Raw genomic sequence first — 72,089 nt, 5'->3', positions numbered from 1 at the left:
GTGTGACGCTCCGTTGATGTAAAATTGTAGCCCCTCGTCTATTTAATAGGAAATGTTGGTTTTCAAAATCTGTTCACCGTAGGTAACCTGCTCCTCGGGGCTGGGAATGAGTATTCAAGATGGATGGTGCTTTGTAAAATAGGATGTGGGAACACTGGTCCTGATTTTACCAGCAGGAAATGCTGGATCGTAAATTCATTTGAGGCTTTGGCTGCACTAGCAGCCAATCATCGGAATCCCACCCTGCTCATCCTCCTTCTACGACAATTGGTGAGTATATAACATTCACCCCTCCCAGAACAATTCTTTCCGTTCCGTCCCGTACTACCCAACCCCAGCCTCCCCGTCACATAAGCCCCTACTCTCGTTTACTACTGATGCCCAGAGCAGATGATTAATGGGAGTGTTATACCACTCAGAGGGCCCTATTTACAGGAAAGTGGTGCATCACTAGTGATGCGCCACTTTTCTTGTGGCCCCCTTGCATCCCCTTACATTTACAATACGGCACACCATGGCACATGTTAGGGGCAATAGCGTCATTTGTTTGACACTATTGTAATACTGCACTGGATTAGCGTAAAAAATGACGCTAATCCAGTATAATGTTAAGAGGCCCATTGAAATCCCTGGGAGCCTCATTTTAATGTCTGCTTTAAGTATGATGTGGTGCAAAGTTACAAGGTGGCGCAAACCCAGTTTGCGCCACCTTGTAAATATGGCTGTATGCTATTGGCCCGTTAGCGTCACATTTGCGGCATAACTAACTAAATGGAAGCTCTAGAGATCAGCAGGCCTTTCTAGCACCATGAACTACACTCAGCGAAGGTGGCAGTCATTGCCAAATTCATGTACACGTTGTTAAATCTACAAACTACTTACAAATAATAAACACAAAGACTAACAGGATCTTAAACATCTGCACATCTATAAAGTGAAGTTGGTCCTCCTCTTTTTCAGCTTTCTGTTGCTGACGTGCTATGATGCCTTAAGTGCCTAGGGTATGCCCAGACGTGGGTCTCTTGCTCAAGCGCCACTGGATTCAAGTTAGCCTGGCTGATAAAGGGTGATACCCCGGAACCGGTGGCAGGATGCTTGTTTCCTGTCCTGGGAGGACCTGGCCTGGAAGTTCGGGCTGGACTGTTCCCATGGGGAACAGGGTCAAGACTGATGTGCATATGGCTTGGTACAAACTGGGGTGGCATGGTGAGCAAAATAACGATGGATTGAACTCAAATCTGTGACTGGGAGTGAGTGTTTGAAAAGTTTCAACACTCCGTCCATCATTTTATTTTATTTTGTGACATTGCTATGGTACATATGCAGAAAAATATAGCATTCATAATTGTTTGTAGTTAATTAAAATACATTAATTATTATCTACGAAGTCTAACTCTTAGTGCATGCCCATTTTCAGATTCTACATATTACATATACACTGGACCTTAAAAACTATTTTGTGTAAGAAGTGGCAAAGGGAGAGTGGCCTTTTTTTAGCCAGCTGATTTTTTGGGTGTAGCCCCTCAGCCCCCCCCCAAACAATGAGCTGACCGTTGGGTGAAATGGCTGCAACTAGAAGTGGATAAACTTAGGTCGTTGTGGCAATTCTGAAAACTCTTTGCTTGTTTCTAACTGTGAGTATTCCTTTTGTTAAAATGGTTAGGTTCAATGACGGCTAAGTTTCGGAGGTTCAGGCAAAGTTACAGACTTATCGCTCCAGTCTAACCAGAAGGCTATCATCGGAAAACAGTTATTCTTTGCTGACAAGAGCAATGCTGGAGACTCCTAAACCATGTCTTGTCTTGACATTTGTTACAATGGCTAGGTGCAAAAGTAACACATTTTAGGAGAACAGGTCAATGCTGATGATGCATCAACCACATTTGACCATCAGTGTAACTTTTGTTAAAATGGCTAACTTTAGCTCATTCAAGCAATGCTGGAGGTCTATTTACCAACTCCACCCTGTAATGTATCATTTAGTCAAAATGCTTAGGTGTGAAGACAGCTAAGTTTAGGAGGTTATGGCAATCCCGGTGGCCAAAAAAGGTATACAGAGATTACAGTTTACAGAGAAGTTAGAATGTATCTCTAGGACCTTGCTTGTCCTTGGTTAAAATCTAAAGTTTTAATCTGTTTGGAGTCTGGGTGTTACTAGAGGAAGTACTTGGAGAGGAGTGCAACATAACCAGAAAACCAAGTAAACATTATCTTTCGAGAGGGTAAAAGAGAATTGTTTAATTTATGACAGGGTTACAAAATTAAAATTAATTGTATTTAGTGCATTTCATCGAAAAGTCCTCTTCTTACAAAACTTTCCAGCTTCCCATCATGAGAGCTGCCCTGGTCCTGGACATAGACTTATTCAGTGCTTACGTATTTTTGTTTGTAGAGCATCTTGAAAACCCACTCTGCCCACATCCCAGAGTACCTTTTGATCATAATTAGAAATAATGGACGCTGACAAGAGAGCTTCAAAGGCTCAATCACTTGGCAGCCACTCAAGAATGATGTCATTGCCACTGCCCTTCCACACAGCCTAATTATGCTGTTTTCAAAGCCGCAGTAATGTTTTTCAATGCCTCAGAAAGGACTCCAGTTTGGAAACAATTATTTATTGAAAACATATTTTTTAAAGTCATGTGTGCTGTTATATCAAGACAGGAAGGCCGGTGTCTAAACAGTTTGGGCCTGAAGAAGCAACTCCTCCTGAACATTTTCACTTGATTTCATTCATTTATTTATTTGAATAGTGATATGGAAACTTATTAAGCCTGTTCTCAGCACTAGCAGGCAAAATATGATTGACCATTAGACAAGTGGTAAAATTGTAACTGAGCAAGGGAAAAACACTTTTCATTTGAAAACTTAGGAACAGTTGAAATGTAGAACTAATAAAGCCCCAATAACACTGGATGTACAGTTGACATGTCTTAAGTGGCATAGACATATCCTACAAGACAAGAGACAGAAACGATATCAGCAGCAAAAGAGACATCTCTTGGGTGACACTTTAAAAAATGTTTCTAGATTGAAAATTGGACTCCTTTTCTAGAAGTTTAATTTAATGCGTGTACCATGTAGTGAATAAACATTGATAGCGGTGGGAGGAGAAGTGCGAAATAAATGGAAAAGATGCGGCTATAAGGGAACTTCGAGCGTATATATGTTAAATCATAATTTATTTCAAATTATGTGTATTTTCGGAAGTGAAATAAGATTATTAAAGCACAAAAGTGTATGACTGATATTAAGTGTAAAAGACGGTGAGGCCTTAAATGGAAAACTTATTTTTCTAACTGCATCTTCACATTTGTTTTATTAAAGCACCAGTGCATCAAATTTACTTGTAGTACTCTTCATGACTACTGTCGTTTTAAACTGTGCAAGAGTGGAAACAACTGATGAGTTGACAAAAAAGGTGTTGTGTTAAAATAATCTAAACTTATCTGTATTATTGATTTCTTGTTTTTTGGCAGGTGCCTGATCTGTGCCGTGATGTATAGGGTTCCTTCTTGTAGTGGGATCTCTTGAAGACACCAGTGACACATGAAACCTGAGTATTTTACATCACTCATCAAGTAGACTTTGTAAATGTTTATGTACCAAACACATCTTTTCCTGTATAATTAAAGACCCCCCCTTCCAACTGACATCATTAGCCTCTTCATCTCTTTATGAATGTATATATTTTGTATATACACATTTATGTATGGATACATGGATACATATATTCAATAAAAAAACAAAGGTTACAGGAACGTTATAGTTAAGTTCTAAATTTTCTCATACAAACCCATACAAATTAATCACTTGGAGTTATTTCAAGTAACTATAACTCGTGCCCTACGGTAACTCTAACTTGTGCCCTTGCAATGCACAGCTGTCTTATCAATAACCTCAAAGCAAATATTGCAGTGATAATATCAAAGATGCCATACAAGATGTCATCAATGATAGAATATGTGGAGTTTTTAGCTGTGAATGGCGAAGGAGCGAGTTGTAGTTACCTAGAGCGCAAGTTATAGTTACTTGAAATAACTCTAACTATAATTGCTGAATTTCTATGGTTTTGTATGAGAAAATTCAGAACCTAACTATAACTGTCCTCTAACCTTTGTTTTTTTCATTGAATTTCAATGTTTTTTAACCTAAAGTAATTTTGATAACTATATGCTATTCCACCCCCTGCCGTGCACAGCGAGGGTTGGTCGCAGGGCCTGGTGTGTGGCCAGGCCCTGTATCCAAGCCCTTATAACCACCCAAGACCCCGCCACGCATGGGGAAGTTGGCCACAGGGCCTGTCTCTGTCAATGGATCTGTGAGTGGGTTTGTGAGTGTCTGAGTGGGTGTGAAAGTGGGTGTGTGAGTCAATAACTGGGTCTCAGTGGGTGCATGAGTGTCTGAGTGGGTGTAAGAGGGGGCCCATGAGTCTCTCAGTGCATGTGTGAGCGAATGAATTGGTGAATAAATGAGCCTGTGAATGTTTTTTTTTTGTGCATATTCTTAAGTATTTGACAATATCATTGAATATTCAGGGATATTCGTGAATATCACGCATGGTGAAGAATAATCAATTTAAACCCAAAACACCACTGGGGTCAGGGTACTTCCACCCTGATTCCTTATACCACTTATCATTTCTTTTTTCAGTCCCGGGGACCCTATCCGATAACATAAAATGGCAGCTGCAACTTCCTAGTCAGGTTGTGGCCAGCCAAATACAGTGCTTCTATTTGCACATGCATTCGCAGAAATTCACAAATTTTCACAATATCGTCACAAAGGATCTGTGTCCCCAGATATATAAATTTATTTTTCCCTTTAACATCTCAAAAACTACTTAATAGATTCACACCAGATAAGCGAAAGTGTAATCTGCGAACCAAAACCAGCTTTCTGCCAAATTTAGTGTCATTTCTTCCAGCGGTTCAGGCTCTAGTCGTGCCTAAAGGTCCTATGGGAATTAACCTTGCACCTTTTTTGACCTCCCCGGTTTTTCTTGGCCCCCACTTGGGGGATCACCCCGAAACTTTCCATGCACAACAAGAATTACTGTGGCACTTACATTGGAAAATTTGGTGAAGATTCGTCAAACAGTGCCGAAGATAGAGGCAGGTCAAAAAACGCTTTTTCTGTGGAAGCATGATCCTAACTATAACTGCCTAGTGCCAACCACCACTAGGTTTTATATCTCTATAAATATATGTATTTCGAGTGCAGGAATATATAGATACATATATAGGCCTGGGGGCTCGCTGCATTATACCTACGAGGGGAACCCCTCTCCTATCCTTTTAATTGCCCCAGGGACACCTTCCCTGGGGCTTCAGGAAAAAAACATATTTTTTAAGGGAGGGGGGAATGCAGCTTGACTCCCTTAGTCATTAAATGTCCCTGGGAAGTCCATTCCCTGGGGCCCTTTGAAATAATTTTTGGAGAGCATGGCTTAGAGACCTCCTGCCTGACACATAAAATTGCCCAGGGAACACCATTTCCTGGTGATGAATGCTGGCAGCGTCCGAGGGACCCCATCCCTGGGACACTGTTGTTCCGTGCTCAAGGCTGTGTGGGCAGCAACAGGAGTATAACTCTCTGTGTGTGCTGTCCTGGGTAGGGAATATAGATTTTCTCCTATTTGGCAGGAGCAGAAACAAAAGTTGCGCCTGCCGGGCAGGTACACACTAATGAAGCCAGCTCCTTCTGGCACTCAAGAAGGATGCTGGCAGGGAAGCCAGTGAGACCAAAGGGGGCATGGACCTCCTCTCGCAGCCCCTAATGGTTTAAAGTTGTTGACTGCTCTGGGTGGGACCAGGGCACCTATTAAAAAAAACAAGAGTATGACCAGTGCTACGAGGATGGAGCAGCCGTGGTCCTCCCCGCACGGCCTCCAATACTAGGAACAGTTTGCGTGTGGCCCATGTGGGTACAGGCACCCAAAATAAGAAGACAAAAACATGGGGTATGAATATAAAAACGAGCAGCTCATTTCATATTAGCTGGTCCTGCCAGGTTACACCCCGTATTGCCCTGCAAGGGCTATTTACATACCTTAGTACCTCCTTGTGGTGGCCCCAGAAATAGAAGGTGCTCCACAAAGCAATTCTTTAAATGTTGTTGATGGATGCAGCAAGCGCAGAAGCCCCATAGAAATATTTGGAAAAAAGTTGCAGTAAGTCTCTTGGGTTATTGAATGTATGATATATGAGAGCTTACTGTATACTTTTCACCTGGCCCTAGGGTTGCATTTTCTGGCCTGAAGAGTGTTAAAAAGACCTAACAAATATTTATGGTTGTTTTGAATAAAAATGTTTTATTTGCATATTTTTGAGATACTGATTATTATTAATAATTTCTATCTATGTACATGGAAATACTCTGGATTATAGTTATTGATGAATTATTGCAGTGATTTCTAGATAAAGTATATAGGTTGATATGCTGACCCCTTGCTAAAACCAAGAGGTCAGGTGGTCTGACCCTTTGGCACGCAATACTAAACATGTGTTACTGCAAATTAATAAGAAGCAAGTAGAGCAGCCAGCTGCACCTTCCTACAACCTGCCCCCTGTCATGATGACCAAAAAAGTGTTGCTAGTGCCACCTACTATCTCATTGTCCACATCTGCCATCTCCACCCACGGCCATTTAAATGAACGGAGTTTTGGTAACCTCTCCCAGGTTTTCTGGATATGAGCCCGAGGAGCAACCTTATCAATGGTATTGTAGTTCAGTAATCCCTCTAATATGCTGTCACTGCTGTAGCTTGTGTCGGCAGGTTGAAGACGATCTCACCCAGCAGGCACATGCACAGCAGGGCATATCCAAAAACCATCTCCCTTCTTCACTAGGAAAAAGACACAAATCCAGCCTACTTTATCACCGAGCTGCAAGTAGTCATTTCTTTCTAGCTGCTCAGTGTTTTCTCATCTTTTTGCCTCTCAACTCAGGACATCAAGTAGAGTGACACCGTTCACACCAATGAACACCAGCTCACCCTGGTTTTGCTCAGGTTTGTTAGCCTCCAGAATTGACTTAATTGATTGTGCATTGCTAAGCTGCTCTGCTTATTGAACTATTCGAAGTCACTCTATATAATTTATTAAGAGCAGCCCTCACCATTATTCATCAGGTCACCGTCTTTGATCTTCTATAGTGGTCCTGTTCACAATTCCTACATTTATGAAAATAAATAAAGGGTGGGTGGCCTGAGGGGTTGCATGTTTTCACCAATCTAAATAGTCCCCCTAAACTTTTGAATGTTTTTTCCTGTTAAAAATGAAAGGTAGCTATATGCTGCACACTAAGTTGCTATTGGCCTAGTCTTACAATAATATGCTTTGTACTTCAGAGGCACAGGTTGAGCTCCACACGGTTTATAGATTCTCACCAGGGAGTTTCCCATGGTTTTTAACTGCCGTCATCTTAGAAGCCCTTTCTGCCTCCTCTGGTAGGTTATTATGAAAGATTATCCTTAGATGTTTATAGTTTTTGGTATGTTGTAATCACCTACCATTAATAAAATCATCTTCCTTTATACAATATGGAACCACCAAGGAACCAAAAGCATTGTAATCAAAAGGGAACTGACCTTTGCATAATTCCATAACACTAGAGGACTTTTTGGAGACCTATTGGAGTTTAATCGGATGTAACAGTATCATTTGCCTAATAAAAGCTCTGCACAATCATCACTGACTTTCAGGGGGACAGATGGGCCATGGTAAATTCCAAGTCCCAATCCCGACCCACATATTTAATGAACATAGAAGTGGTTGAGAATACCCCATCACATTCCCTTCATTCTGGCAACCTTCATCTCCTTGCTATATTTAGACCCTTATGTGCCCTTTGGGTTCAGATTGTTCGCAATACTTGGTCCTTTTCTTTGGAATATCAACTGAGAACCAGCATCTCTTTCAGTGGGTTTACAAGTAACTTCAGATCCCATCAACATAACCTAGTGAAGCTGTCTTCGTAATGGCTGACACCATTTTCCATTACTGGAAAATGTGTAAATATGTATATATGTACATTTTCGGTTCACGTTTGTGTGCCTAAATTTGCTACCTTTGTGCTATCGGGATTCTTGCCTCGCTTCAAACTTCGAACGCACTTCTCCGTTCAACTTTACCTATGCTGTAAGTCAATCTCTCAATACCCTATCTTACTTATCTCTGGGACAATCAGTTTTGCACAGACTTCTCAAGTGACACTGGTTCCAGGAAATGGCTTCAAGTTCTGCAAATCTTCCCCTAAGATAGGTAGGATATCCTCATGTCTAGTTTTCACTACTCATTCTCCACAAAAATCTTCCTTCCTTCACCATTTGGGGCGATGGAAAGGTTATTACTTTGCCGATGATGTTAGGTGAAATGTGCAAACGTCAACTTGTGCAAGGGTGGGTGATGCAAACAAATTAGTAAGAGAGCAATGGCAACAGGCTGGGAAGAAGCACCTGGGCAAGAGTGAGAGTGCAACACAGAGTGTGGAAGGGGGGAAAAGAAGCACAATACGGAGAGAGCGGGAAAATATATGCACTCTTGTGGAGCGTTAAACAAAAAAGAATAAAATGGCCCCTGAAAACATGAGCAGAAAAAGGCCACAGTAATGCATCCATGCTCCAGGGAAGGAACAAACACAAGAAGAGAAAGGAAATCCCACACAAGCTAACGAATGAGAAGCATGCAAACGAGAGTGACAGTGAAGCCAATCAATGATAACTAACCAGGGAACTTTAAGCCCACTGTAAGCTTACAATATGTCTCACAACAAAAGGCACAGTCGCTGTCTATTAGGCGACACCTAAAAAAGGAATTATGTGAGTTTGTGAATAATAATAGTCATGAAATAGCAATGCATGTGTTGCCCTTCTCAAGCAACAGAATTGTAGGGAACAAAGTTGTGCTTCAACACACTCAGTCGCATGATCAGTAGGTGTCTGATAAGAACTCACTGCTCTTTGAGCTCTCTATAGGCCAGACTTACTAACCACACTTTCCTGGTTTTGCAACAGACGTAAAAATGTTCTCTATATTGATTTAACTCTTGTCTTACCTCTTTGTGTGTATGCAAGACCGCACATTATTTAAACATTCTATCATCGGATCACTCGGCACCAATCCATTAGTTTGTCATTGTTTATGTTGCCACCAATCGCCCATAACTTGAGCACGTTTAAAACGCCATTGATCTTGATATTACGGTGTCACGTTGTGACAGACCTAGTTGTTCTGGTGTTCACGGCACCGAGAGCCCAAGAGTGATGGATTACTACGCACCAATAATATTCTGCCCATCTTGGAGATGAAGTGCGCATAGTCGGGAGCCTAGCTTCATAAATCTGATATCGTTTTCATTATCACTTTTATTACATAATCTCATAGAGGTGATGGAGAAGATTCTTTTTTGAATTTGGCTTTTGTCTGATGCTCTAAAAATCAGAGAGATGATCTTAAATTTAACGCCTCTGGTAAATAACTATACGGATTGTCATCTACAGTACACGTGCAAGTATCAATGCCTTTGCACAAGTCGTTAACCACCAATTATTGTCCGCACACAATTATTTTCCAAGCCAAAAGCGTGTGTGGATAGCGAAGGGCAGATAGACACCAGCTAGAAGGTCTCCCTGTTATCCCACTGAACATAGATAAGAAACAGACAACGGTCTCTAGCTGCTTTGGGGCCTTCCTTCAGACTTTTACTGAATTTAAAATCTAGGAAAACAACAGTAGTCATTGCAAACATTCTTACTAATCAAGCCAATCTCCGCAGCATTCCGTATAGGACGCTAATCTCTGTTTAAACACAGTGTACAAACTGTTTGGTACCCAATCAAGGTGCACGCAACGCTTCCTTCAAGTGCACGAGTCCCCATGTCTCACATATGCCCCTGTGTCGTGGGTGCAGAGTGCCTCAGAATCCCTTCCTGAAGTTTAATTTATATTATCAATGTAAGTGTTCATCACCACACTCACCTTCGTGGCTCTTTCTAGGCCAAGCCCTCTTTGGACGACATCAGCAGGGGCAAGAACGCATGCCCGATACCTGATGTTTCTATGGAGAGTATATTCAAAATGTCAAATTGTTCAGGGTAGAAAAAATCCTCGTCTAGGCCCACTTCACTCTCTCTGTTTTGTATTTGCAGTAAATTTAATGTCCTTCCGCATTAAAATTGTAAAAAGACTGTTCACTGTCTAATAGTGATTTAGTGGAAAACAAATACTGAACAGTAAAACATCATTTACCGAAGCCTAACTAACTCACTGTGTCTTTTACTAAAATCTCTAGGTATACATCCATACCAACTTCTCTAATGTGCGTGCAGGTGTGAGCGCACCAAGCATTGCAAGAAGGTTACCACAAAGTAGTGTATGCTATGTGCCCAGGTGGCAGCCTCACTAAAAATGGTGACCTCCACCACACATTGAGGACTGAAGTCCCAAACTCTCCACTAGTGATGGTCATGCTTTGGAGCGCCCTGAGCATCCAATGACACACCCTAGAGGTTGATGAGCCTTCCTGTTGTGGCAACCCACCTGTGCGAATCACCTTTCACAAATGCCTTCCCATTTTTAAACCACATTCTAACATATTTAGTGAGCTAGCCCGCAGTCTGGGAAAAGATTCCATGCTTGGACTCCCTCTTCCTTCATACCAATAACTTCTTTCTCGGGGGCGTGGCCAAGGAACACGGACAATGGGACGCGTTTCTAGTGGGTTCCCGTCCTCTGTGAAATCCTTCTGTGACCCTGCGGCTCGCCTGGGGTGGGAGAGCCGATCCCTCCGTTGGTGGGTTCCTGCGTCCCGGGAACCCGTTTCCCGGGACCGACGACTTAGAAGCGAAGGCGGCACACACACGATCCTGCCGGGCCGCGGCCGACCTTTTTAGGCAGCATGGCTCCTTACCTGTCCCGGGGGTGGTCGTGGGGGTGGCCCCCCCCATAAGTATACGAGAGGCTGCACTTGCGGCCGGTGCGGGAGGATCGGAGGCCCCACGGCTGGAGGGGCATCCTATAGGTGGTGGAGGCGCCTTCAGGGTTGGGGCCGAGACGAGAGGCCTGCTTGCTGGGATCGCTCCTGGACTGGCCTGTGGTCTGAGCTGCTTGTCGTGCCGTTGAGCCTGCTGACTCGGATGGCTGCGTGCCTGGGGACGGCGTCCGAGCTGGGAGGTGTGCTGCTGTGTCCCCCTGAAGCCCTAGGGTGCGGGCTGTCATCCAGGGCTTCTGGCCTTATGGAATTGAATTGAGGGGCAGCAAGTTTTCATGGAGAGAGCGCCTGGAGGTTCCCGTTGATGGCCTAGCTATTTCCTCGCTCTTCTTGGCCTCCACCGTGCTGTGGTTCCTGCGCTGACCTTGCTGGTGCGTGTTGCCTGTTAGCTTCGCATCTGCTGGTGAGACTGGCAACCATCTTATCTTCCTGCCTGGTTGGACACTAAATCCCTAAGGAGTGGAGTATTGCGACAACTGCATTTGGGGGGCTTTGTTGTGTGGACGCTGCGTAAGGCGGTCAGCCACATTTAGGCCCTGTGAGGAGTAACATGGGGCATCACAAATGGACGGATGCTTCACAGGGCAACACTATGGAACAGTATACTATCCCTGTGGCTCTCCCGCCGCGGCCGGCGGGATTGGAGGTGAGTGGAGAGGCAGCTGGTGCGCCTCTGAGTTCTGGTGAGCCTTCGCGAGCGGAGCTACTTGTGGCCATTCACGGCTCCCGGGTGGCACTGGAGGGCAAAATTGAGACAGTTGTGGTGGAGGTTAATTTGCTGAGAGCGGATCTTCAGAAAGTTTTGGACAAGGTGAAGGTGGCAGAGGCTTCCATTGCGGAGCTGCAGTCTGAGGTGGGGACACTGTGGACGCAAATGGTGCAGGCTACATATACTGTGGGACGGCTGGAGGCGAGGCTGGAGGACGCAGAAGGAAGGTCCCGGCGGAACAATGTCAGGTTGCTGGGCTTTCCGGAGCGAGTGGAGGGGTCTGCTGTGGAATACTTTGCGGAGACCTGGATCAGGGGCATGTTGCAGCCGGCAGGGCTATCCAGAGTGTTTGTGGTGGAGCGTGCTCATCGGGCCCTTATGGTGCCACTGCGGCCTCGTGCTCCTCCTAGGGCCATTATCGCACGCTTGCTCAACTATAAGGACCAGGACTGTATCCTGCGCACAGCGCGGGAGTCAGATAAGGCAAGAAACGAGAACTGCAAGATCTCAATTTATCCTGACCACACTAATAAGGTGCAAAACTCTCATAAAGGATTTATGGAGGCCAAGGCGAAGCTCAGAGCCATGAACATCAGATACATGCTCTTGTATCTGGCCCGTTTGAAGGCTTTGTTGGGGGCAAATCACACTTTTTTGAGCGACCTGAGGAGGTGTGGCGTTGGCTGGGGATGTGGGACAAGATGGCCCCTGGCAGACCGGAGGGATCTGGAGGCGCCGCTCGACGGGCATCAGGCTTGGAAATCCCGGACTGCAGATCACATGGTTCGGGCGGCTGGTGGAATCTTGCCGTAGGTTGGGATACAGCGGGATGGAACAATGGCGGTGGTGCCTGTAGAATCGAATGGGGGCACAGTTTCAGAGTGGAACTTAGAGGCGGGTGAGGATGCTGAGATGACCTGACTGTTGTTCTTGCTGTATGCTGTCGGTTGTCGGCCCTGGAGAGACGATGTGGGCCTGTGATGGGACTGGTCCTTCAGGGCGCTATTGGTGCTTTAGTTCTCAGGTTCGGGGGGTACTGGTTATATCTTGATTTGATGCAGGGTGGGGATCACTCCATAGTTGTGGTAGGCCATTCGTTGTGGTAGGGTGGGGTTTAGGCTGTTGTCCTGGCAGCATTCATGGACTGGACTTACAGTATGGTCTATTTTGGTTGTTTTACTGTATTTCCGGGTGGGTTGGGGGTGGGGGGTTATGTTTATGTTCATGTTTACAGTTTATTCAACAGTGCGGGTATTGGAGCGGAGTGTGCAGGTTATCCTTCTCTGAGGTGCACTCGTTCCTTCGTAGGCACAAGGTTTATATTGCTTGTCTTCAGGAGACTCATATGACGGATGAGGAAGTGCATAAATTGACTAAGAAGTGGCGGGACAGATGTTTTCATCCTCCTTTTCTTCCTATGCATGGCGGGGATCTGTGTGGGTGGCTCCAGGGGTTCCCTCTACCCATGTGTACAGTGTGGTGAATGTGGCGGGTCGTTAAGTTCTGGTGGAGGGCATATTGGATGGTCTACCCATTGTGATCCTTAATATTTATGCTCCCAACACAGATGATTCTGTCTTTTACTCTAGAATACCTGAGATCTTAGGGGACAGCCTTGATAAGCCCTTGGTCTGGGCAGGGGGCTATAATTGTGTGATAAATGGGAGGTTGGATCGCCACCCGCCGAAGTTGGGAACCAAACCCCTAAAGGTACAATCTCTCAGAGATGTGATGGTGCACTTGGGTGTCTGGGATGGTTGGAGGGAACGACACCCGGATGGTAAGGAATACACTTGTCATTCTAGAACACACTATACTACTCGACTGAACAGGTATCTGTTAGGGGGCATTGACGGTTCGCAGGTTCTGGATGTTACTCATCTGGGTCTGCGTGGCATGGAGTTAGCTCAGGCCCTCGTCTCTGCCTTCCGGATGAAGGGCCATCTACCATGATGGGAAACTCCATCTTCCTACAAGGGATCATTTTGACAAAAGTGCTACTGCTTGTACTACAGAAGAACTTCCCTCAAAAGAGAATGGTGAATGAGCAGCCAGTCTTTTTGCTTCCAAAGTGGGGGGACTTTTCTTAAGTAGAAAAATAATGATGCTGATGTACCGTGAACTTTCTCCCGCTTCATGAAGGCCTTTTTTGATTTGCCATGCCTAATATATCATTCCTGGTATGGTGAACAGGGAAAATCTGCATTGAGAGGAATACTTTAGATAGCACAAGCTGTGGTTCCACCACTTTTAAATAACTTCCTCAAAAGGGCCCTAGCAAGTTCAAATAGTTATGGATCATTGACTTATAGAATCATACTTGGACTACTGAAGCAGATTATTGCCACTTTTTCTTTACTTAAAAAAATCATTCTATTGAGTGTGCCTAGCCATCTAACTTCCAACGTATTGCTTTGCTAATGACGCCTGGATTTGTAGAGCACTTTTAGCACTGTCGACCATCCCATACTCATCTGGGTCTGCTTGGCATGGAGTTAGCTCAGGCCCTTGTCTCTGCCTTCCGGATGAAGGGCCATCTACCATGATGAGAAACTCCATCTTCCTACAAAGGATCATTTTGACAAAAGTGCTACTGCTTGTACTACAAAAGAACTTCCCTCAAAAGAGAATGGTGAATGAGCAGCCAGGCTTTTTGCTTCCAAAGTGGGGGGATTTTTCTTAAGTAGAAAAATAATGATGCTGATGTACCGTGAACTTTCGCCCGCTTCATGAAGGCCTTTTTTGATTTGCCATGCCTCATATCATGCCTGGTATGGTGAACAGGGAAAATCTGCATTGAGAAGAATACTTTAGATAGCACAAGCTGTGGTTCCACCACTTTTAAATAACTTCCTCAAAAGGGCCCTAGCAAGTTCAAATAGTTATGGATCATTGACTTATAGAATCATACTTGGACTACTGAAGCAGATTATTGCCACTTTTTCTTTACTTAAAAAATCATTCTATTGAGTGTGGCTTACCATCTAACTTCCAACGTATTGCTTTGCTAAAGACGCCTGGATTTGTAGAGCACTTTTAGCACTGTCGACCATCCCATACTTGCCACAGGATCCACAGTAACAGTGTTCATGATCATATTCTCGACTGGTTTGCTATCTTTGTGGCAGGTCACCTTCATGTAGTACATTTGCCATGTTTTTTCTTCTTCCATTGCTCTTAATTGTAGAGTCCCCAGGGGCAGTCGCTCTGCCCCATAATATTCAATTTCTATGTGCCTCCTTGACCACATCTCATCTGGTTATTTGTTTTCATCTTCGACACCACAGTGCATAACAATCAGATCATTTTTAGGCTGAATTTGGAGTCAAAGACCACTGCTGCCTGCTTTCGGCAAGGTCTACTGGATATCTCTTTGTGTGGCACAACTACCTCTTATAAGCTCTACTCTGTCAAATAAAATTGAGGTACAAATGCCTGGGGTACAACCAGGCATTGTGGATTCTCCAACTTCTGGCTTTTGGAGCTGGTTGATTTAGCTTAAGTGCAGCAGCCAAGGATAAGCACGGTACTGGTGATACAATGCACCAAACAGACCGTTAACCTGCCCTTGTATACACTTGGGGCCGTATTTATACTCCGTTTGCGCCGAATTTGCGTCGTTTTTTTCGACGCAAATTCGACGCTAAACTAACGCCAACTAACGCCATATTTATACTATGGCGTTAGAGGCGTATAGCGCCAAAGTTCCCGGAATGTGCGTCATTTTTTAGCGTGAACCCCTTCCTTGCGTTAATGATATGCAAGGGAGGCGTTCCCGTCTAAAAAATGACTCCCAGGCCTTTACGTGGTATTTATACTCCCGGGCAAAAGAGACGCCCGGGAGTGGGCGTGGCTAAAAACGGCGCATTTGCGCCGCTTTTTAACGCCTGGGTCAGGCTTGGCGTTAAGGGACAAGTGGGCTCAAAATGAGCCCAGAGTGCCCTCCCCTGCCCCCAGGGACCCCCCCTGCCACCCTTGCCCACCCCAGGAGGACACCCAAGGCTGGAGGGACCCACCCCAGGGACATTCAGGTAAGTTCAGGTAAGTATTATTTTTTTTTTTTTAATAATTTTTTTTGGCATAGGGGGGCCTGATTTGTGCCCCCCTACATGCCACTATGCCCAATGACCATGCCCAGGGGACAGAAGTCCCCTGGGCATGGCCATTGGGCAAGGGGGCATGACTCCTATCTTTACAATGATAGGAGTCATGTTGATGGGGGATGGGCGTCGTTAAAAAATGGCGCAAGTCGGGTTAAGACGATTTTTTTGCCTCAACCTGACTTGCCCCATTTTAAGACGCCCTAACGTCATTTTTGCCCAACGCCGGCGCTGCCTGGTCTACGTGGTTTTTTTCCACGCACACCAGGCAGCGCCGGTCTGCTTGCGCCGGCTAACGCCATTCCATAAATACGGCGCCCGCATGGCGCTTCAGAATGGCGTTAGACGGCGCAAAATTTTTTGCCGCTAAACTGCGTTAGCGCAGTTTAGCGTCAAAAAGTATAAATATGGGCCTTGATGTCCTAATGTGGTCACTTCTTCAATTCCATATATTTGGACGGAAGTCAAGAAAAGCAGTTTGGACTGAAGAAGGGGGCAATGCAGTTTGGCCAGCTGAATGTAAACGGTAAACTATGAGGCTTTCCTCATTTGATTGAGTAATATCCTGTCTCAATAAGGCAATTGCTTACCAATGCTGCATTATTTTATGCTGCACAACAAACATGAGACATGAACAGATTGAATCCCAGTCACACACTATCCTTCACTGTCTGCAGATGATAGGCAGTGAAATGAAGTTAGTGATTGGACTAAAAAGACCCAGTAGAACGGCAACATCACATAGGGCCTGATATAGATAATGGTGGATAGGTTACTCCAACACAACCATGACAGATATCCCATCCGCCAAAATCTACATTCCATTATATCCCATGGGATTTAGAGTTTGGTGGTTGGGATATCCGTCACCGTTGTGACAGGGTAATCCGTCCACCAATATCTAAATCAGGACAATATTCTGATGCCTTTGGGGAAGAAATGGCAAGCAGACTTGGGTAGATTCTTTCCAGGACTGGAATGGACAAAAGCCCTGCAACACAGAAAAGGTCTCCTGGAACATGACCTGTAAGCTTCTCCAACTTAACTACATGCATCACAAATACCTTAACACAAAGGCCCATATTTATACTTTTCTAGCGCTGCATTTGCGTCATTTTTTGGCGCAAAAGCGGTGCAAACTTCCAAAATACAATTGTATTTTGGAAGTTTGCGCCGCTTTTTCGTCAAAAAGCAATGCAAATGCGGTGCTAAAAAAGTATAAATATGGGTCAAAGTGTCTACACAAGATATAGCTAACGGACATGGATTCTGCACCAGTTGTGGCCAGGTGGCACGAAGTACTACAATATGGTAAGAGCATGCCCAGGCTAAAGGCGTCCTCGAAGGAAATGATAGACACTCTAACCTGTAGAACCTTTTAAAACCCAGGATCGGTGTATTAGGACTCATAGTGTGACCAAAAAGGGATAAATCAAGTTTCTGATTTGTCGTTCTCACCTTTTTGCTAGTGAAGAAACTGATTGTGAGAACCTGCTGCCTGGTCAGGCCACTTGACACTCTACCATGACTTTGTTAATGAAGTTGAAGATATACAGCTGGGCAACACCTGGAAATAAGTCAGACACACTCCTCAGGGAGAGAGCTTTGAAAGCTACCACTCTTAGCATGGGGTACCACCGCCAGTGCTTAATTTGTGCTTGTTGTTTCCGGTGCTGAGCACCGGCACTTATTTCTGAGGGCGGTGCATAGTTTTCTGTCTTAAGCATTTACTGCGAGCAAAAGACACATGGGAAAGACGGAGGAAGAGAAAAACGAAAAAGTGTCACAAAGGGGAAAAGCAGGAAGCTACAAGAGTGAGCTGAAGGGGCAGGGAGTGGCTATAAATAGACTGAAGAGGCCCGAGGTGGCTTCAGGATTACGGTGCCTCAGTATTATGTGCTCGCACTTTTAATTGCAGCAGCCGCGTGTTTAAGAGGAGAGCTTTGAGCACCAGCACCTTTTTATTTACAAATTAAACACTGACCACTGCCCTCCTTGGGTACACATTTTTTTGCTATCTTGATTGATATTCTGAACACTTGGTCCCTGATAACATTTTAGCTCAATTAATGTGACAGTGGCCTTGAGTCGGGCAGCCACAGGTGTCACTTGAAATGAGAAATATGCTGTAACTGATAATATGTGTCCCATGTAGGGGTTGTTCACTAGTTTCATGATGTGAGGTCATTATTTAACTAATTTGTTTTTCTTTATTGCATCAATGAATGTTTTTGCTGAACTTGCCTTATAATAGTTGTCCAAATGAGTGGGTGGAGTTGTTCCCCTACACGATTCAACAAAAACTAATAAGGAGCTTTTGCTCGTCATGCCATCAAAAAGAAAAAGTCAAGACAAACAGCCAAGGCAGTGCTTAATTTGTAAATAAAAAGGTGCCGGTGCCCCAAGCCCTCCTTTTAAACACGCAGCTGCTGCAATTAAATGTGCGAAAACTGAAAACTGAGGCAGCGTAATCCTGAAGCCATCTTGGGCCTCTTCAATCCATTGAAAGCCTCTTCCTGCCCCTCCAGCTCACTCTAGCAGCTTCCTGCTTTCTCCCATTATGATGCTTTTTTGTTTTTCTCTTGCTCCATCTTTCCCATATGTGTCTTTTGCTCGCAGCACATGCTTAAGGCAGAAGAATAAGCCCCGGCCCTCAAAAATAAATGCCAGTGCTCAGCACCGGAAACATCAAGCACAAATTAAGCACTGAACCAAGCCCCAGGCCACTTCTATTGTGGCTGGCCCACTCTCATCAGTCCCTTCGTCTAATCTCGCACCAGCGGCATCTTCTTGGTTGAAAAAGCCACAATATAGAACTCCCTGTTGGCAAGATCATGGGCAGTTGTCAACCATCTTGATTTCTGGATTGCACTAAAACCTACTGTTACCCCTTTCTAACCTGACATTTAGGTAGATATCCACTTGCATATAACATGTTTAGTTCTCATTACCCCTCATCATATCATACATGAGAGCTTAGTGACTCACGGTGCCTTCAAACCTCTTGCAACTCACCAAACACCTCCCATACAGGTCATTCTATGATCCCCATCATTTCCAACCCTACACTCTGAAGTGGCCCCTCAGGAACCTAATGCAAATCAGGTCACTTTGCGAGCTTGTCAGAAATATAAAGAACCAAATACCATGCAATGCTTCTCTTACATATCTCTCGCCCTCATCCTCAAGCTTTTAAGCAGCTGTTCCACAACTGTACCGAACCATACCAGCCAGATCTAATGCAAATATTTTCTGAGCCGCATAGAAAAGAACATTTTGCTGTTTAGGTGCTCCTTTTTCCCTAGCCTTTTTAGGTTGAGCACGCAAGCACTCTGATGTGTTGTAATATACCTGTGGGCTTTTAACCACGCCCACCGTATGCCCATCACTTTCACTCGTTCATGGGCTTGCCTGTCAAAAATCCTTTGTTTTCATTGGTAAATGCTTTACGTTTGTCCCTCCTTCGGGCAGTTTTGTTATCGCCTTAGCCATCAACCCTGTTTTTATTTTTTTTAAATTATATTTTTATTAACATTTTGTTATTTTACATTTGCATGTCTCTTCAAGGTAATCTCTTGCATCCGTTATACATGATCATTAAACAAACCGCTTTTGTGGTATACAATACTTGTGCTTCATTGTATATTCCGTTGGTAAACTTATTAACATTTATGCCTTCGTCAGACCCTAACTCTCATAATCTAATCCTATTGACAACCTGTGCAGTGTTCACCGTTGTTCTACAGTATTGTTTTGTGTCATACCTATAAATAACAAGCCTAAACCCATTCCATGCTATAATTTGGAGGAGAAGTCATAATGAAGAGAAGAACGAGAAGAAAGAAAAGAAAAGAAGAAAAAAGAAGGAAAGGGAAAAAGGGGGGGAGGGGGGAAAAGGGTATATAAACTAAACAGAAGGTCAACTTTACAGCATTGTGTGGGTGAGATTTGTGGCTGATAACATTTAAGGAACTAAGGCATAACAACATAAGTGAAAAGGCTATGCCCGGGGCGCACCAGTGTATGAAGGGCACAGCAGTCCACACACTCCACCTCCCATCTCTTGTGGCATTGTGACAGATGGCGACTCGTTCGTCTCTTTTTCGTGTTCCAGTATGCAGACCATGTGTCAGTTCGGGCAACTTAGGGCACCAGTTGGGGAACTTCCTCCTCGGGACTACCTCCTAGAGTGTGCTAGCCCTCTTCCACTCCTACTACGGTGTTTGCTGCTCTCTTGGATAGCCCATCCCAATTCGACACTAGGTCTTCCGAGGCCGGGGCAATAGGAACCTGTCGGATGCCCTTGGCTTCCTCAGCCTTCAGAACCTGCAGTTCAGCCCTGGACCATTTTGTAACATCCCTTTTCCAGTCAGCCAGCGAGGGGTGGACTGAGGCCTTCCAGCCCCTTGAGATCAGTCTTTTATAAAGGGCCAGAGTTAGGTCCAGGAAACGCCCTCTTACTTTCCCCTTTAACACAGTCGGCCTGAGACCCAATAAGCACAGGTCCGGGGTGGGCTGCAACTCCTCTCCGAACAACTGAGATAGGACAGCCAGTGCCTCATTCCAACCAACCTGGAGTACTGGGCACCCCCACACCATATGGTCAAAGTCCGCTTCTCCCCCCCAGCATCTCGGGCATGTCCTGGTGGCCCCCCGTATATTCTGAATAGTCGGTGTGGTGTGAGGTACGTCCTGTGTAGGTAATTATATTGGATGTATCTTAACCGCGCGTTACGAGACATCACCCGGGGGTAAGCCAGTGCTTTGTTCCATTCTGAGTCAGACAGTTCCCGCCCGACCATGCCTCCCCACCGCTCTCTCAAGGATTGCAAAGGGTCTAATACGGCCTGGGCCTGGGCCCGGTAAATTTGGGCTATCAGGTGAGGTTCCTCCCCCGATGTCAGTAGGTGGTGCAGTACCCCGTGGACTGTGGGCTCCGCATTTATCGTGCACCAGTGGTCCTTCAGAGTGTGAACCAGCCTCCCGAATAGCAGGAACTGACCCCGGGGAACACCCACTCCCAAAAGGTAAGGGAATCCCCTCAGTACTCCCCCTTCAAAGAGCCCACCCACCGTCTCAATCCCTGCTCTTGTCCATGGGCCAAGCCCCAGATTCCCCGGTCCCCTCCCCCCAGATTCCAGAGTCAGTGCCGAAAGCGGTAATGCCGGAGAATATGGGGGGCCCACTCCTACTCTTTTCGTACACCTCTTCCAGCATGCCAATGCGACACTCAGCATTATGTTGTTTCCAGGTAGGGCAATCTTCCTGCCTGTCATACGTGCCACAATCCATGCCGCTTCCATTAACCCCTGGGCTGTACTAAGGTCCAGGAGTCCATTGCCCGTCAGCCAGCCGGGCACCCTCTGCAATTGGGATGCCAAGTAATAAGCCTCAAAGTCGGGGGCACCCAGTCCTCCCATATGGGTCGGTCTGCAGAGGGTCGTAAGTGCAGTGCGTCTACGACCATCATCCCAGATTAGTTCCCTTAGCAGCATGTTCAGATCACGGAACCATGATTGGGGGATCAGCAGTGGTAAATTAACAAAGTAGTAGAGGAGTCGGGGAAGCATAATCTTTTTGGACAGCGCCACTCTGGCCATTACTGATAACTTCAGAGAGCGCCAGAACCCAACCGAGGACCTCAGGGATCAAAGCGCCCTGCCCAGATTACCCTCCCTGAGATCTTCCAACTCGTGGAAAATCTGAATACCCAGGTACTTGAAGGTCCGTGGGGGCCAGTTCACGTCTAACGGGCATGTTGCTGGGCGCGCGCAGCCAGGAGTCAGGGGAAACACATACGTTTTGCCGCGGTTTAGGTGCAGTCCAGAAACTTCACCGAAGTCCTCCAGGGGAGACCATTAGCACTGTCCTTAAGATAAATCAGTATGTCGTCAGCGTACAGGGAGACAATATGTTCAGTTGGTCCCCATACCACCCCCCTACCTGCTCCCTCCCCCCGCAATCGGGCCACGATGGGCTCAATCGCCAGGGCAAACAGTAGAGGGGAAAGGGGGCACCCCTGTCTGGTTCCGCGAAACACCGGGTGTGTTCTGGAAAATGTTCTGCCCGTCTTCACTCTTGCCAGTGGGGATGAGTATAGTAGGTCCACCCATCTCACCCAGTTCTCCCCCAGGCCCATTTTTAACATCACCGATCTCAGGTAGTCCCACCTAATCGAATCAAAACCATTCTCGAAGTCCACCGCCAACAGGATCCCCGTCAGCAGTATCAACTCTTTGGGAATGTGCAAGATGGGGAAGATACGTCTAAGATTCAAGGAGGTGCTGCGACCAGGAATGAAGCCATTTTGGTCAGCATGTATCAGCGTGGGCATATGGGGAAGCAGTCGGTCGGCTAGGATCCTGCTGAGGATCTTAAAGTCGCTGTTCAGCATTGATAGCGGGCGGAAGTCAGCCACTGAGGCTTCCTTGTTGGTAGTCTTTGGGAGTGGCACTACCAGTGCCTCGCACAGCGTGCCCGGAAACTCTCCGCTCTGTACTGCTTCCGCGTACATCTCCGCCAAACTGGGAACTAGCAAGGATTTATATTTTTTGTAAAAATCCATAGGAAGACCGTCTGTACCAGGGGTCTTCCCCAGGGCCAGCTGCGCTACGGCATCATTCATCTCTTCTGCGGTCACCGCCCCCTCTAGGCTGTCCCTGTCCTCCAGTCTCAGCACCCGGAGCGGTGTCTGCAGCAAATAATTGTCAAATGTCGCCGGATCCAGGTTGCTAGGTCTCCTATACAGGTGCGTGTAATAATCTCTGAATGCGTCATTGATGAGGCCTGGGCTATGTCTGCGATTTCCCTCTCTGTCTAATACACTTGTGATGGGTTCGCTGTCCCCCCCCGGGCGCACCAGCCATGCTAGAAGTTTACCCGATCTCCCCTCCTCTGATAGTAGGGATGCCAGGTATTTTTGCGTGTTATGACATCTGAGCTTTTCTTCGGCCTGGGAGTGTTCCCTGCGGGCACGGCTATATTCTTCATCCCCTTGTACTGCAAGGCCCTGTCTTAGTTCCCCCTCGTGTATGACCTTCTCTAGGGCAGTAAGCTCCCTTTCTAGCGTTTTCCTCACCCCCGCTGACTGCCCGAGGCAGAAACCCCTCGTCACCACCTTGAGTGTCTCCCACTCCACTGCTCTGGAGCGGGTGGATCCCTTGTTAATTTCGATTTGTTCTGACAGATGGCTACGCAGCGCCTCTCTGTACACCTGATCTTCGAGCGCCGGGGGGGCCTGCCTCCATGATGGTATGGGGGATCTGTCCTGTGACACCCTAAAGGTCAACAGTAATGGGTTGTGATCCGAAATTGTGCGGGCAAGGTATTCGGAGTGTGTCACACCTCGAGCCAGACCCGGGGTGGAGGCAACCCTGTCAATTCTGGTGTGGACCCGGTGGAGGCCCGAGTAATATGAGTAGTCCCTGGCGGTCGGGTGCTGCACCCACCAAACATCCACTAATCCCCATGCGTTCAGCCACTCGGCCAGGCTTTGTGCTATCTTAATTGATGTTGCTCCCAGTAGTGGCGGGGTGGACCTATCCATGTCTATATCTAGTACTGCGTTGAAGTCCCCTCCTATTAGTACCTCCCCTGTGTGTTGGCGGGTGAGGAGTCGTGATAGGCCCGTCATAAATGAAACCTGGTCTTGATTAGGGGCATAGATGCAACTCATGACTAATGGAGTCCCATGTAGTTTCCCTTCTAGTATCACAAACCTGCCCTCCTGGTCTATGCTCGAGGCTTCGATGGTCAGGGGGACTCCCGCTCTAATCCATATCAGTGCGCCCCTTGCATAAGCTGAATACTCCGTAGCAAACACTTGCCCCCTCCACCTCCGCCTTAGTTTCTCTCCCTCTCCCGGAGCCAGGTGGGTCTCCTGTAACATTGCTATTTGCACCCCCTTCTCTTTAGGAATGATAGTACTCTGTGTCTTTTGGCCGGAGTGCCCATCCCCCTGACATTCCAGGATTTGAAATTGTAGTCTGCCATCTTGTTCTTAGAGACTGACAATTGGGGGCCTGGTGCGCCCGGGATTCTAATTGACCCCCTCCTGTGCTTGTTCCTGTATTGTGGTCAGATTTCACTACCCCTGCTGTTGATTTAACTCGTAACTGCAAACCCCAACTCCCCAACTCCCCAACCCCAGGGCATCTCCGGAACTATAGGAAGCCCAAAAAACTGTGCAATAATGCAACTTTTCCAAACACATAACTGCAGTACTCGCCAGCCTAGCCAGACGGGCGAGAGATACAGTCAGGGGGGAGCGGCCAGGTCCAGAGGGGCCTCACGTTCGTTCAGCGTGCCATGTCTCCGGGCGCCGCCACACAGCCGAGCTATCCGAGTTCGTCGGCTGTTTGCGGGGTCACCTTCGGTGCACCAGACGGGCTCCCTGAGTCTCCGGCAGAGGACACCATTGTGTCGTCGGACTCTACTTCTGATCCCTCACGAGGGGACACCTCACCACCCACTCGGGCCGCCACCTCCAGGGCCGCCCTTCTGCCCGTTTCTCTCTGCGTTTGCGTTGGTGCCAACCGTGGACGATCTCTGGACCTCTTCCCTGTCGGGAAAAATATATATTCACATGTATGTACCTATAGATATGATACTTTAGTTCCAATTCTTTCCTCCATTATCTGAATCCCAGTAAGACTTCCCTACTGACCTCTCTGACACCTATGCCAGTTGTACAAACAAACCTCTCCAAGCCACGTTGTTAAGTTTAGCTCGGTCTCGCACTTTTAGTTCAGCCAGTCAGCAACCCAGCCCCTTTCCTTTAGGGACCACCTGTTGTCTGTTCACGTGTTCATGCTCACACTGCATTATGTATATTTTACACTATGGACCTTAAGTTGTGTGTATGCAGCATTTCTTTTGTGCCCATGTTTGGACTGTGTCCCCTTTTGGGGTTGTGCTGTGACAGCACTTATTAACATATATAAGTGCCTGACTTATATGCTTCAGGGCAGAAGATGCCAGTTTATAAGACGTTACACTGGGATGTGCGTCTGCCTTCTGCCTTGGCATGCCAATAAACCTTGGTACCTCATGAAAGCATTTCATCTGTTCCGGAGCCTTGCCTGGTGTTTGTGTTTTCTTTGCGTCACTCTGAGGAGGATTGAAGAATAGTTTCCTAACATTCCCCCTCGGGGCACGACGGGTCCCACCCGCTCCAGTGCTCCCCTGCGCGGGCCGCACCGTTCGGGATCCGCGCCTCTCGAGCCAATTCCATGCCTCATCCGGGGATTGGAAGAATGTGGTCTTTCCCTCTACGATCACTCTCGGCCTTGCAGGGTATAGGAGCGAGTACTGAATCCCCTCATCTCGTAATGCTCTTTTTACCACTATGAATGAGGCTCGCCTGTTCTGGACCTCCAGGGTGAAGTCCGGGAATAGTGTCACTTCCCCATTTGCTACTTTAAATGGGCCCATCTCTCTGGCTTTCTGTAGGAGAATATCACTGTCCTTGTAGTGCAAGAGTTTAGCGATTACAGCACGGGGAGGTCTGCCAGGAGCAAGAGATCTCGACGGTACGCGGTGGGCCCGTTCCAGCGTGTAGTAGGGAGTCAGGCATCCCAGTGCAACCACCGTGCTCATCCATTTCTCCAGGAATTCCACCATGTTCGCCCCTTCGGTCCCTTCGGGGAGGCCCACCACGCGTACGTTGTTCCTCCTATTTCTCCCCTCCGCGTCTTCGGCACGTTGTTCAAGTCTTGCAACTCTGTCAGGCAGGGAGGTTACTTCCACCGCCATGTCTTTCTGCCTCGGTGCGATGTCCGCCAGCGTGGTTTCTGTTTCTTTGACTCTGTCAGCCAGTTTATGATGTTCAGCTCTCAAGAGTCCCACCTCAATCGCGACTTGGTCGATGTCTCGTTGCAAAGTTAACTTTGTGTCTTCTATGGCCCCCAGTATCTTTTCTAAGGTGTCTTGAACTTTGGTGTGTGATTGGTTCAATGAGTCCGCTTTGCCATCCCCGGGCAGTGTCAGGGGGTCCATGGCTCTACTCTTGTGTCGGCCCTTGGGGGGCATCAGTCCAACAAGGGGGTGTACCCCGGGGGGTCAGGCAATCGATCAGTGTGTTACCGTATAATTCGCCACTGAGATTGCCCCCTCGTTTCAGGCTCAGCAATTTGACTTCCGTTCACGGGCGCCGCAAGCCAAGCTCCAGGCGCTCCACCGGCCGCGCCCGGTGTTCAGTTCCAGGGGGAGGGGGCTCTACTGTAGCCGGTCATGGCCGACCGCCGCCTGCGGCTGTACCAGCACCCCCGTCAGCTCCCGCTATCGGGGCTCGCCCCACCAGCCAGATTCAGGCGTGCGCCGCAGCCATGGCCCAGCCGCCCCCCGCACGGGGCACCCACCTCTTCTCCAACGGTTCCTCTGCGCCCGTGGTCGCTCTCGCGCACTTGCCCGATGCCCACACTCAGTGGCCGGCAGTGCCCCAGGATGACTGGGAAGTCCGTGGTTCCCCCACGTTGTCCACCAATTAGGAGCTCCAAGCTGACTGAGCCTCTCCTGATGCGTGAAATAGGGGGTCTCGTACCCCCCCCCAACAACCTCCCAGGTGATCACCACTGGGGGGCCCGCCGGCCGCTCCACCGCCGCAGCTCCCCGATGCTCCACTTGGGCCCAAGTCAGCGTTCTCGGGCCGGCCCCAGTGAAGACAGGGCCGCGCCCGCTCCTCCGATTTAAATTAATTGAAGCACCCGCCGGGGAGAGGTCTCAGCAGGACCCCCAGTGCCCCACAGGCTCACTGGGTCCCGCAGTCCGGCTGCCGGAACCGGCCGCCGCCGACACCTCACGCGGGCCGCTCTTCCTGCTCCAGCCGCGGCCTGCCTTCCCGCGCAAGGCCGTGGTTTTAAGGGAGAGGAGGGGCCGCAAGCCTCCTCTCGGTCCGGACGGCTCCGCGTGGTCCACGGCACGTGTCGGGTCTGCCGCGGGGGCCCAGCCGCGCCGCCCGCCGGTCAGCTGCACGGCACTCGGGCTCCATGCGCGGGCAGCCCGGGTTGGCGCATTTGCACGGAGTTTTGCAGCCGGCCCCTCCGGAGCTGAAACTCTAGGCGTCCGCCATGTTCCGGACCCTAGCCACGCCCCCCAGCCATCAACCCTGTTACATGGATGATTGCACGATTGCGATACGTTTGACTGCGAGCAAACTTCTTTTTCCGTTTGTGCTTCTTCTTTGCGCTCTCGCAGGCCGTGGCACTTTGCATCCGCTCGCTTATGTCAACTGTTTTTCTTTTCATTCTCAATGTATGTGGCAAGAAAAGTCCAGTTAGGAATTTACAACGTTAATAGCTCTAATTCGTGCAAACGCGAGACCCATTGCATTGTAAATGCTTGTTTTTCCGTGTGGTGCTAGCACAATAAGGCAGCTGCCAGTCTAGGCCTTTCTACAGCACCAACCTCGCCACAAAAAAAAAAGTACATGCTCCTCTTTTTTAAATCAACCATCAATAACAGAATACACATCCTTTTCGCGTGCGTGTGTTAGACTGCTAGAATGCAGAAGCACAGTGGGACTGGCCATGCTAGGTGGGGACCGACTCGTGCTCACGAGCCACAGCTGGAGGTTTGATAACGCGTTATGTTCTCGAAAGGTCAAGTTGTACAGATGACGGGCTCAACTAACACACCGCGAAGTTATCGTAAGCGAGTCCGTGATTAGTCTTGTTTCGTTTCGCTCATTTATTTTCCACGGGGTGGTGCTTACCTGTTAGGAAAGTTGCCGTTAGTCTTGAACAGTTCCATCACTGCTTCTGACTCCCTCCGAACCAAGCCCGAGGGCGAGAGAAAAAAGCTATTAATTATTAGGACATTCAGGTTATAAACATGTCACAGACATCTGAGAGGCCCTGCTGCACTGGAGGACGTGCTATCTTGTTAAGAGTGTTCTGTAGAGCTTGTTTAACTTGTGTAAACGAGCGATAACGCAGATCAAACACACGGCGCTGCCAGGGAGGTTTAAACAAGTGTTACAGGTATTCGCCCCCCTTCGCAGGGAATCCACAGTGCTGCCCCCTCCTTACAGTTCTTCAAAGGTTGGCATGTGTGGCATGGACTCCGGGAGCAGCAGGACTTGGGGCTTCATGTAGCGCAAACATTCTTCACTTTATGGTCTGAGATAAAACTGACACTTGAGAGTATCCAGGCTAGGCCTCGAAAGCCCTCGTTTCTTCTGAATCAGAAATGCGCACTGTAAAGAGATGGGTTTTCTGCACAGTATGAATTGTTAAGAAGAATTTCCTGCACTGTATTTTTAAGTTTACCGAAAATTCACCGCAAAGCGTGATACATTTGATTGTGGCGAACTGACAGCATTGTTATATAGAAGATATTCACCAGTGAGATTGTTTTTGCACCTTGCTATCTGTAAAAGATTACCAGGAGTGCGGCTGATACACTCTACCTGAAAACATTTCCCCAGGTTAGGGATTACCTACATACCTGACATCTGGGTGTCACACAATATGGTATCGATTACAAATTTGTGACAAACAGAATCAGTTATTGGAGCTGCCTTTGTCAAAAAAGCCACTCAACTGGAACCTGTAAGCCTAGTTTTACAAAAGTTTTATGTCAGTAACGCAACACAGGTCAATGCACAGTTGTGCATTACTTTGTGCCATGGACATGGGCCATGCGTATAGCTTGATTCCTCTGTTAAGTGGCATAAGATATTTTCAGTGAAAAACATCATATCAGATATTGATCATGCCATCAATAAGAAGTCGCTGACCAGTAAAACTAGTTTTGCAGATTTCTATCTGTTTTTAACATTCACATCGTTCCATGCTGCAGATTCTCTTGGAAATGTTATTTACCAACAAGTGATGTGTTTTTTTTTGTCGTGGAGCTTATTAACACCACCTTTTCTAACTAATGAAGGACACTAGTGTGTGTCACAATATGTTTGCACGTGGAGGCTTGTTTTCTGTGAGTACGTCATTGCTGTGGCACTCAGCACAAAACAAGCTTGTTTGTGCATACTTCTTGGAGTAAAAGGTGGGCCTCTTTTATTCTACATATCTCAGTTATGTTTTCAAACTAGTATTTAGCCGTGAATAAACTTTTTGTCCCCACATGGGCCATGTGCTCTGAAAGTAGAGGTGCGGGTGTGCTTCAGCACCCACAGAATAATCCTGCTGTAGTTCAGAAAGTGAATGACCAATAAAGATGCCTTTACATTTTGTTTTTATCTTGTCACATGGGCAGTATATTCAAAGGAAAGGGTCAAACGCCCTGCTATATCTTCTGACAAATTGCTGCCTAAAGGGACATTGATGTTGACTTTCTGAGACTGAAAAGTGAGGGAATTTTGGAAAGTGAACTATCTGACGAAGTTGTTGTGGTGCAGGGGTTGTGAAAGGAAAGTCAGTAAGATGTCATTTGTTTTCTAACACACAACAAAATCCGAATACCCATTAATAAACAAAACAAATATTTCAAAATATAACAGCACGAAGAAAAGCACAACAAGGCAGATTTTTTATGTCTTTAATTAAGTGTGATGGAAACAAAGATTTTAATAGATTTGAAAATTATAAATATTCGCTGAAATCTGTTATCTACACATTATTATTTGTGTGTTATATAGTTTTACCAGTAAACCTGCATGTTTGTGGCAAATGTGCTGTTTGAAAACGACATTGAGCTATGACACCGTGCTTTTGTGATCATATTTGCAAAAGTGTGCTCCAAGATGCACCACAAGACACATACTATACCCTTGGCACTCTGCTGCCCTATGGGCTTGGCTTATTTGCTGTACTTGTTCTTAATGAGCCGCTTGGATATTTCACTAACCCTAGGACTTCTGTGATGTAACATTGAAGGCAGCACCCATGCTCTGAACATTGTTTCAGCTCCACTGCAGAGCTCTTCAAAGAAACTCCTTCAATTATGAAACACCATGCACAACAGTGCTGTATATTACATATGACTATTGTAGGTGTCTCACCAGCAGATATTGTAAGATTCAATACATTAGAACTTAAAAGGAAAAGTTACATATTTGGCAATTTTGTACTCTTTCTGCCCTGCTGAAATAACTGCTCCTTTGGGTACAGCATCCTTGTGTAACATGAATTTGCAGGAATACCAAAATTAATATTTTCTTTACGTGGTTTGAATTATCTTTAAATATGAAAGATTTACAATAGCTCTCCCCACATCCACAAATGGAGGTAAAAATACTATCTGCGAAATAGGTTCACCTCATTAGTTCCAGTTTAGCCCCTGAACACAGCAATAAAGAACTGAAAGATTACCAGTTTTATTTTTCTTGCTGAGATCTGCAAATTGTTCATCAGATGGTAGACTGTGTAGTAACTCTTCACAAGTTGTAATTATGCAGAATATGCAGAGGCCACATGATTGCAGTCTCCTTGGTCTTAAAAGAGAGTTTTTATAAATTAAACCTTTATTTATGTTTGGCAAATCTGTGAACAAACATCGTAGCAACATGTGGACACAAAATCACAGAGCGCCATGAGGGAAGGACAGTAGAGCGGCCAACGGTCCAGTTTTCCTGTGGGTCTGTCCTGCTTTTTGGGTGTCTGGCCATGTCCCACATTCAGCTGGTGAGAGACACCAAATGCCCCATTCGTGTGCGACCAACACAGAGGGGACTGGTTCTTGAATCCCACAACCACATAATCTTCCAGAGAACTCCTCGCTGCTGATGTAGCTGAGACAAGATGGCAGACTGGGAAGCGATGGACGGTGCCACTGACTGTCCCCCCCCAGGTGTGCGGGGGGGCGTGTTTTATTATACCATAAATAGGGCAGAGGAGCTTCAGCACACAGGGTTTCCTGCAAAACACTGATTTATAAGCATCCTCAGTTTAAGAAATGCCAATGAGCAGGAATTAGACAGACTAAGTGAAGAGGCCCCTATCCAGAAGAGTAGTGCCCCCAAATTATTTAATGGAATAATAAAACCTGTGTTTTTTTAAATGTTAAACTATGAGACCATAGAGGATTGTATTGTTTGTTACGCAGGTTCTGATAATTACACTTTCTCAATAGTCGTGGCGTTTTTCATAAGTATTGCTAAGTGTTTAAAGCATAAGACCTCTGTCATGGTAATTCACGTTTTTACCTGCATATTCCTTTAGGATTGTTGTGCAAATTTCAAGTTGCAATTAGTAAAATCACATTTTAGTGTCTTCAAAATAATTCTTTGCTTTCCAGTTGTAACTGTTTGTAGTTACTTAATACAATAAACTATTACCACATTTAATAAAGCATGGCAATTGTGTTCATTACGAGTCAGCCCCACAATACACATGGTATACTATCCTTGGGGAGACAGTGCCCGGTATCATGGTCTACTCACTAAAATGTTGCATAGTGGGAATGTGGAGGGCCTGGGAACAAGCAGCCTTGTATTCCAGTCCTCCCCTACTTCATCAAATAGTTTGATTTTGAGAAAATCTTATTCTCCTTGTGCCTCTGTCCCCTGTGCTGTCATTTTCTGAGTATTTCAAAATGGGCTAAAAAGAGGAACAGAGAACTACGGACTTATTTACATGGCCACCAAGAGTAGTTTTCTTTTTTATATTATTTTATCATATTTCCAACGCAGAAATGCTTAAAGATGAGAGTTGTGGACCACCTGACATGCTACAATCCCTGGGTGATAAAATACAATATCAAGCTGTTTCTTTTCAAGCTCTGTCCCTTAAAATTACAAAACGATTCCAGAAGGAGGATGCAAATCCTGAGGCTCATGGACTGCTTGTTGGAGACCCAGTCTAAAACGTACCCACCTGTGAACGAGGGGGGGGGGTGGCTTAGTCAGTGGTTTACAGCACCTACTACTTGGAATTGAACTTTCTACGTGCCCCCAATGCTGGGCAAGGCAGAAGGAGAGTATGATGCCTTTTATTTGAGGCCTGAGACAGTAGGATTACTTGGCTGTATCTGTTGTAGATACTTTCTTCTGAAATCACAGGTCCTGAAATACTATATTTGTTGAATATATTTAGCCTTGTTTTTCCCGTTGTATGTTTGAGTCTTCAAGGTTAGCAATTGTAGAGGGTTTTGAATACAGTTGTTACATTCTGTATCCGGCCATAACATCTTTTAAAGAGATTAGCGGACAGATTCAGAGATCAGAAGTACAAACTGACAGTTCCAAAAATCAAGCTACAGCTCATGGCTCCCAGATAAATGTCTTTTGATGGTTTCAGGGTGTGTGTGTATGCTGTCCTGTGAAGCAATATATGAAAATTGTCTACCGTATGGGATTAGCTGGAGTTCATGAGCTAGTGAGGAGGTGGGATCTGGTGAAAGAGAAAATGGTGGGGACATGACAGAACAAGTATATGACCATTGATGGGGATCACAGGTAGTGAAACTATGGGCAAATGACAGACAAAAATAGATGAATAATTCTTTAGACATTTGTATCAGCACACTGTCTCCTACTTCTGTGGCATCATAGTAAATTTAGTAGCCCAGAAATAGTATTTCAAATGGCTCTAGTCGTCCAGATCTACTAAGCCCTTCCATTGCCATTGCATCATGCAAGGTGGTGCAAGCAACGCAAGGGCTTCAGTGAGATTTATTAAGCCATGCAAAGCCATTTTGCGTGGCTCAGCAAATGTGGAGCAAATCAATGCAGGAATCAAGATAAGTAATGGAGGCTAGTAAAGGGGTATGGAAGAGTTCAGAAGACAAACTTGAAAAAGGAAGATATGGGCCAAGAGAATGAAATAAACAAGCATTGGCAAAGCCAATAAGTCTCTCTTACGACATGAGCACTATTGGCTATCTTAATGTTTTTAGTCATGTTCTACAGCAGTCGGGCCACAATGCAGCATGGCTGAAAGCAAAAACAAGTGCTATGATGTGGCCAATTCTGACATGCTGCTGTACAACTGGGTAGAAATATTTACAAAGTAAAAAATTTAAATTGAGTTATGGCGCAGCCAGCACTGGTCGTGTCATATCACTTTTTGTGCAGGGGTGGTAACATGAAGAGAGGGGATATGGGTACCAGTGCTGGCCACGTCATAGTGCTGTTTTTCGTTTATTGTGGTTTGGGGGCTGGTGGTTACAAGGGTGGAGGGTGTGGAGAGAGCGCAACAAGACAGTCACGGAGTGAGGCAGAGGGAGACCAACAGCAAAGACAGCGGTTGGGGTTAGAGGAAGCGTGAAGGACGGCAACATCACAGACTGTGGGTGAGGGCAACCAATAATAAGGATAAGTGGGTAGGGACAATCATAAACATATACAGCGGTAGGGGGCAACAAATAACACCAATAGCGGGTGGGAGGGACGGGCAGGCGGGCAACAACAAGGACAACAGTAGGGGCAAGCAACAACAAGGAGACGGGGGTGTGAGGGAGGGCAACATCATGTACAGCAGGACAGGCAAATAAAAACAAGAACTGCAGGGGCTAGTGAAACAGAGGGCGAAGCAACATGGGGGGAGGGGCATGGGGACCCGAAGCAACACAAATGACGTGTATACGAGGGAGACTGCTGGAAAGGACATGCACTCTAGTCAAGTGTTTAGACAAAAAGAAAAAAGTAGAGTCCAATTAAGGGAACAGCGTAAGGACACAAGCTCTTGGGCCATGCACAGAATGAATGGACCACCACAAGAAGCATAAGTGAATGCCACATGTGCCAGCTTATAAAAAGCAAGCAAAAGAGAGTAACAATCAACCAAACCAATGCAAAGCAATGGATGGCCTTTAAGTCCCTTAAATACAGAAAATTGCTTGCTAGCAACTGCGCATGCGTTGTCTCAGACGAGACCTAAAAAGCAGGTAGATTATAATACTGTAAGTGATAGAGAGAGAAGGGTATTAAAAAATGTTTTTAAAAACTGGAAGATAGGCGTGAAATAATGGATTAAAGAAGAAAGGTGGAAAAGCAGGAGAGCAGTCGGGTGATGGAAGGATGAAGGAAATTAGCACTATATAAAGATTTGCAGTGGTCAAAGGGCAGTAAGCTTGAGGGAATAATGAGATGGCCAGGAACCTAGAATAAAGGCAGTGAGAGGGCCAGAAGCTGGACAAATCAAAGCAGTATGCATAAAAGACATGAGAAAACAGGGAATGAGCTGGGGAAAAAACAAAGGTCACCCCAATTAAAGAATTGAGCGGGGTGCTGGAAGAATGAACTAGGGGAGGAGGACTTAAAATAGGTGAACATAAGCCAGGTTAGAGAAAGGTAGAAAACGTAGACAACTGGAAGAATAGAAGAAAGGTTGGGAGCCTTTAAGAAACGAAGGATGGGAGAAGAAGCACACAGGCTAGAAGGAATGAGGAGAAAGCTTTGAGGGCTGAGATAAAGAAGGAGAACGTGCTGCAAGTTTTAAAAAGTAGTGACAAGCTCAGAGGGCTGGGAGAGTGGCAGAGAGAATCCAGGAGGTGGAAAAAAGATGGAGAGAGAAAATAAGGGTGAGCACAGGAGGGTTGAAGAAAAGATCAAAGAGGACAGAAGGTTTAAAGAAAGAAAAATATTGTGGGAGACTGCAAGAAAATGGATAGAGCATTGCAGGTTGGAAGAGAGGAGACAGCTCACTGTTTCTGGAGAAATGGAGAAGAGAATGCAGGAGAGCAGAAGAAAGGTGAACATGGCAGAAGCCTAGCATAAACGAGAAGTGTAAAGAAAGGAGGAAAGATGTCTGAAAGGAGGAAGACAGGGCAGAAGGCATTAGGAAAGAATGTGGGATTCTGAGATAAAATAGAAGTCAAGAAGAGCAGGACCGAAGGCTGAAAAAAGGCGGAAAGTGGATGAGGGCGGATGACCGAAGGTGACACGGCCGGAGGCCGATAGCAGACGCGAGAGCCAGCAGAAGAGCTGGAGGTGGAGGGCAGGTAAGGACAAGAGTGTTGGCGGGACACGCGGATTCCTTGGACATGCAGCGAAGTTTCTGAAGCCTGGGGACAGGAAGAGAGCGCACAGTTAAGGAGATGATATAAAATAAAAGGAGCCTGTCCTCGAGATTGAAATAAGGGAGGGTGTTGAGCTCGCAGAAAGGAGGAGCGGACAAGGGTGCAAGCAATGCCTGGGGCTGTGGAAGCCGTCGCAGGAGCTTTGCAATGAGTCCAGTGACCGGTGGTTGCAGTTCGCCCTTTTGTCCGTGGTCACAGATGGGCGCCATGTCAGTCAGCGGCCTTCATGGCTCTCCTCACTGGCACCCCAAGCCGTGGGGGGCTTGGCGGAGGAGGAGCCGCTGACTGCACCCCGGACGGTGCAGTCACCCGTGCAGACGCGGGACCGGCTGAGGCAGCATTTCTGATTGAGCTCTCCGTGGACAGTTGTGCCAAGTCGGGTTTATTTTGAGGAAAACACCCCTCAGCTCCCATCTGTTGACAAAGGACACGGAGGCGGCCAAGACGCGGAATGCGTTTGTTGTGTTCTCGCTTGGTGTGTCCCTGTGAGGACAGATGGTGCGTTCGGAGAGAAAATTCACACAATTGAAAGCGTAAACATTTAGAAGACCTTTCCTTTTTTCAAAGTCCCAATACTACAAGGTGTATCAATTGGAGACAGAAGTACATTAATGACAAATCTACAGCCCTCGAAAGTGAGGTGAAGTGCAATGCAAAATTCCTGTTTCTCATTTGCCCTGTACATAGCGCAGCTCAAAAGGCTTGTTCTCACAAGGCTTTACTGGCGTGCGAAGAGTGGAACGGGGCCTAATCACAAAGCCGCTCGGGAGTGTGTAAAATAGAACTATTTTACCTACACCACAGTGCTGTATACATATCTTTGGCAGGAAATCTCTGCCACCACCTCTCCTATATTTTCTGTAAGGAAGGCGGCATTCTCTGCACAGGTAGATTAGTAGTAAATGTGGCAAGGGAAATGGTTAGTGATGGGAAAGTGGGTAATAATTATTATTTCAAAGTGGTTGGGGATTAGAGAAATTCAAGGGAAGGCAGTACAAGGGTCACCCACATAAGAGCAAGACAATTCGCAACATTTCTAAATGTGAATGTTTCAAATATGCACAATAAAATGTAAATGCAATATACTGTAAAAAATATCGTTTTCAAACATTTAAATCGCAATTAAAAAAATAATACATAACTTGAATACACGTTTGTGATACATTCAACACAAATGATATTGCAAGGAGTGGATATTACAATTTGAATTAATTTTATTTAATCTACAAATGTTTTCATAAGAATTAAACAATTCAAATAGTTTAAAATGTATAATATGCTACGTTTTGGTGCAGATGTTTTATCTTTTGTTACTGTAGTGTTCCTAGGTGAAATATGTTTGAATTATTTTTAATTAAAACAATTAATATTCGTTCATTATTAATTTCAAATCAATGTTCTTAAAATTCCATGATGTTTTCTATAGGAAGAGCTTTATCCCAGTGGCAGAGACCTCCACTTACAAGTGGAGAGATGACAATACTAACATTTTACTTGTAAATTGAGTCATTCTAGTCTCAACCCCTTCTTTCGAGGGAGTGGAGGTTCATAAGTCTACATCTACCTGTAAAACTACATATGAAAATGTTGAATTCCACCCATGAGGAGATTTTCACTTAGATGTAGATGTAGCTGTTGATCTGCACGTGAGTAGGTCTATGTTTGCAAACTTAACATTGTGAATAGTGCCCAAATGTGTCCCATTTTCAAGGCTTAATTCAAAATGAAAGCTGTATCAATTAGACACTTATTCTAATGAAAACCAACACATGCACATGAAGCAGACCTGAACAACACTGTCATGGCAGTCGATGAACTCCGACATAGGCAGCAGGCCTGAACACCACTGTGATAAAACCTAACAACCACAGACACTGCTTTTAGTATTTCACAGGGAAAACAAGTGCAGTATTTACCATAATACGAGGATTTTGGTGCAATAAGAGCCAAAATCATCTTATTTCCTAAAACTCACGATGGATGCTATTTATCGCACCCAATAAATTCAGACCGTGGGGAGCCAGATTTTGCTGGGTGAGATAAATAACACCTCTTCTCCAGCACAGTCATAGTGAGGGTCCAGGTGTTCCACTCTTGTGGAGTGCCCTTGTATATAGGAAAGATATGTGAAAGATAATTTTACCAACAAAAATTTTGCATTCAATTTTTAGATTAGTCAATTTGATTAGAGTGAAAATGATCTTGTGATACAGTGGAAATTATCCAGTTTTCAAAGAAAAACGTTGCACAGATGAAGGCAGAGTTAAACTAAAGTTAAATCTTGTATGCACAGCAGCATGTGAAAAGCAGAACATTTGCAAATCTTTAGTAGGTAAAACAACACATGCTGTAGTGGCACATATGCTTCTTAGTTGACTTTCCACTGGGAAAGTACAATGCACGTGCCCCGCATGTAAGAATAGGAAATGTACACTGCTACATGGTTATGCCTTGGTGCACAGAGGTGTGGCCTGCAGTATGAGGTGGGTCACCTCAACTTCTCATCCCTGACTACTCTAGATGAAAGACTGCCAATTGAGGAGCAAAAACCACCTGCACACACAAAAAGGCATAAATAATTCTCGGCTTTCTGATGAACTGAAAGAAAATTGAGAAGAGGCTTTTCCCCCTCAAATAAGGAGAAGTATCACTCCTTAATGCTGTCATATAAGGCAAAAACTGAAAACTGAGAAAATATATTTTTCCTCTGAAAGAATTCGTAATCCCACCAGCATTTCTAAAGGATTATTTTGCATTGTCTCCGAACTTCAACAACCCACGGCCAAACAATTAAAAATACCGCCATCACAAGTACCTTATGACAATATTAACCTTTACTCTCAAAGAAAATTTCTATCTGGAACACCGTCACTAATGACCAATTCATATGTCTGCTTCGCCATTGAAATTTATTTTGCCAACAGGGAACCATCTAGATTCCTTAACTCAAATTGCACAGCAGAAATACTTGCAAGACATATTTCAGGTTGTAATGATCCTGTCTAAGCGTGGTATCTAAAGCCGCTCCTTTCAGCTAAAACATCTTGACATCTTCTTGACTTGTCTTTAACAGCTCCTTAAAGCATGGCATTTTTTTCTGAACCTCTGGGAAGCAGCCATAGTGAGACTTCTACTAAAGAAGACCACCACAGGAGTCAACAACATGTACAATTTCAGGCACATCTCATTGCTTCCATACATGGGCAAATGTCTGGAAACATTGGTTTAGCAGCAGCTTCAGGACTTTTCAGAATCTATTGATCTATTGGACGGGCCAGAAACAGGTTTTAATCCCATGCATAGCATTAAGTCAAGGCGTGGCCCTACAGGCCATGACTGAATGTTACTCTTCTCTGGTGTCACTTGGGACACACTGAGGTTACCCCGTCATTAGCCATTTGCGAGGAGTGGGTTGCATGGAACCTAATGAAAGCAAAGAAAATGGATCCTGCGGCATCTTGTTTGGAAGTTAACAGCAGCCATAATTGGGGTGCAGTGGAACCCTCACAACTAGGTGCCCGTGTCAAGGCACCATCTTTACTATTGAAAGCTGGGCCTTTGTTGGCACACTCTGATCACACTTAATAGACAGGGCCTCCAGTCTAGGTTTGAAAGTACTGCACATGCCCCTCTCCATGACTCTTTTAGGTGGATGTACCAGGTGGGAAACTGAACTAGAAATCCCCCTAAAGAAGTGCAGATGCCCCAGTTAGGAAGTGTCACTAACTGTCTGTGATACTTGAGGAGATCTCAGGAGATCCAGAAGAAGATGAACTCACATGACAATGCAAAGTTTGTGAGATAGACACTTACAAGGAAACAAAAGGCACCACTTCCACTTGAAAGTCCTATATTCACTGCTAATTGACTGTCACACATATAACAGATATCACAGAGTTCTCACTGTGTCAAGAATCCCCATATGTCAAACGTCTGCAGCTATGATAGGAGACATCTGACAATGTTAATGCACAGTAAGGTACCAGCAGATGTTTCCACTGCACGGAGCAAAAGAGAAGATTACATTTTCAAATTACAAAAATAAACATCATCAGGCTGAATGCTTGATAACGTGTTGATTACGGCTTGCAGCGGACTCCCTTATAGGGAAAATAGGGCAATGGCATCCTTACACTGCCCAGACCCCCCACACAAATGTTTATGCATTGGTGAGGCATGCTAGAGAAGTTAGTAAGACACTTATGTCTGCTTATGTCCTGGTGGAGTATATGTTATGCTATAGGGATTAATACTGCGCTTCATCCACCATTTTCAACAACCCTTGGATAGAAGCAGAGCGATGGTCGGTCTAAATTAGTGTGTAGTCATTGGGGGAATGGGTCTTCTAACCCTACGCCCGGGTCTGCATGTTTGTTCTCATTTAATTGTGCTGCCTGACCAAGCTTATATTTTATCCTTATTTCTACAGTATGTGCTTCTTGAATATCATTGTTTGAATCTTCAGAGGTGATGCTCCTTGTCCTTCTCGTTGCCAGCTTTTACTTGTGGGCTGTTCTTACTTGCAAGTTATTCCTATAGATACTTTTGGGGTAGGGAGTCTGCACCGGAACCTTATTGCCGACTTATGCTGGTAGGTCGAGGTGACAGATGCATGTGTTGCTGCTTGCTTCATAACGCAACGTAGGTTCAGTGTGATGTGGTGGAGGGTGTGTGTGTGTGTGATTGGTTTCAGATCCCTTAAGGATGCCTCAATCATGCCTATTGAAAGTGAGGTAGCAAGATATGTCTTTCAGGGGTGCTGTCATTCCTGCCTCCCAGAGTCTGGGGCACTATGTGGGTCCCTATAGAGCAAGAATTTGTCAAAATGTGAGAAAATATGACTACATGATGGGCCTGGTAGCTTTTTGGGGTGTCTCCCCTGTCTTTTTGCCTTCTGACCTCCTGTTGTTATGGTATATTGGACTCTGTTTTTGCTGGTTTATTGTCTCTGTACACTTTATCACTGCTAATCAGTGCTAAAGTGCAAGTGCTCCATATATAAATAGTATTGGATTAGGGCTTGGTTTATCCGTGATTTGAATATTTGATTTACTGGTAAGTCCCTAGTAAAGTGCACCAGAGGTCCCCAGGGCCTGTAAATCAAATGCTACTAATGGGCCTGCAGCACTTATTGTGCCACCCATATAAGTAGCCCTGTAAACATGTCTCAGACTTGCCACTGCAGTGTCTGTGGGTGCAGTCTTGCACTTCCATTATGACCTGGCAAGTGTACCCCTTGCCAGGCCCAAACCTTACCTTTTACTACATGTAAGGCACCCCGAAGGTAGGCCCTAGGTAGCCCCATGGGCAGGGTGCAGCGTATTTAAAATGTAGGACATGTACTGGTATGTTTTACATGTCCTAACAGTGAAATACTGCCAAATTCGTATTTCACTGTTGTAGGTTAACAAGGGAGCTGCCTTAAAATAACTTTTAAGTGTAGTTTCCCTTTAAGAGCAGATAGAGATATGGAGTTTGGGGTTCCTGAACTGACAATTTAAAAATACATCTTTTAGTAAAGTTTGTTTTTAGATTGTTAGTTTGAAAATGCTACTTTTAGAAAGCAGGCATTTTCTTTCGTAAACCATTCTGTGACTCTGCCCCTGTTTGTGGATTCCCTGTCTGGGTCAGTGTGACTGTTGGGATTTTTGCACCCCTCCTCTATACAGTGTCACAAAGGGAACTGGGGTATAGGCTTCATATCCTGATGATCCATGAGAGCCTGAGTGTAGGGAGAAGTGGTCAATTACACCAGAAAGGACTGTGCCTGCCCTCACACAATGCAGTCTCCAACCCCCTGGTGTGTGTCTGAGGCCTGGCCTGGGCAAGGCAGGATCTGGTCAACAGCAGAGACTTTCCTTTGAAGTTGGGCAACTGAAGCACTGGAGGAGGAGTACTGCCCCTTTGCTGTGTTGCTTTGCTGGGTTGGCCTGCAGTTGCTGCTTCTGCCTTAAAAGAGTGCAGAGGGTGAACTTTGCTTTGTATCCTGATTGAGAGAGTTCTCCAAGGGCTTGGAGTAGACCTTGCTTCCTGTTGGAAGTCTCAGGGACACTAAAGACTTCAGTTTCATCTGCCTATAGCCCTGGGAACTGTGTGGTTTGTGCTGTTCAGGAAGAAAAACCACTGCGACACCACCAACAATGCCGTGACCTGCTGACACTACACGGCTCTGTACTGCCACACTTCGCACCGTAACTCTGGTCTCACCACTGCCGCCATTTGGCGCCGCCACCAAGCCACTGCTTGCACCATGACCTGTGGGCCCCGCACTCCGGCATTGCCTTGCTCACACCGCAGCCTGGGCAACCCGATGAAGCCGCTGCTGCTGACACCGGCACGGCTGCCTGCAACACATACTGTGGACACCGCTCGTGAGGTACACAAAGGACTGTCCTGTTCTGCACTGTACCCCCTGTCCACCGACGCCAGCACAATCAACTCCAGTGTCATCACCAAGCCTCCCTGCCTGCACCGCGACCTGTGGATGCCGCCCGGAGCCAGTCCTGTGCCGCACCACCAACTTGGGCCTACCGACGACAGCGCTTCAGCAACGATGATAACGCTGCCTGCACCATAACCTGGTGGCACAGCACATCACACCGCCCACTTGACACCGCAGACCTGGTCTCACTGATGCCACTGGGCACCGATACCGAGCCTCTGCCTGCACCATGACCTGTGGGCACCGCACGTCGCATCGTCCCTCTTCGCACCGCAGCCCCGACATCATCCACGCCATCGCTTCTGACTTCATCAGCCTGGATTTCAATTCACAGTGCATGTGACTTCAAGGACCCGACGACCCCCGCACCAACCTCCAGAATCAACACCACAAAGCCAGCGATGCCACTCTCTGCATCTCATCGCAAGTATCACAAAACCCTGCAATTCCAAAGGTACTGTTTGCGGGTCTTCCCAACACCATAGCTGGCCCGTGACTCCGCAGCCGGCCTGAACTGTTGGTTTTGTTGATCACGATGCTGTGATAGCCCCAGGTGGAGCTATCGACTTTGAGGAACTGTCTTTTTAAGTACATTTTGCAGAATTCATATATTTATTACTGTATGTTGGATTTTTTTGTATTTGGTCTTGTTTTCTATAAATAAATATTGGCTATTTTTCTAAAACTGGTATGGTGTCCTTTTGTAGTGTTTTCACTTATTACTGTGTGCTATGTGCAAATGCTTTACACATTGCTTCTAAGATAAGCCGGACTGCTCGTGCCAAGCTACCAAGGGGGTGAGCTGGGGTTATCTGAGCTGAGGATCTCCCTTATCCTGACTAGAGTGACGGTCCCTACTTGGACTGGGTGCAAACCAACTGCCAGCTGGAGACCCAATTTCTAACAACGATTCTAGCTCTAAACGACCTTTAATGGCTCTCTGTGAAATAAATAATACAAATAAAAGGTTTGTGCTCTGTATTCAAATCCTTTTGAAGACATGGTCCCAAATATCTCCGAGCCATGAGTGACTTTAAGATATTCTTATTGCAAATGTTATAAGAATCCCAATTTAACATTACATGACCAAAGACCTCATTTAGCAGGAATATAGTTTTTAGACTATATAAAATAAATGTAATTTTTTTAAGGCTCGCCATTTGTTGAAAATCGATATATATCAATGGGATGGCATCAGAAAAGTGAAGTCCAGCCAAGGCCACAGGAATTTCACAGCTGCATTACATTTGACACATGATCCATCATTTGATAAATACTGTGAGCAAATCTACAAAAATGATTCTTCTTCAAATGGATAAATGATTTATTTTTTGTATGGCTGCTTTCACATTTAATGCCCATTTATGTTTAAATTGTATTACTACTACCACTATAAAGATGGCAGTTATTTCAAGAGGGTGCTCAGAAGTTGGAATGGACCCACGTATTCTGCCTCTGTTTGTTGTATTGTATTTTAATTGAATTAATAAAAGGCTTCCCACCCCTGAGGAGGCAGTGAAGTGCTTTTTTCTCTTTACATAATACTACTGTGGTAAATGATTAATCTAATATTCATTATTTATTGTTAGATTAGTTTGTAATCTTATGCATGATTCAAGATTTATAGCTTTTTTAGCCTTGTCCTCTTAGGATGTATTATATTTTGGAGGGGTGCATGTAGGGCTAGAAAGCAATGCAATTTAGCATTGGTGGCTTTTTATGAAGTAGCAAGTGCAGGGGAAATGGATGATGGCAGAAGAAACATTCAGTAGCTGGGTGTCAAAGTCTCTTTCATGCAGGAACATGGAAGGACTTATGGTTGATACATCCAGAAGGGTGCTATGTCTCCTAGCATCCGTGATATTATGTTTTTTCAATGGTGTTCATCTCTTTTTATTGATAGATAATATTAATAAGAAGGTTAGTTCCATTCTTCTCAACTTCATATTGGGCTTCTTTCTAATGTGAAATACCATGTTATGTGGCAAGTTCCATTAGCTAGTCCTTTGGATTTGACAAGTAAGATTTAAAGGATGTTTGTGATGGGGATCTACAGCTCTGAATCTCCCTTGATCTTACAGAGGGGTGCAGGGCATCAGTCCTTAGACAAGGAGGTCAGTATTTGTGCTGATACTCATCCTTTTGATCAAGGTCATACAGATTCTCAGATGATTAATGTTTATCCATTCTTCTGAATCACCTGTGATTTTCAGTTCTTTAAACTTTGCAGGTTGGAAACATCACAACTTGGTGACTTGAATAGAGAAAGTAGGACCACCAATGATTTCTTTCTGTAAACTGTAACTATTACATATGGTGTAATGTGTAAATATTCCCAGGTTGAAAGTATTTGCTGATTTTTTTATAGTGTAAAATCACCAGTGGAAATCCTTCAGGACAGAAGAAGTTAGTTAATACCGTTGCATGTAAAAGTAGTCTTGCTGCAGAATTGTGGCTTCTCTGCAGCCTAGTCATAGTCGGGAGTGTACTGCAGTACATAGTCTGTTGTCATAATACAGTTTTGTGAGGACAAGTTATGTTTTTCCTGGTACCTTTTGAGGAACTCCAAGATGTTGAAAATGAGTCAAAACCTTAAGATCATATTGCAAGTTGATAAAGACTCTGTTAGACCCGTCAGCTCTTGGCGTGATTTCCCCTGTCTATTTGCTTTGGACCTCCTGTTTTTGATCCTGTGCTGATTTAAATTTTTGCTGGCTTTAGGACGCTGGGCACTTTACCACAGCTGATCGGTGCTGAAGTGCAAATGCTCCCAGTCTAAATTATATTGGTGATTGGTGTCTCCATTATTGGCATATTTCATATCATACCTTTAAGAGTAATTTCCCATTGGGAGCAAATTGGGATAGGGAGTTTAAGGTCTCTGAACTCACAATTTAAAAATATATCTTTTGGTGAAGTTGATTTTTTTTAATTGTAGGTTTCAAAATGCCACTTTTAGAAAGTGGGCATGTCCTAGTTTAACCATTATGTGCCTCTTCCTGTCTGCTGAATACATGTCTGGGTCAGCATAACAGTTGGGCTGTTTGTGCATTCACTGTAGACAGTCACACAAAGGGAGCGGAGGTGTGCCCTGCGCTCTGCATCCTGATGGCCAGTTACCAGGCTGATGGGTCTTCCTGAGCTAGAGTAGTAGGAGGAGATGCCACTTGCACCTGAACAGGGCTGTGTCTGTCCTCACACAAAGCAGTCTCCAACCCCCTGGAGTGTGTGTTGGACCGGGCCAGGGAAGGCAAGGTCTTGTGCACTAATAAGACTTCTCTTTGAAGTTTGCCTACCTCAATGACAGGAATGGGTATAAGTACTGGACCTCTGACACCACACAGTTAAAACACTTCTGGACCGAGGACAGTCGGTCAGGAAGAAGAGCTGGATGCTGTAGGAGGGACTGACACTCTGCCTGTTACTTTGTTGTACTGGCCTTCTGCTTGCTGCTTCTGTCCTGGGAGTGAAGGGACTGGACTTTGTTTTCCACGTCCTGCTTCCCAAGGTTCTGCAAGGGTTTGAACTGAGCTTGCCTTCTGTTAAGAAGTCCAGCAAAGATTTCACTTGCCAGTGCCTGGGCTCCCTTGCTGAGAGTCCTGAGTTGCCAAGTGATGCCAAATCCAGTTCCTTGACCCTTGGAAGTGAGCTCTGGTGCAACCAAGAAGAAATGAAGCACATCAACTCTGGAGCAAATTCGGATAAGGCTGCGCTCTCTGACTCCGTGCCGCTGCCTGCAATGGAGGCGTGGTTCCTGCTGAGTGCAACGACCATTACCTGCAACACAGACCCGATGCCGCAGCACTGCTTCCGGCTTCAGAAACGCCTCACCTCCCCGACTCCATGCAACATCTTTGTTTCCTCATCGTTTTCCAGGGTATTGTACCTGGCGTCCGTGCTACTCCGTGATCAGCCCGCACTCCCTCACGAGTAGCGTTGAACTGTTGGAAGCGACACCTTCAGTACGCCGTGATAGCCCCAGTTGGGGATATTGTGTTTCTAAGTGCTATTCTAACATTTGATCTTTGAACATTCATATCTTTACTTGTGTTTGTTGGATGTTTCTCATTTTGGTCTTGCTTTACTCTGATAAGTATTGGCTATTTTTCTTAACTCTTGTGGAGTACTTTTGTGATGTTTCACTGTGTTACTGTGTGTGTGTGTACACAGATACTTTGCACATTGCCCCTTAGACAAGTGTAACTGCTTGAGCGAAGCTCCCAAGGGGTAGAGCAGGGGTTATGTTAGCTGTGTGACTCCCCTACCCTGACTAGAGTGAGTGTCCATACTTTGACAGACTACAAACCACTGCCAACTAGAGACCTCATTTCTATCAGACACTCTGGTCACGTAAGCATTCATGGAAAGTGCAAAACAATTCCAAGATTTCATACTTCTTTAGATATTTGTGGGGCATTTCCCAGTTCATCCATCCAGAAAGATAGGGGATCGTGGCTTCTCCATTCACTACAGATCAGTATTTCCTGTTTTAAAACATTTTATTTGGAGTGATTCCATGTCGACCATTGACCTATGTCTATGTAGCAGCTGTTGATTTTTTATTTTGTGCTCAGTGTTCACAACTGTTAATTAGTTTTCCTTGTGATTTCATGTAGATGTTGAAATGTAGAGGTGAGATGAAAGATCCTCATGGAACTAATTTTTAAAATAATTTTTGAGTGAAAAGGGTATATATGACTTGCGTAGGCCCTGTTGTGTAGGTAGGAAAAAAACCAAACAGGGACAATACTATCTCTACCTATTTCTTTGACTCTAAGGATTGAAGTATCATGATATACTGTGTGAAAAGCTGCAGAAAGATTCAGCTGATGCATATTGTTGACTGTGTGTTTTTTAGGTAAATCCTAAATCACAATTAGTACTGGTGTGGTCCCTCTTCCTTAGCGTAATCCTGTTTTGCTAGGTGAAATTAGATTGTTTTTGTCTACAAATGTCCTACCTGAGGAAATGCTGCTTTCTCCAGATGATTTTCACATCAAGAATTGAAGATTGCTCTGTCATTGTTAGTGCCTTGTAGGTTAAAGTTGTTTTTCTGAAATAATGGGTGTTGATAGTCTTTCTTCAGTTCATCTGGGACAACTCATCCTGTGGCTAAGTATTTATTGATAACCTTTCGGTCTGGCATAGCGATAGATTTTGAGAGAATAATCTTTTTTAACATTAGCGGAGGGCAGTGATCCAATGGGCAGCTTAGGTGGGCTGCTGGATATTACCTGGGGCTAAAATTCTAATATTGCAATTTTTTTAAAGGATTAAATAGATGTAGTTTGTTTTTCGGTTATGCTGATTTTTGATTGTATAATTGGGGGCAGCTGCCTAGTTGATTGATAAATACAAATCAAACATGCCCCCCTTAACTAAGCAGTATGTTACTAAGGTATTACATATATCTTAAGATGGTGGGGTAGATTTTGACTCCTTTCTGGATTGCAAAATTGAAATAGAATTTTGTGAAGTTCCTTTCCTAGGCGTTTGCCTTTGTCGATCCTACTTATGTAGTGGATTTTTTTGTCTTTTTAGGTATGATTGGTACATTCTGTTGTGTCAGTGTATACATATTGTTGTGAGGGTTCTTGTATTTGTACCTGCTCCACTGAAGAGTTGAGAATTGTCCTTTTATTTTTTTAACTTATTCATCCAAAGAGATTTGTTTTCCTTTTGCCTTGCTTTGAGGTTTTCTTTGGTATTACTATAATGAAGGCCAAGGCCATCCATTCACAGTTTATCTGCTAAGCATATTGTCTGTGTTTGTGTGTTTGAGGGTAGCAATGATGCAAAAAGCTCCATGATTAATTTGTTCCACTGTCTGTATTCCACAGTGTCCTGTTAATGAACAAGTTATTTATCATTGGTAACAAATTTTCTGGTAGAGACATATTCTAGTTGCAGATTCCTTTGCTTAGAATTTCCCCCAGGTGTCAGACTGGAGCATGCCGTCAGGTGGCGTTGGTCGACTCTGCATCCATCGTTGGCACTGTTGTTGCTGTGAAGACGTTGCGGTTGTACATAGGCACCACCCGGTGCTCTGACATCAGTTTGTTTTCATGACTTTCCATGTCAGAAGCGAGAAGCCATGAAGAATACTGAGACTGGTGCACCAGAACTAAGGTTGCAGGACCGAACGGCCAAAGTAACCATCCCTGAGGACCTGGCTGTCCAGGCAGTAGTGTTCAGTAAACGTGTGCTGGGATGCAAACATTGCTGCCTGGCAGATGTCCAGGACTGGAACTTTGTGTGCTAACGCAGTGGTTGCAGCAGTTGCTCTGGCAGAGTGAGCACCACTCTGGTTGTTGCTTCTTAGCCAAAGCATAGCACATTTTGATGCAGAGAACAACCCATCCATAGATGGTCCTTTTCTTCACCCACATAACCAACAAAGTGTTGATCATCCACCTGGAAGTCTTTGGTACGATTGGGGTAGAATGCCAACGATCTTTTTGAATCCAGATGGCTGAGCTTCTCCTCTTAAAGAGAAGGATGTGGGTGCGTAAAAAGTAGGCAAGGTGATGGATTGGCCTACATGAAAGTGCCTGACAACTTTAGGGAGAAAAGTGACCCTAGTACAAAGCACCAGTTTTTCAGGATGGGCAGAGATAAAGGGAGGCTTCGAAAAAAGAGCTTGCAGCTCACTCACTCTACGAGCAGAGGTGATAGCTACATGAAAGGCTGTTTTTAAAGTGAGAAGCAGAAGAGGACAATTACGAAGGGGCTCAAAGGGAGCACACATGAGGTAAGTGAGTACTAAGTTTAAATCACACTAGGGCATTATCAACTGGGTAGGCGGAAATATGTGGGTAAGACCCTTGAGTAATCTTCCAACAATGGGAGATTTAAACAAGGAGGGTTGATATGGTAGTCCGAGGAAAGCAGAGATAGCAGACAAATAACATTTAGGGTGCCCAAAGCTGGGCAAGGGAGAGTACAAACAAAAGAACATCAGACAGAGGTGCAGAAAGTGGGTCACCAGACCTGTCTGTATTCCTTGCCACAAAAATGTGCCAATGACAAGCGTATACCATTTTGGTGGAGGGAGACCTGGCTGCCAAGATAGCATTACAGGCTTCGGGGAGGAGGTCAAAAGCTGTCAACTGCTGCCCCTCAATCTCCACCCAAGAAGGCAGAGACTGGACAGGTTTGGGTGGCTGCTGAGACAGAAGATCCTCCTGAAGAGGCAGTCTAAGTGGAGGATCAATAGCTATGCTTAGACGCTCAGGATACCATACTCTTTGTGCCCAGTCCAGAGCCACAAGGATTACTTGGGCCTGGTAGTTCTTGATCTTCTTGAGAACTCTGGGCAGAAGTGGTATTGGCAGAAAGGCGTAAAGGGGGACTGAGTTCCACTCAAGATGAAAAGTGTCGCAGAGAAATGCCACCTTGGAAACTCCAGCGCGCAAAACAGTTGACATTGCGCGTTCTCTTCAGCCACAAACAGATCTAACAAAGGCTCTCCCCACTACTGAAAGAGACCTTGTGCCACCTCCAGATGGAGACACCATTCACGATCAACCATGCATTGACAGCAGAGTTTGTCCGTTCTGATGTTCAGAGAGCCCTCCAGATGTTGAACCACCAGGGATATGCCCTGATGTTCCAGCCATGGCCAGAGGTGTGGAGCCTCCTGACAAAGGGTCCACAACCCCACTCCACCCTGCTTGTTGCAGTACCACATGGTGGTGGTGTTGTCCATGAACATCAGCACTACTTTCCCTTTGAGAGAGGCAAGGAATGCCTTCAATGCAAGACTGATCGCCCTGAGATCCAGAAGATTGATGTGGAGCCTGGACTCCGTCAGAGTCCAGACGCCACTGATCTCCGCCTCCCCCATGTGGCCACCCCATCCCAGGAGTGACACATCTGTCACTATTGTCAGATCTGATTGGGGAAGGGAGAGGGATCTGCTTTTCACCCAATCGTGGTTCTAAAGCCACCACTGCAGATTTTGTACAGTTCCCTCTGAGATCTGGACCATGTTAGAGAGATTCCCCGGATCCTGCGCTCACTGGAATTTCAGGTCCCTCTGCAGAGCCTGCATATGTGACCAGCAGGCTGTCATGCGGCCCAGCAGTCTCAGAGTCATTCTCACCGAAACCCAGGATGGAGGCTGAATCATCAGTATCATAGCCGGAAAATCCTGGACTCGCCACTCAGAAAGATACGCCCAAAACTGCACTGTATCCAGAACAGCTCAGATGAAAGGGAGCATCTGAGAGGGAGACAGGTGTGATTTCAGCACATTTATAGTGAACCCCAGCAAAAGCAGGAGGTTCACCATAGTCTGAAGATGGGAGACGACAGCCTTGGGCGAGCTCGCCTTTAACAGCCAGTCGTCGAGGTAGGGGAAGACTGAAAACTCTAGCCTGCACAGTTGAGCTGCAACCACTGCCATCATTTTTGTGAACACCTGGGGGGCACTTGTAAGGCCAAAGGGGAGCACAGTAAACTGAAAGTGCTTGTGACCCAGCCTGAATTGCAAGTAACTTCTATGGGCAAGCAGGATGGGAATGAGAAAGTAGGCACACTGCAAGTCCAACGCTAGCATCCATTCTCCAGGGTCCAGGGCAGATCGGACCTGAGCCAGAGTGAGCATTTTGAACTTCTCCTTTCTGAGGAAGATATTGAAGGGCTGGAGGTATAGGATAAGGCAGAGACTCTTGTCCTTCTTGAGCACCAGAAAGTAGAGGGAATAATAACCACTACCTACTTCTGGCACAGGGACCCTCTCTATGTCTCCGTTGGCTGAGAGAGCTGTAACATCTTCGTGGAGAATTGCCAAGTGATCCTTCGTCGTCCAATTGTAGGATGGTGGCATGGCCGGAGGGGTGGTCTCAAAAGAGTGGGAGTAGCACCTTCAAATGATTTGCGAAACCCACCTGTCCATCGTGATGGATTCGCAGCTAGACAGGTGATGACGAATCCTGCCTCCAACTGGTCCTTGATGGAGCAATGGATTAGGAAAGTGTGGAGGCTGTGGCAGAGGGAGGTGGTGGACTGGGCTTACCGCTGGCTCCCTCATCCACGAGCACGTTGGATCCCTCATCCGCAGCAATGCAGTGGAAGGGTAGCATTCGCAGCATGATGGCTGGAGGGAAATGGATCTATTGAGTGAGTCGGTCGTGTCCAGCCCCCAATGAATCATGAATTTGGCTGCATCATTCCTGTCAGCAACAGCCTGGGAGAGAATGGCCTAGACCTCCTCCTGGACCTGTGGCAGCACTAGCACAACCATATCCCATACAAAATGGGAAAACTGGAGGAAGAGAACAACTTAGTCCCAATTTGTTCCAGTCATTTTGTTTTCCTGCCCAGGGGTGTGGATGGGAATGTGCCAGAAGAGGAAGAACCCCGGATGAGCAAACTCTCAGATGTGGGCTGCTGAGTCAGGAATTTAGGGTCGTTAGGTGCAGGCCTATGGCACCGGGCGATTGCCCTGAGTTTAGACCACGTCCCCAGCAGGACATAAGTGAGGGCTTCATTAGAGGGCAAAAGGGGTTCAGACGTGGAACACCCTGGTTAAAGCACCTCAGTAAGGAGCTTAGTCCTGACAGCCACTGAAGACAGCTCAAAGCCCAGGACCTTGGCCGCTCTTCTCACCACCATTGAATATGAGGCTCCCTCCTCCATAGCCACATTAGTGGGGGAAATCATGCCAGCGTCAGGGGAGGTGTCAAGACCTCTGGCTTTGCCCAATTCCTGAGGCCAGTTCATTAGAGGATCTTCTAGCTAGAATTCCAAAGGGTCCAGTGACTCTTCCATACTCTCACTGTACCTGTACCCATAGGCATAAGGGTCAGGATCCAACCTGAGGAGCAAAGTCCGCCTCAAAGACGGAATTGGCCTCAAGCAACGTTGTTCCGGTTCGGAGTCGGGAATCAGTATGGGATTGATGTCAATCGTGGGCCCGACCGGCATCAGACACATTGACGTCCTTACTGGCACCAGGGAAGGTTGCGATAGCACGACCGGTGTTGGCACAGATCCAGTAATGGATCCTGGGGTGCTCTCCTGAGCTGAGGTCAAAGTCACCAGCGTGGAACCCAAGAAGGCCCCCTCCGACCCCACTGGGCCCGAGAGCATCACAGGAGGGTCAGACTGACCAAAAATGAGGCGCAGAGCCTCGTCAAAATCTCTCAGTTGGGCAGGGGTGGCTCCGGCGTCCAGAAACTTAGGGAGGCACGGAGCTGACCCCGAAACAGGCTCCGAGGGCAGAGGCCTAGAACATTGACGATCCTCCTGTATCATGTCATCTGAGCAATGGGGTGAAGTTGAAGAACGTTTGTTCTTCTTTGACTTCTTCTTCTTGTGACCCGAATGTCCTGACGATTTGAATTGGGATGAGGATAAGTGGTGATGGCCCGTGAGCGGTCTCGAGACCTTCCTCTCGAATAAGACCACCATGAGCTTTAGGATCCACTCCCTCAAAACGTTCGGGTTCATGGCCCGGCACTCGGAGCACGACTTCGGGTCATACTCATGATCCAGGCATTACAAACACACAAGGTGTGGATCCGTCACCGACATCATGGGGTGACAGGAGTCACACGGCTTGAACGCGGTCTTGCACCAAGAAGTGTAAAAAAAACTTTGACAAAAAATCAGTCAAAAAGCAACTGAGGATAACTCTTCACTGGATCTGCACATAGGTTGGAGTGGAAAGAAAAGAACTGATGTCAGTGTGCAGGGGTGGTGCTTATATACGACTGCAACATCATCATGGTGACCATGATGCCAATGACAGACGCAGAGTCAACCAACGCCACCTGGGTACTGCTTGAAGAAAAATCTCTGGATCCAGTCTGACTCCTGAGGGAAATTCTAAGGTAAGGAATCTGCAACTATAAGTCTCTATCAGATATAATATTCAGAATCTTGAGTGAGAAGGAGATGATGTTATGGTCAATCCATTAGACTGGTGGATGTAGCTCAACTTAGAAGTGTTCTTCACTGTTAAGACTGAGTTGGGGAAGATAGCCAATACATGACATGCTATGTGGGTAGGTATGGAGACAAACTGTTGTAAGTTGAGCTGAATCAGCACTGATGTTGTGGCATTTATTCTATTTGGTTTGTCGAAACAAATGTTTAGGTCAGAGAGTATACATATATTGAAATATTTGATTGACAGGTATGATACGGTGTTTAAAAAAGCATCTGTAAAGGCTCAGTTGTTGGGATGGATGTTTTTGGTGCAAGAGGAAGTTGCAAGTGAAAATGGAGTGAGGGGTGTCTTGTCAGAAGGGTTTCATAAATTGTATTGCCACATCTTTAGTCTTTATAGCTCTTATGGTATATTTAATGCTAGTGTCCAGCCACCTCATTTCTTGTTTGTGGGTTGTGTGAAATGGCTCAAAGTCCAGATGGGAAGGTTCTGTGAAATATTCAAGGCCTATCTTTTCCTAACCAGGTTTCTCAAATGAATAATATGCCCAGTTCTGTGTCTGTCAGTAGATCAAAAATGTTGAATTCGTTTTTGCTCATTGAATAGGCGTTCATCAGCATTACTTGACATGCCTCTATTTTTACAGAAGATTCCTTAAGTCTATAAGAAGGTGAGGCAGTAGGAACAGCGCTGGAACCGATGGTGTTAACATTGTGGTGTTCCTCTTAATAATAACTGCGCTGCTTAAAAAAGGCTTATTAGAGATTTACTCTGGTCTTTGTGGAAGGGTGAGCATGGCTTAGAGTACATTTGTGAAATTGGTGTTGCTGTGAGATTGTGATTTGGTGTTGCAATTAGGTTGAATGTTGTTGTGTTGTAACGGCGATGACAAATTTGTGAGAGGTGATGTATGTGTTTTTTCTGGTTGTTGGAAGTGGATTGGGTCTGAGAAAGGTTGGTGGGGGAGCATGAGGGTCTACTTTTAGAACTTTTAATTCATAATTTGAGTGCCATGAATGGGTAGGTTTCTGAATTGTGGTTGTCAGATCACGAAAGAGAATGAAAGGAGCATAAAAGGGACAGATTGTGATTTGTTGTGGTATGGTGAATAGATAAGGTGTCAGATCCTTAAGGAGATTATGAGTGATTGGCAATATCTTAAGAATATGTGAGAGAGTGAGAGTTTGCATGTTTGAGGGGTGAAATTTTGAAGAAGTGAGATAGTATTGGCGTTCATATTTGTTATCAGGGATGCGTGAGGCAAGTGGTATGAAATACTGCAAATGTTATAGAATGTTGTGTGTTGAGGTTGGTCAGGATACATAAGAAGGGTATAAGTTGTGGATGATATTTTAGAGATAGGTTTGACATGCTCCGTTGGGAAAAGATTCGATAGGATATGAGTCTGGAAAATATGGTAGAAGCTGGAAGAAGGGTGAGGTAAATGTGGGGGGTAGGGTGGAAAGGAGTGATAGTAGGTGGTAGTGTTTAAGTAGTGGGGTGCAAATGGGGAGGCAGAGAGTCAGGTGGTCCACATGTGAAAGTACATAGCTGAGATTGGAGGGTGGGAAGACAATGCACATGAGTGTATAGTTTAAAGATAGCAATCAAGCATGAATATTTGGTTGTTTCAATTGGAATGAAGGGAAATGAGGAGTGAATTGCTATAATCTGATTGGTGAGGTTGTATAGTGGCTATGTAACTGGAAAAGAGAGCAGGTTTCACCCAAGCTATGACTATCCTACCTTGTGGGAGGAGCTGTACCCAAGAGCAACTATGACCCTTTATTGTAAGAGGCGGTATACCCAGGATTAACTATCCCAATGTTAAGAGAGGTGCTATACCCAGGAGAAACTATCCCACTTTGTTTTAAGAGGGGCTGTACCAAGGAGCAATATAAGGTTGTAAGTGTCTTATAATAAATCTTAAAGTTCTCAGTGGGGCAACCCTACAGGACTATGTTGTACATTACACATGATTAGAATCCTCCACTCAACTCTATGACACTCTACTCTCCCACTCCATTGTACAAAACTCTATGCCCCCGCTCCACTTTACGACACTGAACACCACTAACTTTCAGCCAGGCTGAACAGCAGCCACCTGTACAACATGGCAAAACACATTGCCAAAACCAATAGGTGAAACATATATGCTTTGCCAATGCTTGTTCTAATTGAAGTATTAAAGGGTCCTGCTGGGCACAAAATGGATTGGCCGATTGGAGTATAGGAATCAGATCCATAGGTGAGATGAGGATGAATGATTTGAGCTGGGTTCAAAAACTCACGATAAGCTAAATCTGCAAAAAAGCAAGAGGAAAATGAGGAAGAAAAGGAATTATTAGTGGAACAAGGACGAAATATTCACCATTCCCTTGTAGTTTCTAATCTTTTGTTGGCCCTTGGTGTCCCGATCGTAACACACTGTTAACTCTATAGCACCTCCCACAAAGGGGGTGGAACTGTTGGATCATCAGTCGAGCCAGTGTCTCTGCTAGGGAGACATCCAATGAGGATCATTCTAAGCTGTGCTTAGTGTAGTACAGACTAAACAAGGGTCCATTCCTTTCATTTTAAAAACATAGGTGAAGTAAAAAGATGTGGTGTACATGTCTCTTTGGTCAGAGTTACTCCATTTATTGTGGCTCACATTAATCAGAACTAGAGTATGGCTTAGCAGATAGTTTTGATATGCAAGTCCGTCCTTCAAGTTTTGTCAATATTTTTGGGCAAAGAACTATTATTAAGCGAATCTCCCAATTCCGTCACACCACATAATGAAAAGACATATTCTGGACCACACATCTACTCTATGATATCACGCAAGGAGCAGTGACTAGAGATCACCGTTTCATTGAATCTATATGATATACCATGTACTGTGACACACACTCAAAACACCAAAAGTTCCTTTTTCCATATATTGTGTGATAGGATTCATAAAAAAATCTATGGCACACAATTGTGCAGTCCCCGTCTATTCCACCACCTTGATCCTTGATTCTGTTTAGGAGGCTAAGCAGAGATTCAGGGTAACCCCACACCTACATTTAAACTGTCTAGATTTACCAGTAAGCTTTGTGTACCATTTTTTGGCATCAGTCACCCTACATAACATAAGACATTACCTCATTATTGGAGGAGAAAGTGAGTACAACTTAATGCCACACCTTCCTTATTTAGGTCAAAACCTACCAGATAACACAGTTGGGGACATGCCAAAAGCTTGCGCAGGAATGCAATCCATCCACTGCTTATATTAGCTATGTGGTTTGTAACTCACGTTTGCTTGCTTTCAATTTAATGGCTTTTGTTTTAGGCTGTCCAGCTTGAGTTCATCCCTCCCATGAAGCATAGCCTATTTACTTTATTCTTCCACATGGGCTTTTATTCTCTAAACAGGCCTTTAAATCATGTTTCTGTCTTGTCACGTTTATTGTGCATTCAAAGACACATGTCAAATGTCTTCTGAGGGAGCTTGGAATTTACTATTATTTCTCTGACTTCAAAGTGAGATGGTTTATGTGACAATTTTGCTGTGAATGAAAAGTTTTTTCTAGCACACAGCTAAACTAAAATGCCTACAAGTCAAATGTGAAGATATTTCAAAATATATCAGAATTAAGAAAGCACCAATGAATCACTTTTTTTGCAATTCTGTAGTATGGTGAAAACAAATATTTTAATACGATCAAAACAAATCAATACACTAGGTAATGACATTGCCACACATTATTATTTGTGCGCTGTATACTTTCATCAGTAAAACTGCATGTCTTGTAATGGTCATTTCAATTGAAAATGTGTTGTCTGTGATGACAGTGCCATGCACACTTCACACTACGCCACTCTGTAACACGCCACTCCATTCTAAGACACTCCACACCATGCTATGACAAGCCACAGAAGTCTATGACATGCCACTCCACTCTAAGCCCCTCCACGCCACTCTATGACACGCCACTCTATTCTATGACACTCCGCCCCACTTTACAACACCCATCTCCACTCTACAACACTCCAGTCCACGTCACTCCACTCTACACCACTCCATGCCATTCTATTACAAGCTACTTCACTTTACAACACTCCACTCCACTCTACCACATGCCACTCAAATCTGCTCTATGCCCCTCCACACTAAGACATTCTACAACACGCTATTCTATGACACTCCACTGTACTCTATGACACGCCACTCCACTGCACTCTATGATGCACATCTCCACTCTACGCCCCTCCAATCTATGCCCCTTTAAGCGCCACACCACTCTATGACACAACACTCTATGACACTATAAAACACAAGTCTACTTCACTACAGTCCACACTATGACACTTCACTCTGTGGCACTCTGCATCACTCAACACTATGACATTTTATCCCACTCTATGACACTTTACTCTACTCTGCTCCACTCTACACCACTCCACTGCATGGCACTCTATGACACTCTACATCCCTCAGCTTAATGACAATCCACTACACCTTTATACCACTCCACTCAACTCCACTCCCTCTACGCCACTCCATGACACACTACTCCACTGTACTGCACTACGCCACTCCATGCCGCTCCACGCCCCTCCACTCTACGCTGCTCTAATCCCCTCCACTCACTCCGCTTCACTCTACACCATGCCATTCTAAAACACAACACTCTATGGAACAACATTCTACAACACTCTACTTCACTCTATGATGTGACACTCTATGACGCTATGCTCTATGACGCTCAACACCACTTAATGACAGTCCACTCTATGACACCTTACTCTGCGCCACTCCACACCACTCCACTGCATGGCACTCTATGACGCTCTACACCACTCAGCTCTATGACACACTACTTCACCTTTATACCACTCCACTCTACTCCACTCCACTCCCTCTATGCCACTCCATGACACACTACTCCACTCTACTGCACTACGCCACTCCGTGCCACTCCACTCTACGCCACTCTAATCCCCTCCACACACTCAGCTTCACTTTACACCACACCACTCTAAGACACAACCTCTATGGCACAATATTCTACAATACCTCTACTCCACTCTACGATGTGACACTCTATGACACCATGCTTTAAGACGCTCGGCACCTCTTTATGACACTCCACTATACAACACTCCACTCCATGACACTTTACTCCACCCTATAACACTTTACTCCACTCTACGACACTACTACACTCCACACAAATCCACTCTACAACTTTCCACTCAAGGCCACTCCCTTTTATGCCACTAACCTTTAGCCATGCTGAATAGCAGCCATCCTGGCGCAAAATATGGCTAAAACACATTGGCAAAGGAAATAGCCCATGCGTAGACAAAACCTACTGGATTTGCCAGTGCTTGTTTAAGTCTTCTGTTGCACGAGCTTCTACATATAATTTGAACTTATATCATTATAGTTGTACTGAAGAGACTCATGTTTGCTTAGTTTCTTGGTACAGAGAGTTGAGAACCGAAAGGACTCTGAGGGTGGAATTTATTTAGAGTCTCCATTTTCGCACACCCAGCATTCAAATCTGAGTTCTCTCATTGTGGGTTCTTCACAGGCACCGTCATCCTCCGTTACTCAAAGGATCAGAAAGTTTAGAGGCCTATTAAGGAGATACTCTTCTTCTTGTATCCCCCAGACATTGCTGGCTTCACAGCATGAAGGAGTATAACAGCACATTCTAACCTCTGTACAGAGGCAAATTTAAAGACCCCCTTAATATATTTAAACACACTATCTTCAAAGAAGCCCTAATAACGTATCTCATTCATATATTAATACATTGATCCTTGTGTGGTTTGAAATTGGACAGCCTTTGGCGTTTATATCAAGCTATTTCTAAGCGCTATTTAAATACATTACTCTAAAGTATACCCTCAGAAGTTGTACAGAATTCCGACTTAGATATAAATGTAATTATAAATCTCATTGTGCATAAACAAGTTTCTAAAATGATGGTCGAATCTCTTTTCTAAACCTCATTTACAAAGCTGTGCGGTATTTTCTGTTTGAGAACAGAGAGCAATCTGGGCAACAGAGTCACTACCAATCGCTTGTACGTGACCAAGCGGTAAGTCCGAGGCTTGTGAATCGTAGAAGCGTCTCTAAGACTTTCCTTGGTAGGAAGCTCAATGAGCACTACTGAGAGCTGTGATTAAGTAAGTGGTAGAGACACTTCACCCAAGTGCATTCGGCTCCTCCTTACATCTGCCACTGAAGCTGAAGTGATGTTGTTTGGGTTTAGGCTTAAATTGTGTATGTCAAGTAATAGCTAAGTCACTCTCTTCAGTTAAAAGACTCTTGGATGTCTTAATGGCGGCACAGCTCCAAAAGGCTACCACCTCAGCCCCCTGCCCTCACCCTGCGGAAGACAGTCACTGAACGAGTGCACACGCATCGAAAGAAAAAGTGGTACGGACGAATCAAGTTAAATACGTTTTTCAAGGGAAGAGTATCACGCAGAGCCCAGGTACAAATTACATTTTTTATTTAATAGCAACTCTAGAAGAATCACAGTTTACAGTTATTAAAAACATTTGAATTTGCAAGGGTTATTAAAATGCTATTGGCTGTAAGTAGGCATAAATCGGTTACAAATGTACACTGTGTGCAGAAAGCCCTTACATGCACTGGAAAGCATATGTATTGTTCACATTGGAAGACAACAAAATATCTCACGCATGTTTAAAAAAAAAAGATAAGGTAATGTGGAGATGCAATTGACTGCATCAGGAATCTGCAAACATGTCGAGTTCAAGAGATCAAACTATGGATGCGGCTTACAACGTCTCAAATTACCAGTACACCTCCGAGGCCATCTTGTGCAACCTACTAAAATGAGGAAAACAAAGCAACAATTAACAAATAGCTAAAAAGTCTAAAAATAAAAACAACAATCAGAAGCAAAACATTAAAAAAAAAAACAGTGAACTTGTCTACCATGACAATATTCATGAAATGATCATTTGTTTTTTAATTTGCTCAGAATGTATCTTTGTGAGACAAAATATGACACATACTTTTGCCACAAGAACAGTGCAGCCTCAGGCGCAAGTTTTGTTTAAATCTTTTTATTGATTTGATACATACCATAAAGAAGCAGAAAATATAGAAGCTTTCCATTTGAGGTCAACCGTTGAATACTATGGCCCTCATTCTGACCCTGGCGGTCTTTGACCGCCAGGGCGGAGGACCGCGGGAGCACCGCCGACAAGCCGGCGGTGCTTCAATGGGGATTCCGACCGCGGCGGTAAAGCCGCGGTCGGACCGGCACCACTGGCGGGGTCCCGCCAGTGTACCGCGGCCCCATTGAATCCTCTGCGGCGGCGCAGCTTGCTGCACCGCCGCGGGGATTCTGACCCCCCCTACCGCCATCCAGATCCCGGCGGTCGGACCGCCGAGATCCGGATGGCGGTAGGGGGCGTCGCGGGGCCCCTGGGGGCCCCTGCAGTGCCCATGCCACTGGCATGGGCATTGCAGGGGCCCCCGTAAGAGGGCCCCTACATGTATTTCACTGTCTGCTGCGCAGACAGTGAAATACGCGACGGGTGCAACTGCACCCGTCGCACAGCTTCCACTCCGCCGGCTCGATTCCGAGCCGGCTTCATCGTGGAAGCCTCTTTCCCGCTGGGCTGGCTGGCGGTCTGAAGGAGACCGCCCGCCAGCCCAGCGGGAAAGTCAGAATTACCGCCGCGGTCTTTCGACCGCGGAACGGTAACCTGACGGCGGGACTTTGGCGGGCGGCCTCCGCCGCCCGCCAAGGTCAGAATGAGGGCCTATGTCCCTTGAGTGCATAGCGCCTAGGAGCAAGAACCTGCCCTCTGCCACCCGGACATATATGGATATGACGACCTTATTTGAATTAGTGACCAGAGGCAAAGCGCTGAGGGTGCATCAGTTATTACATGCTCACTAGGATACTCGTCTGTTTCACTCTTCTAGGGGTCAGGAAAATATATCACTTGGCAGTAGGTGAGGAGGGAAAGCATATATGTAACCGGTATTACTGTGCCTAATCAAATAATTGGAGTGTCCTCAGCCGAGGGGATGAAACCCACGAATGTTCCACTCATAGAATTCAACCTTATTGTGAATTTGAGCTCTGTTGGGCTAGGTGATATGTGTCCCAATCTGTGAAAGCATCCTGCTACCTGTGGACATTTTCTTTATGTATCCAGTTGCCTGCCAGTCAATAACCTAGATTGATTTTGGGTCTGGATTGACACTGCAACTGTAACCTGACCTTTTAGCCTACTTCAGTATTTTTCTACGGTACTTTGCGTAGTCATTCGCAGTCTGTCTACTTTTAATGCTGCACATTACCATGCAACATTCCTTTTACACCCAGACCTATTGTCATTTCATTGATTGCTTACCAATGGGCTCACTGATTTGTAGGGTCTGATACTAGACCATTGGTGCCTAAATAGGCTTGAGTACGCTTGTCAACGTGGTTTGGCAATCTAATGGCTGCCTATGTGTTAGTGGGGTGGATTGCCCAGTTCCACAGTTGATAAGATTGTTGTCTCTCTGTGTCCCCACACCAAACTTAGGGCTTGATTTAATGTCTGGCAGATGGGGTTACTCTGTCACATACGTGACGGATATCCCCTCCGCCGTATATGATCCCATAACAAGATATCCATCACGTTTGTGATGAAGTAACCCGTCCAGCAAACTCTAAATCAGGCCCTTAGCCTTACGTTGACTGAAGGGTTTGTTCCGACACTGATGGAAAGGGTCTTCTGGTAGTCTGCATTATCCTTTCTCCAGGCAGTGAAAGTGTTTCCCCCCAAGAACAGGGTGAAGTTGGGGTTGTGCTGTATTATTGTGTTCAGTGAAGGGTTCACAGTGGAGTCCCAAAACTCAAGGACTGTCTCCACTGGAGTTTCCTGGCATGTGTTTTGGGGGCAAATTCCTACAGTGAGTGCCCCATCGCCTCCCCTCCAGGTGAATTTCATAAGATGGGTTTGTAAGGATTGTATATCTCTTTCAGAATGCTCAGTGGAAGTAACTGAAAGACATAGAGTAACTGTGGCAGTATGTTCATTTTAAAGCACGATTATGCACTCTAATCATGATATGTAAAGAGACTTTCACCCACTCAGGTACTCTCAGATTTTATTCCAGAGAGGAGGCCAGTTAGCTGCTCTGTGAAGTGCAGCTACCTGTCACAAATGTTGACACCCTACCATGAACAGCTTTCACATGTACGTGAAAAGATGCATCTTTTATATCGATGTAGTGCAGTTAGTTCCAAACAAAGGCGTGGTTTAAATGTCGAAAGTGACAGAAGGCCTCTCTATTGTGAATTTGTAGACTATGGAAGTGATGGCAACAAAACCAATTCCACTCAAGTGTGTGGGAGGCAAGCAGCATGTGCATATGCTCATTTCCAGCAGACAAATGAAAGACGCACAACTTTGTGAAGCATGATGGCAAAGAGAAGGGCCCTGCTGGTATCATTTAGCAGATTTCTTCTTCATGATGTCAAAATACAGTTAGTGTGACATGCAGGCTGTGATCCTTCCGGGCACTAAAAAGGCTCGAACATTTACTATGTATACTTCAGTACAGACCAAATATGAGTTCATGTCCTCTTTGAATCCTTCCCTGTGCATGCAAGAATATTTTTCTTGCAGAATGCAAGCATCCAGCAGAGTTTCTGAAAAAGGGTCCTCCTGTATAGAGGCAGGAGGCTCTGCTAAAAGTCTTTCTAGGGATGCGCTCACACTGAAAGAATCTCTGTCATTGGAAATTGATCCCCTCATTGCAATAGAGCAACCAGTAAATGGGCAGAGGTAGATACAGAAGACTTATAAAATGGCCCACGACCAAATGATGACAGACCTAAGACACCCAGTGTCAAAATGTCTTGCACAGGGGCTCATAGGGAAGTCATCCTGCTAAGCCTTACTCTAGCTTGTCTTGATCAATCTCAGGCAGTGTGAAAGGTTGCCTTAAGAGGCACAGCAGAACCTATACATTGGAAATAATGCACAATCACATCTCCTGGGATGAACTGATGAAAATTGTAATCATTAGCTATCGGAAGGGTCATAGAATGCCCACAACATGGACGAAACACATGAGAAGAGCCTGTTATATATTATTTGAAAATTGTTATTTTTGTGGGACTCATTCTGACAAAAGCAGGATGTAGACATGGATAAGTAAAATAATTAAATGGAGACACTGCTTTATTGACTGCACCACGAAATGATCTTACCCCACGCAATCCAAACAAAGAGTCTGGCGCAAGGGACCTGAGTGTGATATTTTATGGGTATGACGTAGCTATGGCTTATGTTCCAAGCAGCTAAAAGAGTGAATTGTAAGGACACCGGAATCTAATCATAGCCAGGTGGTCACAGGAGAGTTCTACTTCACAGCACCATGGAATATCTGTAAAGATAGCTTAACTGAGATCAAAAACCAGGCAGCAGCTCTACCACACTCGGAGTCCCTACCCTGCCTTGTGATAACCTTCGGTAAATGTAACTGCTTTTGAGACACTCCTTTCTTGGTCATTGTCTCTGTGTGTTCAACAGTTTGTCACGTGTTTTGGTTTTATACGCTCACTACAAACTCTTAAACTGAGTGATGTAAGTTGCTGCACTTACGCATGTGAAAGCATTTCCCACTAAAATGACCACACACTATTTCTTGCACCAGTAAATAACAAATGAAAAAAGCATTGTGATGAAATTTTGAACCTTGTCTATTTTGTGAGGCAGAGATGTTTTCCCCATACTATATTTATGAGCAGCTCAAATAGACAGTTCGTTGAATGCCCAATCCCAGTATGTCTTTCTTCAAAAGCTGAAATCATCTCCTCCAGGGCACCCCTCACTGTCCCTCATATGCCCAAAGGACACTGGTGTTTGTTTCATTCAGAGGCTGTGAAGAATGTCAGCAACAGTAAATATTGTGATTTAGGTCCCTTGCCCTCTTCCCCCACTCTTAAATCGAAGAGTTAAGGAAAGTTTAGGATCCCATTATTATAGTATTATTGGGAAATATGAGAGAGTTTTCTGGTGATATAATTTCTAAAAATTGTATAGAATGTAAGTGGCAAGGTGCCGAATGAATAGTCTAAACAAAGAGAAGTGAAGAGAGAGATGATAGCATTTTAAAGATTCCTCACAATACTGTGTTTGCTGCACATTTTATTTGAAATGGTTAATCCTTGAACATTTTTCATACATCATATTTCCTTCAAAATATTATTTCCCAATGTTTTAAACATCCTGTACCACGATTATGGAAGGAAGGCTGGTGAACATCCTTGCAAATGTGGATAGAAGCTCTTTCACTCGCTGTTTGACCACTGCATTCCTTCTGCCCTATCAAAACAAAACTGCGAACAAACGTGACCAAAGACATAGCATAGAATAAATCAAAGATGTTTACGTATAGATATATACATTTGAATGGCCAATGAAAATATGAATTCGTATTTTATAGAAATAAAAGTGAAAGGTTTACTGTTCTAAACATAAGGAGTGGTGTACCCACTGAGACACGAACACACTATTTTTCTATGCCCGTATAAACAAGGAAGTGAGTAGTTATATCAGTAAGCTTGTTGGCAGATTAACCCAAGTAGCTTTCACAGAGCCCGGAGAATGTAAGCCTTATTGGTAGCACCAACTCTAAGCCATGGCCGTCACTTCTCAGTGAGGGACTTCTAGCTGGAGAAAGAGAAGCTCCTCATTTCGCCTAAATCCAGCCTAAGCTGTACGTGGTTGTGTTTTCACAGCCTCTTGAACCCCCCCTGCCCCCACCCACACTGCTAGAACTCCCTCAGTGCTGAACTACGGGCTTCCACGTCTGATTTAAAATCACATCTGCAGTACCAAAGCCTCTGAACAGAGGTTGTCCCTCCACAAAACCCCAACTACTCCTAATTTCCAGGTGAATTATTCTCACTATGTAAAACTCATGATGTGTGTATTAACATTGTCTGGCATAACTATGTCAATATTGCCAGTGCCTCCAAATGTACTTCCACAACTTAACGCTGTTTTAGTGCTCCATCTGTGAAAGATTAAATTCTTACATCCCAAATAAATACAAATATAAAATCCAAATGCATTTTCCTGCCTGTGGTCTGCTTCCTAAGTATTGGAGACATCACAGGTTTAAACCAGACTTACCGAACGCCAAGTTGTATGTCTGCAATTTTATTTCATTCGTAAAAATTACTTTCTTACTTTTATTGCTGCTGCTCCACTTAATGAGCCATATCAGTAGGTTCTGCATTTCAATATACGTGACCCACATTAAACGATGTGTCTCTGTGTATATATCTACAATAACAACCAGCAAGAGATAGACCATGTATTACATATCGGATAAAGTGTCCTCTCCTGCACACTATAAAGATATTGGCAAGTTACCCAGGAGTTCTCTGATCTTTGAGAGCAACGAGTTCAAATGGCACATTCCTTAATAAAATCATGGAACTCCAGGGTGACTTGCAATCTTTTTTGATTTGTGGCATAGGGTATTCTTTATAATACATCGTCAGTCAATCACTCTTCCAATTGGAAGAGCGCCCCCCCAACATGGGGGGAGCGCGGCCCCTTAGGGATCGGGGACGCTGGGGCCGAGCCTCGCACTAGTTGTGCGCAGGCTGGCCATGGGCTTCCGCTCGCGCGTCTCGCGAGACGCGCGGGCGGAAGTTCGACGCTGGGAGAGCGTCGGTGGTCGGGGCAGCGCTGGACAGGTTTGGGCCGCCGCGCACTGGTGGGGGGGCATAAAAGCGCCCCCCCCAGAAGGCTTGGCCTTCTTACTTCGTGCGCGGCGGCCCAGGGACAGGCAGACCCATCGGCGATTTTGGTGCAGCAGGTTAGCCCTGTATTGGGGATCGAATCCAGCCTACGCCTTGAAAGTACCTTCAGCCGAGGCGGGATCCGCGAGGAAGGCGCGTTATTCTATCCAGCAAGGGAGCTGGGAGCAGTGGCAAGGGAGCTTGGAGCAGTGCCAAGGGAGACGAAGACCTGTGAATCGGATAGCAGGGGAGCGACCTTGTAGTGTCGGGTGCAGCAAATCGGAGGCGTATTTACAGGCGCAGGGGAGTGACCTCGTCTGTTTCGTGTGGGCAAAGTAAAGGAAAGCGAGGTGAGTGAGCGCACGGAGGCTAACTCCGTTGTTAGGAGGTTGTTCTGTGCGCGCTCTCACCTGCTAGGGGTTTCACCCCAGGTTAGTTAGTTAAAGGGTTTCTCCCTATTTTTAAAGTTTGTGTTCACCCCAGGTCAGTTAGTTAAAGGGTTTCTGACTACTTTGAATAGTTGAAACATTTTGTGTGGCACGTGGGAGAGGGCTGTGGCGCTGGGGCAAAAAAGTGTTTGTGACAACAGATATTTGTTCTCCTCCCATTTTCACTTCAGCTGTGTGGTAAAGCGAAAGGGGGTCATATATTCAATTGTTGAAGGGGCTTATTTGCAGGTATAATTGTGATATTGGAAGGTGGTAATTTTGTCATTAATTTGATTGGGTTTAATTGTGCATTGCGTGACAGTGTCCTAGGACTGATATCCACTGTATTGTGCAAAAAGTGCTGTTGGCATTGGACTAACAGATTATTCCTTTTAGGTTAATTAACTTAGAAAGTTGCCTTACCACTGCTTACAACTTGTTTACCTAATATTGGCATTATGGCAACTAATAGGGTGAGAGGAGGTAAGATGAAGAGCACAGATCCTGATCTTACCCAGCTATTAAAATTGGTCCTAGCTAAGTTAGGGGGCGGGGATTCAGAAGGAGAGGCTGCTCCTTCAGATGGAGATGACGGTGAGGTAGGCGCTTCCCGCCCGCGCCGCGCGAATGTAGCACCACCTGCAGCTTTTCCCCCAGTGAAGCGTAGGAATAAAGAACAGACTGGGGAGACGGTAGTTCAACAGCCTATGCCTCAGGCAGTGCTGACCCCTCCCTCCCCTGTGATTGAGTTAGTCACAGTGGTGGACCCCAGTATTGCAGCGGCTGCGCCTTCTGAAGAAATTGCTGGGCATCACGCAGGGGTAAGATCATCTAGCACGGGTCCGGCGGGAGGTGTGGAAGCGATGCTGGCGGATATACGGCGTTCAGTAGCAGCATTAGCAGCACCAGCCAATTATGTACCCACACAAGCATTACCCATTGCGCAGGGAGTGGCACCAGGAGCTAGCGCAGTCACAGAGCAGGGGCAGGCGGCTATGGCCCTTCCAGGGGCATCCCAGGACCTGACAACACAAACATTGGTGTCAGTATCACAGATGTTGGCCAACCTCACTGTGCCAGTGCCAACACCACCCCCCACGACCCCATGGGCTAGTGACCCATTGCAGAACTCGGTTCTTGAACTTAAGCGCCAGGTGGAGGCATTGGTAGCAGCGCGTAATGTTCCTTCATTGCAGGTGGCGACCTCAGGCCCCAGTGTCAGCCTGGCACCGGGCCCGCTGGCACAGACTCCTCCAGGTGGAAAAGAACATGGTAAGGTCATAGAACAGGGTGGTAACACCATAGTAACACCAGCGGAAGTCACGGGCGCAGACACATTGCTATCTAGGCCGGGGAAGTTAGCTGCACATGTGGCTTCAGAAATCAAGGAAAAAATTTGGAAAGGGGATTTTGTGGACATTTTTAGCCTGGTAAGGGCTAAGAGAAGGGAAGTAGAATCAAAGGATAAAGATACTAAAGCTTCATCATATACAGATAAAAAACCAAAGATAGAAGAGAATATTACAAATTGGTTATTCGGTTTTAATGTGTTTATGTCAGTCATGATGGAAAAGAAGCCTGACATTGGTCTGTCAATTATATTTTATGCAAACAAAATTTTAAAAGCTCACCATATGTACGGTGCGAACGCTTGGCTGGAGTATGACCGTGATTTCAGGTGGGCAAAGGTAGAGGATCCAGCAATTGGTTGGGACCAGACCGAAGTAAATGTTTGGCTGGAGTGCGTGAACAACAAATTACCCAGCAAGCAGCCCTTTCGAGCACAGTATACAAGCGACAAAAAAGGGTCTTGCTGGGCGTTTAACAAGAAAGTATGTTCACGCCCCCCTGGGACGTGCAAATTCAGGCACTCCTGTGCATTTTGTGGGCACCCCTCTCACCCCGAATTTAAATGCCTTAAAAAAGCAAAAGACAGAGCTAAGGAAGGGAGTAAATCCAGTACCTAGTTCTTCCTTGCCTTCTCCCATTCACTTAGAGTTTTTGTTGCCTTGGCTGAAGGTTTACCCAGTCAATGCTTCAGCTGAACTACTGATTAAAGGTTTTTCACAGGGTTTTAGAATTCCAGCATCCCAGGTCCCCCCCTTAGGTCACTGCAGAAATCTTATGTCTGCCATAAAAAACCCCGGCGTGGTGGCTAGAAAAATTGCAAAAGAATGTGCTCTAGGGAGACTGGCTGGCCCCTTCACTTCCCCACCCACAGCTAATTTTGTCTGTTCCCCATTAGGAGTAGTACCCAAAAAAGAGCCGGGACAGTTCAGATTGATCCATAATCTATCAGCCCCACGCTGCGCCTCAGTGAATGAGGCAATAGACCCGACTTTATGTTCAGTGCGTTACGCTACCGTAGACCAGGCACTAGTGTTGCTGAGGGGTCTGGGGAGGGGTGCGCTCCTTGCAAAAACAGATATTGAAGCAGCTTTCCGGCTTTTGCCAGTTCACCCTGAAGATTACCATTTTTTGGGATTCCAATTTGATGGGGAGTATTTTTATGACAAATGTATGCCCATGGGATGCAGTGTGTCCTGCAGTTATTTCGAACAGTTCAGTTCTGCTTTGCAATGGATTTTCACCAGGCGTACAAGTCATGCAAATGTTATACATTATTTGGATGATTTCCTAGTGTTGGGCCCTCCTGAGTCAAACAAATGCCTTTGGGCCCTGCAGTCTCTGACAACCATGTTCAGGGAATTCGGGGTCCCAATAGCCCAGGAAAAAACAGAAGGCCCCTCCACTTGCATCACTTTCCTGGGCATAGAAATTGACACCGTAGCGGGGGAGTGTTGCCTTCCTCTGGACAAGCTACAAGTTTTTAAGGGGTCCATCAGAACTGTCTTATCCCATTCCAAGGTCACCCTGCACCAATTGCAAGTCCTGGTGGGTCAATTAAATTTCGCCCTGAGGATCATTCCCATGGCCCGCCCCTTTTCCAGATCCATAGCTAGGTCTATGGCAGGGTTGACCGAGAAACACCATCACACCAGACTGTCTGCGGAAGTAAGGGATGATTTGAGAGTGTGGGAAGCATTCCTTCAAGACTTTAATGGGGCAGTGATCAGGCCTCTTCCCCCTGCCGACAGCCCTTCTCTTGGCCTATTTACAGACGCGGCAGGCAGTGTGGGCTTTGGGGCTATACTTGGTCCTGCATGGTGTCGGGCAGATTGGCCAACTGGTTGGGTAGAGTTGGGGCTCACCAAAAATATTGCATTCTTGGAATTATTTCCCATCATTGTAGCGGTTTCTGTTTGGGAGGACACTTTGAGAAACAAGACAGTAGTATTTTGGTCAGATAACATGGTAGTCGTGGAGTCAATCAATAGACAAAAAGCTAGCTGCAGATGGGTGCTGAGACTACTTAAGTATCTGGTGCTGCAATGTTTGAAACTCAACATCACCTTCCGGGCGAAACATGTTCCTGGGGTAAATAACAATGCAGCTGATGCCTTGTCTCGATCATTAATGCAGGATTTTCAGAAGTTCCACCCACAGGCGTCGGTGAGGATGACAGAGTTTCCAACATCACTGTGGAAGATTGGTGTCCCGCGCTGTCAGCCCTAGTAGGGGCTTCTTTGGCGACACGAACAAAGGGGGCATATGAAAGGGCCTTCTTGAATTATAGACTGTTTTTGAAATCAGTGAACTCCTCAGATTGGTTTTCATCCGAAGCAATCTGTGCCTTTTTGCAACATTTAAAAAACAATGGAAAGCCGGTCTCGTGCGCCAAGGCCAACTTGGCAGCCATCCGTTTTTTCGCCAAACTAGGGGGGCAAGATGCGAAACTCAATGCCTTTATTATTAAGCAGGCTCTGGTGGGGTGGTCAAGAGCGGAGGGCCCCAAAGTAGACTCCAGGCGGCCTATAACCCCCCAGGTATTAGAGAAATTGCTGGGTGCAGTGGCTGTAGTTTCTTCCTCCCCTTTTGAGACTGCCTTATTCACATCAGCTTTTTCAGTGGCCTTCTATGGGGCCTTCCGTATTGGGGAAATGTTAGGTACTTCCAAGAACGACCATGCAGGGGGTCTCCAATGGCCAGATGTAATAATCAATAATAACTCCGCCACCATACTACTGCGCAAATCAAAGACTGATCAGTTAGGAAAAGGGGCGAGGATTGCTCTTCGGGCAGCGCAGGGTTCTCTTATCTGTCCGGTTGCCAACCTGGATGCTTACCTAAAGGTGCGCCCTTTAGAAAAATCAACGGCGTTATTCATACACGCAAATGGGGACTGTTTGTCGCGCTACCAATTTATAGAGGTATTGAAAATATCATTAAAGGCAGCAGGCATAGAGCCTCTAGGTTACTCTCCTCACTCGTTCAGGATTGGCGCGGCTACGTTAGCTGCGGGGGCAGGCTTGCCCATCTCTGAAGTCAAGGCCATTGGCAGATGGTCATCTAACTGTTATAAGCGTTACGTTAGGCCAGAGCTGGTCTAATTTGGATTGTTTGTGTATCTTAACATTCTGTATCATTCCTCACACAATTTTCCCTTTATTGCAGTAGATGGCTCCGCGTGTGGTTTGGGTACTGGGGCATTCATTCGTTCTTCGGGCGGCGTACCGGTTGCAGCAGCTCCGTAAACCGAATCCAGCGACAAACTTAGACGTGGCCTTCAGGTGGTGCGGGGTTGGCGGCAAAGGAATTAAACAGCTACAGCAGCTGGTTGATTTGGCTCGCGGATGTCCAGGGCTCCAATCCCCGGACCTCATCATCATTCACCTTGGGGCAATGACCTGGTACATCTGGGGCGAAAAGCCCTCAGAGAGGCAATATTCCTAGAAATAACAAAGCTTGCTAAACAATTTCCTAATGCAGCCATCGCCTGGTCTCACATGGTGCCACGGAAAAGATGGGGCCCAGGAATCAAACCAAGAACAATCAATGTGTCAGTTAGGCGGCTTAACGCGGAGATGTCAAAGCTTTGCCCTGGTCCAGGCTGTTTGTGGAACATCCCACATAGACAATTGAAAGGACCTGAAATGTTTCATTGGGATTTGGTTCATTTATCTGATGCAGGTACTGACCAATTCATGGCAGACATGTGGTTTTTCGCTAAGTGTTTGTTTTCTGGTGGGGAGGGCGTAGGACCCTGGGGCCCTGGTCGCCCTCGTGGCGCAGAAAGAGAGTATAAAGTAACCGGAAGCAACAGAGGGGACCCCAAGGGTGGGGCCCCGGTATAACAACAGAGATAGGATCCTGAAGTCCTGGACCAACCTGCGGATGGACACACCTGTTTGGGGGTAGGGAGCCCAGATCACTGGGGTGGTCACGGGGCTCATGCCCTGGGCCGCCCTGGTACACCCCTTGGTTGAGTGGTGTTTGGAGAGGGGGCGGAACCCTGAACAAGGGGGCAAGGAACAGAGGAAGCAGGGATACCGCCCCCCCTAAGGATACAGGTGACGATCAGTCCCTGTGTGGTCCAAAGGAGGTTCAGGACAGGAAGGGATCCTGTCAAAATCTATGGTTACAAAGTAGCGTCTATAACAGTTTATATATATTAAAGTTTGCAGTGAAATGGTTTTAGTTGAGTAATGTGCATATGATGACTTCCATAAATTGCGTTTAAGAATGTTTATAAAAGTATATTTGAAAATAAATACTTCTTCCAACAAACAAAAATGTCTTATCGGTTGGTGTATGACCGGTGTTGGGGTGAGGCCCCTATGGCGGCCTCCGAGTCCTATGGAAGAGCGCCCCCCGAACATGGGGGGAGCGCGGCCCCTTAGGGATCGGGGACGCTGGGGCCGAGCCTCGCACTAGTTGTGCGCAGGCTGGCCATGGGCTTCCGCTTGCGCGTCTCACGAGACGCGCGGGCGGAAGTTCGACGCTGGGAGAGTGTCGGTGGTCGGGGCAGCGCTGGACCGGTTTGGGCCGCCGCGCACTGGTGGGGGGGCATAAAAGCGCCCCCCCCAGAAGGCTTGGCCTTCTTACTTCGTGCGCGGCGGCCCAGGGACAGGCAGACCCATCGGCGATTCCCACCCACCCTCTCCTTATTATTAGGCTTGGAGGAAGGGCGCAGAAAGAGAGAATAAAGTAACCGGAAGCAACAGAGAGGACCCCAAGGGTGGGGCTCCGGTATAACAACAGAGATAGGATCCTGAAGTCCTGGACCAACCTGCGGATGGACACACCTGTTTGGGGGTAGGGAGCCCAGATCACTGGGGTGGTCACGGGGCTCATGCCCTGGGCCGCCCTGGTACACCCCTTGGTTGAGTGGTGTTTGGAGAGGGGACGGAACCCTGAACAAGGGGGCAAGGAACAGAGGAAGCAGGGATACCGCCCCCCCTAAGGATACAGGTGACGATCAGTCCCTGTGTGGTCCAAAGGAGGTTCAGGACAGGAAGGGATCCTGTCAAAATCTATGGTTACAAAGTAGCGTCTATAACAGTTTATATATATTAAAGTTTGCAGTGAAATGTTTTTAGTTGAGTAATGTGCATATGATGACTTCCATAAATTGCGTTTATGAATGTTTATAAAAGTATATTTGAAAATAAATACTTCTTCCAACAAACAAAAATGTCTTGTCGGTTGGTGTATGACCGGCGTTGGGGTGAGGCCCCTATGGCGGCCTCCGAGTCCTATGGAAGAGCGCCCCCCCAACATGGGGGGAGCGCGGCCCCTTAGGGATCGGGGACGCTGGGGCGGAGCCTCGCACTAGTTGTGCGCAGGCTGGCCATGGGCTTCCGCTCGCGCGTCTCGCGAGACGCGCGGGCGGAAGTTCGACGCTGGGAGAGCGTCGGTGGTCGGGGCAGCGCTGGACCGGTTTGGGCCGCCGCGCACTGGTGGGGGGGCATAAAAGC

The sequence above is a fragment of the Pleurodeles waltl genome, chromosome 4_2, assembly GCF_031143425.1.
Source record: "Pleurodeles waltl isolate 20211129_DDA chromosome 4_2, aPleWal1.hap1.20221129, whole genome shotgun sequence".
NCBI lineage: Eukaryota > Metazoa > Chordata > Amphibia > Caudata > Salamandridae > Pleurodeles > Pleurodeles waltl.
The sequence above is the reverse complement of the archived record's forward strand: the minus strand, read 5'-3'. Positions refer to the sequence as shown.